Below are 67,861 nucleotides of genomic sequence, written 5' to 3' on the forward strand. Positions count from 1 at the left end.
CCAGACTACGAACCAGAAGCATGAACATTGAGACGATTTGCTCCCGATGTCGACAAGATGATAAGACCATAAACAATGCTCTTTTTACCTGTCTGTTGGTGGTGGCTTTCGACGACCTGAAGCCCACTAGCCAACCCATTTAAGTTATGGGTTATGTGAATCGGTACTGGGCCGGTAACAGGCCCATAAGGAAAAAATCAATCAGAAGAGGATCGGGTCAAGTTCGTGAGAATATCTCAGAGCAACGAGAAGCGGATGGGAGCGAGATCGTCAGAGAGAATAGAGGAAGCGAACAAGGTGTTTCGTTAGTTTAAATACTTCTCGTTGGGCGAGAGAAAAAGATCATCTTGTAATCTTGAAATACTAAGAACTAGCTAATAAAAATCCAATTCGTCGTTTCTTACTGTATTTACCGATTTCCACCGAAATCCTAACCTAGATCCTTCTCAATCAAACCAACAAATCAAATCATTGTTTTCCATATCAACACTATCCTTTTGCCATTTCATGTTGCGTTTATCCAATACTTCCTCTCTAAATTGGAGCCAATTGTCTTATGATGCGGAGAAAAATATCTCTAAACTCATATTTTATTCATTTCAACAGGACATTTTCTATCATGATTACAACCATTTTGGCTTCTTTGGCGTATTTGGGAGGCTTGAAATAATTCAGTCTTTAACAATTACAGCGAAAGTGCTACTAAAACTGTTTTACAAGCTCAAGCTGAAACACAAGAGTGGATCAACACTATGCTGAACAAGATGACTCCTCGAGAACCTTCTAATCACCAAACACAACAGTGGAGAGCTCCACCCCAATCTTTGGTGAAATGCAACTTTAATGCAGCTTTTGATATGACTAATTTTTAGGCAACCAGTGGTTGGATAATTCAAATCACAGCGGCACACTCCTTGCTTGGGGTTCAATGAGTTTAGGACATACTGGAACACCACTTGAAGCATTAAAAAAAGCAATGCTAGTTGGTTTGCAACAATCATGGATTAGAGAATCTTATCAAAATTGTCAATAGTATTCAGAAGAGTAGAGCTCTAATAAACCTGACTCACGATGTTCAACTATACTTTTCTTTTTACAAAGAGAGAATGTAATAGCGCTGTCCATAACTTACCAAAATATTGTTGTCTTGAAATTAATTTTTACTCTGATTCTGTAACTCAGCCACTATTGCTTCGAGAATCTCTCTATATTGATAATTCTTAATGGAATAAAGTATTTATCTCGTGGAAAAAGGATTTTTCCAGAAAATTGTATCATTTTATCCGCTGGAAGTTTTCACGTTCTCTCATTATGTTTTTTTTAATTACTTAAATTATGAAATAGAAATCTATGTGGCAAAATTTGATTAGTAAGGTGATTTGTGTTTTATACATAAAAGATAGTTAAATAAATTATTTACGTATTGCGTGTAGGGGTGTCAAAATGGGTCAAGATTAATGAGCCAACCCAATTCAACTCAACTCATGAACCCTAATGAGTTGAAAATTTTGACCCTAATGAGTTGATGGGTTAAATAAGTTGATGATTAAATGAGTTCATGAGTCAAATGAGTTTGGTTATAATGGGTTTATGAGTTAATCAATAACCCATCAATTTCTTCATTATCAACCTAATATCATCAAGATCACCATACTATCATCATCATCATACTACCATCATGTAACTATCATCATCATCAACACATACTATCATCATCATCATCATCATCATACCTTCATAATCATATTAACATCACCATCATCATATCAACATATATATCATAGTCAACAACATGATGTCATCATCATCATCTTATAATTTTCCCCAAAATCCCAAACCCGTAATTTTTCCGCCAAAATTTTGAACTTATAATTTTTCCGCCAAAAATGAAAACCCACAATTTCCCCCCCCAAAATGCAAATCCGTAAAATTTTTGTCAAAATCGCAAACCCGTAAATTTCCCGCCAAAAATGCAAACCGACAATTTTCCCGCCAAATGCAAACCTGTAAACTTTTGTCAAAAACGCAAATCCGTAAATTTCCCGCCAAAAATGCAAACCCGTAATTTTCTTGCCAAAACACACCAGAAAGTTATGATGGTGATAATGATGATGATGGTGAAAATGATGATAAAGATTAATTATAATTATTTCCTATTAAATATAATTAATTTCTATTATAATTAGTTAACACAATTATTCATCTAACTCATATAACTAAATGGATTCATGAGTTGATCCAACCCAATTGTTAAATGAGTTGAGTTAACTCATAAACTCATTTAACTTTTAACTCATTGGATAATGAGTTGAGTTGGGTTGAGTCAACCATTTTGACATCCCTAATTGCGTGACAACCATCTACTAATTTATGCATAATAGCTTCATCGATATTTAAATCACATCACTCTAAGGGAGGTGTATTCAATCTAATATTCTAAGTTATTTTAGTTTTTCATAAGATTTTAAATGATTGTGATGAATTTAGGAAAAGTTAATATGATTTATTGTAAAATTCTTTTAAATCTCACTAAAATCATGGATTTTTGTATTTTTAACTAAATAAATCCTCTCAAATTCTCCATATCTCTAGAACTTATTAAAATCCAAATCCATAAACTGTTTTGAATAACAGTGAATTTTAAGATAGATTTTTAAATCTTTAATTCAATAATAATGGATTTTAAAACATTTTTTAATCAATGATTAAATAACATAAATCACTTATAATATAATTTAAATACACCCTTAAAAGAGAAACTTCATTTTATTTATCCTCCTGATCTTGACATCTAGCTGTTAACAACTGGCCCAAAAGAAAAAAATAACATTGGCAATCTCGAGAAAACGTCGTCGTGTTAAGGAAAATTGGCAAACAGCAACGTATATCTGAGGAGTAAAGGTTGAAGTCTTTCAAACGACATCGTTTTGGGGACTGAGCAGAGGTAAAAATAGGGTTTCCTTAAACTTTCTCTCATTTCTGTGTGTGTTTTTTTCTCTCTACGCGACGGCCGATGGCGACAGTCTCCTTCTGATCCTCGTCTCTCTCTCTCTCACTTTGTGCCTCCTCGTCCGGTAACTTTCTCTCGATCTTTGCTTTATCTGTTGGATTGGTGATTCTCTCAACACCTTTTCTTACGATCCTGCTCATGATTTAGCCTTTCCCAGTGCGATTATTGGGAAAAAAAAATGAACTTTTGAAGTTACGTTTTAGGGTTTTCCTAGATGAACGATGCTGGAATCCTTCTTTAGGTTTGAGTTAAAGAAGCTATCATTGTTAGTTTGGTAACCTTGTTAGTACAAACTATGGTTTAGAGTCTAAAAAGCTTAGTTGGTTGTTATGTTTATGTCAAAACTTGAAAACATGTTGATACTTAAGGCTATAGTTAGAGGTCTTATTTTCTGATTGTGTTCTTCTTCTTCTGCTCCGGATTTATGAATGTGTTTTCTTGTGCTTGTTTCTACAATCAGGGATAAGTAATCGAAGATGATGACTGATCTGTTTTTACAATCTGCTAGAAGAACTGCTGGCCTCTGTCATCCTGATTGCGAACGAGCAAACATGGAGCGAGAAGATTACGGTAACTTATCTATCTAGAATCAATGAGAAACTGTGATAGTGGTTTTTAACTTTTTAACTGATGAATTGACTACAACTGTTTCTTTGGTCTTTGCAGATGAATCTGAACATGCAGCTATGGTAGCGGTGAATCTGATTAGCTCTGCACGGGTTATCCTCAAGCTCGACTCTGCGTATACTGAGTACTCAGCTCAGTATTTGGTGGATAACGCTGGCAAGGAGGACGTGCAGGGAGAAAGCTTCACTATCGAAAATGTCCTTCGGTACATGGAAGAACATGTTCAGACCAAGATGGAGGATAGGCAGAGAGAAATTGATCAAGAACGCCGTCAGCTCACTGTCAAAGACTGCCTTGAATGTGCTTTCAAAAATGGGTTGCCGAGAAGAGAACTTTGGGGTCATTTGGGATGCTCGTTCAAGGCTCCTCCATTTGCTTGTCACATACCTCGTGTTCCCATGAAAGGAGAAGTGATTGAGGCTGAGAATCTGGATGCAGCAGTGAAGCTGTTGATGAAACAACCAGTGGGAGCGAGACTGCATCTGTTCAGTCCTGAGATTGATCGTGTTGGAGAGAAGGTAAAGCCTTGTTAGTGAAATTTCAAAAGTTTTCAGAGATTAATAATGACAAAAGATTTTGTTCTAATCTTTGTTCAATTTTTGTGTGGTAGGGACTTTATGAAGGCCCTTCAGGTGATGGAACACGATATGTTGGGCTTAGAGATGTGATGATAGTTGCTGTGGAGAGGATCGAGGGAAGCCTTGTTGTGACTGTGAAGCTATGCTACAAGAAGAAGACTTCGTTTGTCAAAGTGTCTGCGAGACTTGTGCTTCTCCCGCTTAATGGTGATGACGAGTCTCAGGTCAAAGAGCCAACATGTCTGCTTGTTGACTTCTGTGCCCCGCGCTTATCTATCAACTAAAACAAGCGATGAGATCTTGGTAAGTGATCTGGACAACTTTATGCTAGTTATGGAACTTGTTCGTTGGTTCTAATATTAAGAATGCTTTTATCAGACTTATTTTCTGTTTAAGAAGTTAAGTACCTTGAAAACCCTATGTTTGTTGTGGAACTCAGTTTGTTTGTCTGAAATTAAGATTTTCTTATGAGACTTTCATCGGTGTTTGGTGTTTTTAAGAAGTTAATCGCTTCTTTCTAAAGATAAATTTCGTACCGATCTGTTGAATGTGAGTCATGTGACAATGATTGGGCATTGGACCTCAGAATCAATATATACTTTTCTTAGTGACCTTTAAATTATTTAATGTGTTCTTTGTGTGTTCAAAGTTGGGTCCTATTGTGCAGGCCAGGTAGTAACTATGATTTTAACAAATTAGAGATACAATACAACATGCTATTTCGTGTGTAATGGTTTATATCGTTGGAACTTGCAACGGTCTATATTTAAGTGACTTGTCAAGTTTGTATGAGTTATGAGATAATTGCATTAACTAGGTCTCTCTGGTCCATCACATACAATTATTCTGGATTTTCTAGCCATAGAATGGATTTTAGAGTTAAAATAGTACGTGAAATTAACGTCAAAAGTAAAGAACCTAATCTATTTCTGTGGCAATAAAAAAAATCCTCAACTCACATGGCAAAGACTAACTAACATGAAGGAGAAGTAATCACACTCATAAATACCTTACTAAAGAGAAGTCATGCAGCTGTTTAGACAGAGGATGGGGGTACTTAATAATGGCTTCATACCTTCGAAAGTGGAGAATGTGCGTCTGTTAACATAATTAAGCTTGTTTGCGAGCGGTTTGGAGTGAGTGGTTCATAAGAGTGGTTAGATTTGGTGGTTATAATGAACGTTCAAAATAGATTTGAGGTGGTTGGAAGAGTGATTGCAAACTCTCTTTTACATGGTACGTTTGTTTTAGGTGGTTGTACAGTAACTTCTTTTGTATTATTTTATTATTTGTTCTTTTAATTATTATATTATTAAATATTTAATCTGTCTATAAAATTAATTTTACATGTGCATTACAATAGATTTAACCTGGTAATTTTTTTTAACATATATATAAATATTTCATCTTCCATATTTTTATTTTTTAATTAAATTTATTTTCAATTTTTGATAATTTAATATAATTTATACTATTCAACCGCTATAATGTTACCAATCAATATAAATACTCAATCGTTCTCTTTTATCACACCATTTTTTTTATCCGCTATCTTTAACCGCTTTCTTTTTAACCGCTTCTTTTACAACCGCTGATAATTTTTTAACCGCCTCGTTTAGACGTGATCACCAATTATACCCAATACAATATAACAATAGGATTACTAAGAAATAAACGGATAAATAACAGAATGTAAATTGTCAAAATCCGTTAGGAAACCTCTTTCACAGAATGCTTACTCCAAAATTTGTATGCATATATATTTTCGCATCCATTAACAAAACCACTGGCCCGCCCAAATTTTCAGTGCACTTTTTTAAAAAATTGCAAAATGATGTGTATTTAAAACTTTAACAAATTATTGATATACTCATGTTGTTGAAAAAAAAAAAAAACCATGTGACCTTTTAGTTGAAATTTCACAATCTAAAAATTATTAGTTACCTTACTAAAAACCATATATACAAAGAAAAATATTAATCACACAAAAAAACATGTACAGTTATTGGTTATCCAACCTCAACAAAATATAAGATAAAGAAAAAAAAAAGACAAGGAGAACATAAGAAAAGATATATAGGGAACAAATTTTAGTGAAGCTATAACTTAATTTCATTTTTTTTCTTTCAACAACACTTTCTAATTATCGTCCGATAGCCTTCTGCAATGTCCTCTGTAAGATAGCCTCCAAGTGTTTAGTCCAACAACTGAAACAACACCTAAATGGTATCGTCTCTGATGCACAAGCTGCTTTCATTCCAAGCCACATCATACAAGATAATGTAATGATTGCTCATGAACTGATGCATTCTTTGAAAGTTCGAAAATGAGTTTGAAAAACATATATGGCAGTAAAAACTGATGTCAATAAAGCATATGACAGAGTTGAATGGAATTTCTTAAAAACAACACTACAACTTTTTTGGTTTTTGCAATCAGTGGACTAGATGGATCATGTCGATTTTGAAATCTGTCAACTACTCTGATTTGATCAATGGTGTGCCTTATGGTAATATAAAACCAGAACGGGAAATACGCCAGGGAAATCCCTTGCCACCTTACATTTTCATACTCTGCTCAGCCATTTTTAGTCATTTAATAACCTCTAGAGCAAAGGATGGTGATATTAGGGGAATTAAAATAGGTAATGGTGTACCAAGCATCACTCATTTACAGTTTGCTGATGACTCCCTCTTCTTTTGTCAAGCTAATAGACGAAACTGCCAAGCTTTGAAAGATGTTTTCGATATCTATGAATACTACTCAGGCCAGAAAATAAATACATTAAAGTCAATGATAACTTTTGGCTCTCGAGTCTATGGATAAATTCAAGACAGACTAAAATCGATTCTCAACATACCAAACCATGGAGGAGGAGAGAAATATCTAGACTTCCGGAACAGTTCAGACGGAAGAAGAAAGGTGACAGGGAAAGAAGTAATGCTTAAATCGATTGTAGTTTCAATGTCTGTGTATGCTATGTCTTGTTTTAAATTAGCAAAGAGTGTCATTTCAGATAGAAGCTTTACTAATGAATTTCTGATGGGAAAGAAATTCTCATCAACAAGGTATCCCTTGGATTTCATGGTCGAAACTAAAACACTCAAAAAAAGAGGGTGGTCTAGGTTTCAGACACTTAGAGAAGTTTAATGATGCCCTGCTTGCGAAACAAGCATGGAGACTTCTTAAATTTCCAAATTCTCTTTTCGCAAGAATTATGAAGACGCGTTATTATCGAGATGATGACCTTTTTGATGCAAAAAACCGGAAAAATCAATCCTATTGATGGTCTTCCTTGTTACATGGACTTGATCTGATAAAAAAAAGGTTCACGATAATTGGTTGGAGATGGTAAGTCGATACGTCTAGGCATTGATAATGTAATAGAAGGCCATCCGCCTCGATCGGTAACAATAAATGATCCACAATGCAATATGACAAGATTAAAAAAATATTGGGAACTATTGTACTTGGGACTCACAATAAATAAAGACCAATATCATTCCAGAAGATTGTGCAGCTACCAAAAAATTATATATCTCACAGGTTGAAACAGAAGATAAGCTAATCTGGAACTATACACTTTATGGGGAATATATAGTTAAATCGGGGTATTGGTTCCTTACTCACAATCCTTTTGATCCAAATCTTGTCCCAAACATTCCTCATGGCTCGGTTGAATTGAAGAATAAAATATGGAAGCTCCAAATTTTATCAAAAAACAAACAATTCCTCTGGCGAGTTGTCTCAAAAGCTTTACCAACAACTTTATTACGTACCAAAGGCATGAGTATTAACGCCTCTGTCCAAGATGCAATCAAGAGGATGAATCAATTCTTCATGCCCTCTTTACTTGTCCATTTGCAAAAATGGTTTGGCATATGTCGAACACTCCTTCCCTAAACATAAACTAACTAGAAGACTCTTCCATTGCAACACTTCTCAATCTAGCAAACCAACAAAAAAATATACAAGACTCTCTTTTACCTTTTTTGGCTATTATGGCGAATATGGAAAGCAAGAAAGAGTTTGGTGTTTGATGGCATTCATGAAAGAGCTATAAAAACGGTTTTATAAGCACTCTCTGAAACAAAAGAATGGATAAATAACCTTTTACATACTGCAACTATTCATGGAACCAATCCCAATCCAATCATATCCTCTTGGTCTCCTCCAATCTCTCCTATGTTTAAATGTAATTTTGATGCAGCCTATGATTCTCACAGCCATGTAGCGACGGTGATAGATTATCCGGAATCAATATGGGGAACCTATGGTTTGGGGAGCAACAAAAATATCTCTTTTTGAATCAGCATTAGAAGCAGAAGCGAAGGCGTTATTATTGGCTCTACAAGAGGGAAATAATTCGATAATTTTTTAAGGTGATTGTGAGACTCTCATCAAAGTTGTCAATGGACATCAGGGAAATACTTCTCTTATGAATCAACTTAGAGATATTCACCTATAGAGATCTAAGTTCCAACATTTTATTTATACTTTTACAAAGAGGATTTGTAATGTAGTTGCTTATACACTAGCGAAATTCAGTTGTGAAAATATTGATTACTATGTTGAGTCTGTATCAAAGTCTATTTGGCTTGTGAATCCATATGTAATGACACTATTTAAGTAAATCAAATTTTCTTTGCGTAAAAAAAACGGAAGGTCATGATTTCATAAGTTTAAAGATACAAAACAGTAAATTGATATAATTAATAACTAAATAAATCACATAAATATTTTATTAAAATATGATTATATTTGTATACGATAACACTCGATCTTCAATATCTTCTATATCTGCAAACGAAAAAAAATTGTTTTAGCTATCCTTACAAGATATTTATTGCAAAATTATTGAAACTTCTTCTCGAGGAGTCATCTTGTTCAGCATAAACGACACCGTTTTGGAGAGATTGAAAAGTAACATTATTTTCATCAGTAAGAATAGGCTGGCTAAAAGACTTGATCAAAATAGCATCGTTTCAAAAGCTTCCTTAACGTTGAACAATCCTGCAGCCACTTCGAAAAGCATATCATTAATAAATACAATACGGTCAATTTATCCGGAGAAACACAATCTTCGACGTTTTCACCACACGAAATACTATAGCTCGTTCTTTGTATCATCAATGAAACACATTTTAATAACTAATGTTAGTCAACATAATTAAATAAAACTAATTTACCCAAAAAAATTTACAGTCAAATCTATAGACCAAAACATCTTTTCCAACAAAAAGACGTATGAATGCGTTATCCGTTCCAGAAAAAATCGATAGTTGATTAATATTTTTTTTTTGAGATTAATTTACTTATATATATATAATATACATATAGATGGATGTCAATACATATCTATATATGTGTGATGTGTTACATGTGTAAATTCTAAAAATTTCAAAAATATTTGATGTGTAAATTATAAGTTAAATACATTATAAATATATATTCTAAGAATATGAATCAATTATCTATATAACATTAAACATGCCCAAAAAAATAAATAATTGAACTATTTAATTTTACTATATGGAAATGTTTAATTACCTTGATATTGATTTGTGGTCAATGGAAGAGGAGAAAAACAATCACCACCGCCGCCGTTTCCATCTCGTTTCCATCTCCACCAACGGCGGATCTAGAAAAATTGTTTGATGGTGTCAAAATAAATGTTTAAATCTTTTTACAACCCGATAAAAACATAACCATAAATATTATCAAGAGAAAGGTTATAACAGCAACAATACAATTACAAGTCATTATAAAACAACCAGTCTCTAGTCATCCCAAAATAAGTCATCACAAACCTTCATCTTCAAGATGTATCCTACGCTCACTCATGTTTTGAAAACGTTTTATCACCGTCTCGTTTATAACAGATTCAAGATCATGTATTTTGATATAACACACAAGACAATCACTTAAAAACTGATCACCAATACGGTTGCGGGATGTTGTCTTCACGATGTTCATTACCGAGAAGCATCTTTCATTGCTTGAGGCGGCGACAAGTAAAATTAAAGATAGCTTCACAAGTCGATAAATCAAAGGATGTGAAAGATGCTTCCTTGTCTCCACCATGACCTGAGCAAGATCTCCAAGACTCTTCAAATTAGTAAATATATCATCTTGCTGCACATTATCATGATATATGTCCAACTGATGATCAAGAGATTTTCGCTCCACAAAACTAAAGTCATCCAGATAAAACTCAGCCAATCTCATCAGCTTTGATTTGTCAAAATCAGAAAATCAATTGATCGGACTCAAGGACGTTGTGCAAACAAGTAGCTCAGAATTTACCTCATTAAAACGATCATTAAACTCTTGAAGTTGCATATCTAAGACGGTGTAGAAACAATTCACCTTATAATGATGCAAGATGCTTTTATTAGTTATTTTCCTTGGCATTCTTGAATCAACAAAGTCTCCCGCCATGTTCAGCATTTCTGTGTTATTTTTCTCACTAAAGGAGAGAACTTTCTCCATAAAAGCATCGAATCCATCATCTCTAAGGTTTTGCAGTTGTCGTTTAGTGAACTTCACCAATGACATAGCATTCAATATATCTTGATCTCTTTGTTGTAGAGCCATTGATAAGTTATTAGTGAGTCCGAGAAGAAGTAGCATCAATTGATGATAGAAGACGAAATCAAACGTGTGAAAATATTTGTGGAGACCATATGCTTGTCTTCTTTTTGTGGTCTCACTGCCTTCCTCCTGTATATACTTGAGAACCTCAATGACGAAAGTAAACAGCTCAACCAGTCAAAGTAATGTTCTATAATGTGACCCCCAATGAGTAGTTCCAGGTCTTTGAAGTGAAAGCTCTTGATTTTGTCCAGTTATAGTCCTAATTTCACCATTACTAATCTCTTCCTCTACTTTCTTTCTATGACTTTCTCGAATCATGTCTTTCCTCTTACATGAAGCTCCAACCACATTCATCAAAACATAAATCATATCAAAAAAGTTTCCAACTTCAAAATGCTTTTTTGCAATTGCCACAACAACTAGCTGATGTTGATGAGCAAAGCAATGAACATAGTGTGCATAGATACTTTCTTTTGAAATCAATGTTCTCAATCCATTGAATTCTCCCTTCATATTGCTAGCTCCATCATAACCCTGCTACCTCACTTTTTTCATACTCAGTCCATATTTAGAAAACATATAATCAATAGCATGTTTTACTGATATCGCAGAAGTATCCTTCACATGAACAACACCAACAAATCTTTCTTTGATGATCCCATATCTATCAACAAAACGTAAAACCACAACCATTTGCTCTTTATCGGAAACATCTGCATATTCATCGACGAGTAAACCAAAGACATCGTTATCAATTTCTTGAATAATTGATTTAATCACTTCTTCAGCAAAGCAATGCACAATATCCTTTTGAATTGGAGGAGACACCATTTGGTTGTTCTTTGAAGCATTATTTAGCACAACCTTTTTTATAAACTCATTTTGCTCAGCAATATACTTCAAGCTCTAAGAAATTCCTTTTATTTGATGACTCTTCCGATTCATCATGGCCACAAAAAGGTAATCCTTGGTGTAGCAAGAACCTTGAAGTGTCAAGCGAAGCATTCAACCTAATACGATACTCATTTTTCACAATTTCAGTTTGCTTGTGCAGAGAATGTATGATAGACTGACCTTGTCTCATCAAGTTGTCACACTTGTTTTTGGCATTGTTGTGTAAACTGCCCACACCACCAACGTGAGAAGCAATTCTCTTTGCCTTATTCCAACCACAAAAGCCCTCTGTTACAAAAGCTTCAATACCTCCTCGTTTTGCAACGTGATCTCTGAATAAATAACAACATAAACCAAAAGATTCATCCTTTTCCACACTATACTCCAACCAATCACTATATTTATCAAACCATTTTGGATTAAACCGCCTTTGAAAATTTCCTATCTTTCTTTGTGGAAAGATATGACTACGGTGTTGACAAGGTCCCCTAGTTAAATATAGACGCCTTACTTCGTCTCTTTGATTAGGATGATAGTACAATATTCTTTTTCAATCAGCCGGATCCCATGGCAAGTCATCCAAATCATCAATAGGTGGTGGAAATTTTCTTTTTAGAAACCGATCCATTGATGTTGAAGTTAGAATTCACCTACAAACAGAACATAAACGAGAATAATGGACAAAAGATAGAAGACACCATAATAAAAAAGAAAGACACAGACACAGATTTGAACCATTTATATATATAAACAAACACAAGATATAAACTCCATAGTCCATACAAAGACATACCTCATATCTTCTTACCAAAGCTCAAATTTTAGTACTAAAAAATAAATTGTAACATGTTCTTGTAAGCTTAAATTTTGAACACAATATTTCAAGTTTCAACGGCAAGCAACATAAGATTGCCAAGATTCAAGAAGAAAAAGTCAACCAATTTTATTGTATAAAAGTTTCAAAATTTGTTGCCTAGTAATGAATTTTGACAAAGATATTCGGTAGCCTGAGTCCTGAGAGCAGAGAGCTGACAGAATTTTCTTTGAGGAAGTGATTCTTCTCTGAACAAACTGAATCGTCACTGACTGTTTTTTTTAACTCAACGACACATTTTTTTTAATTATGTTGTTATTCTATTGCTACAGATTACAATTGGGTTTGATTAACATTATAGACTTTTATCATTTAGGCTTCACGTTGATTTTTTTAACTTGATTGGGTCAAATGACTCAAATCATTGGTTTTTTATACTTTGGATTAGGTATCTATCTCACTTTTACTTTGTTTAATGTAATGGGTTCAAACTCACAATTGCATTGGGTTCAAACGCATAGTTAGACTGATACATATTTAGAAACTTAGTGTACATTAGATAGATTTTTAATTTTTTATTGGTGTCAATTGTACCCACAATGCTCCATTGCCTCCGCATTGATAATGTAATAGAAGGTCATCCGCCTCGACCGGTAACAACAAATGATCCACAATGCAATATGACAACAGAGGTCTTGCTTAAAAAAATAGGAACTACCGTACTTGGGACACACAACAAATAGAGACCAATATCATTCCAGAAGATTGTGCACCTATCAAAAAATTATATATCTCACAGGTTGAAACATAATATAAGCTAATCTTGAACAATACACTTTTTGGGGAATATACAGATAAATCGGGGTATTGGTTCCTCACTCACAATCCTTTTGATCCAAATCCTGGCCCAAACATCCCTCATGGCTCAGTCGAATTGAAGAATAAAATATGGAAGCTCCAAATTTTACCAAAAATCAAACATTTCCTCTAACAAGTTGTCTTAAAAGCTTTACCAACAACAACTCTACTACGCACCAGAGGTATGAGTATTGACGCTATATGTCCAAGATGCAATCAAGAGGATGAATCAATTCTTCATGCTCTCTTTACCTGTCCATTTGCAAAGATGGTTTGGCGTATGTAGAACACCCCTTCCCAAAACATAAACCAACTGGATGCGGATTCAGAGTCATCCATTGCAACTCTTCTCAATCTAGCAAACCAACAAAACAATATACAAGACTCTCTTTTATCTTTTTGGCTATTATAGTGAATATGGAAAGCAAGAAACACTCTGGTGTTTGATGGCATTCGTGAAGGAGCTACAAAAACGGTTTTAAAAGCACTCTTTGAAACAAAAGAATGAATAAATAACCTTTTACATACTATAACTAGTAATGGAACCAATCCTAATCCAATCATATCCTCTTGGTCTCCTCCAATCTCTCCTATGTTTAAATGTAATTTTGATGCAGCCTATGATTCTCACAGCCATGTAGCGACGGGGATGGATTATCCGGAATCAATATGGGGAAAATATGGTTTGGGGAGCAACAAAACTATCTCTTTCTGAATCAACATTAGAAGCAGAAGCGAAGGCGTTATTATCGGCTCTACAACATACATGGATCCAAGGCTATAATTCGATAATTTTTGAAGGTGATTCTGAGACTCTCATCAAACTTGTCAATGGACATTAGGGAAATACTTCTCTTACGAATCTACTTAGAGATATTCACCTATGGAGATCTAAGTTCCAACATTTTATTTGTACTTTTACAAAGAGGATTTGTAATGTAGTTGCTTATACACTAGCGAAATTCGGTTGCCAAAATACTGATTACTATGTTGAGTTTGTACAAAGCCTGTTTGGCTTGTGGAATCCCTATGTAATGACATTTTTTAAGTAAATCAAATTTTCTTTGAGTAAAAAAAGGAAAGTTCATGATGTCATAAGTTTAAAGATACAAAACAATAAATTGATATAATTAATAACTAAATAAATCACAGAAATTCTTTATTAAAATATGATTATATTTGTCTACGATAACACTTGATCTTCAATATCCTCTATATCTGCAAACCAAAAAAAAATTATTTTAGCTATCCTTACAAGATATTTATTGCAAAATCATTAAAACTTTTTCTTAAAAAAAAAAAACTCACAAGGTAATATACGGCACCGTTTTGGAGAGATTGAAAAGTAACACCATTTTCATCTGTAAAAATAGGCTGACCAAAAGAGTTGATCAAAATAGCATCGTTTCCAAAAGCTTCCTTAACGTTGAACAATCCCGCAACCACTTCGAAAAGCATGTCGTTAATAAATACGGTCAATTTATCCGGAGAAACACAATCTTCAACGTTTTCACCACCATGAAATACTATAGCTTGTTCTTTGTATCATCAATGAAACACGTTTTAATAACTAATGTTAGTCAACATAATTAAATAAAACTAATTTTTGGTAAATAATATACATATAGATGGATATCAATACATATATATATGTGTGATGTGTTACATGTGTAAATTCTAATCATTTCAAAAATATTTGATGTGTAAATTATAAATAATATACGGTATATATATATATATATATTCTAAGAATATGAATCAATTATCTATATAACATTAAACATGCCCAAAAAACCAACTAATTGAACTATTTAATATTACTATATGGAAATGTTTAATTACCTTGAGATTGATTTGTGGTCAATCGAAGAGGAGAAAAACAATCTCCACCGCCGCCATTTCCATCTCCACCGTAAAAATTGATTGCCGGAATCTTATCCAAGCTTTCATCATTCTCGGGGAATGCCACACCTTCTTCCCTTACCACCGGTACAACAAAATCACCAAAACCAAACCCTGTTTGAGCCACGCTCAGATCATTTTGAACGGAGGATGGATAACCGGCAGGTTGGGTTACCAACATTTCATTGTTTTGAACCGGAAATAAACCGGTTTCTTGGTGAACCAAACTAAAACAATGATCAGCATCGATACCAGGACTTATGATCTTGTCTTTCTTTGACGTTTTAGGGCTTTTGTGATGAACACGAAGTTTGTGTTTTGCTCGAGATTTCTGGTTTTGAAACCAGTAAAACACGTTTGCGTCGCCGATTTGACCGTATTCTTGAAGCCGGATCCGGATCCTTCGGATCTCCTCTCTCGGTGGGTTAACAATACCAGAATTAAAGATTGATTCGAGTATCCGAATCTGTTCAGGTTTAGGGTTCCATCTCGGTTTAGGATCTGGTACACGATCTAATTCATAAAGCGTATATATCATCATCATGCATGTCTTAACATATACACAAATAAGTAACATCGATCATATATATCGCTTTGCTTCTACAATCAAGTAAAACTAACACAATATAAACTATTCGAAGAAAAATGAATGAAGGCGATGATGTAATTTTTTGTAAATACCTGAGGAGAAGGAAGAAGATATGTTGCAATTAGAGTAGTGCATGTAAGATGGAGAACCACTCTCATGTTGCTGATGATGATGATTATTGTTGCAAGGTTTGGATTTGAACATGCTTGGCCAGTTTTTGTTTGAGGAGGATGACATGATGGTGCAGTGTAATGATGATGATTATGATGATATGGTGATAATGATTATGATAGAGAGAGAATACTTAGGGTTGATAGGGTAATGAGAGAATAACAAAGCTACTCTCACGTTATATATTAGCCTCTTTACCTACCCTTTGGTTTTGCATTTGACTGCATTTAATAACTAATAGACATTATAAAACGTAAAATTAGAGAAAGAGAAAAAAAAAAAACAGAAACGGGAAATTGCATATATTGTATGTATTTCAAAGGAGACTAAGTTTTTATTTTATCAATTGATACTTTTCTTCTGTTTACGTTCATTTCATTCTTGTGTATCTATTTAGTGCAGATTAATTGCTATTTAATTCAGATTAATTAGATTCGTATTCTTAGACTAAATTTACAAACCAATTATCAGGTAATACATATTATATAACTGGTGATTTTAATCAATTATTAAGTATTTATTTTCTGTTAAATGCAATTCGATTTATATATCTATGTCAAGATAAATATTTATACAATTTTTTTTATAAATAATTAAGTTTGGTTGGACAAATAGTTAAGTAAGGTGGAGATTCAGATTGACTGAAAGGATCATATACATTTTATTCATTAAATACCTAGTCAACAATAAAAGAAGTAACTAATGGACTTATTTTATATGATGACTGTTTTCTTTTAAGTATGTGGTTAATAGACAAAATAAAAACAATGGTAACTGTTAGTGCATAAGTAAGTAATGGCTTGTTTTACTCTCTGATCTAACTTGACCATGAGGAAAGATACAATTCATATATATCTTCACAAAGTACGGAAGACTTTGAATCAACGTGATTTTTTTTTTTTTTTTTTTTTTTTCCGTTTTTGGATTTTACTATCTGATTTTTCAGCTTCTTCCTCTTCTTTGTTTTTTCTTTTTCACTTTTACACAATTTTGGAAATGTCATAAACACTTTTTTCTGTTTCATACACTAACTATAAATTCCGTTACAAAAAAAAATAAAAAAATAAAGTAACCCTAAACATGAAAAATCCGACACAAAAGGGACATGAAAAATCATGCAGCAAATAGTCAGTTACACATATCTTTTTCTTCTTCTAAATTTCAACTTCATACTTCATACAACTTTATTGATTTTATATTTAAATGTTCACAATCACGTAGAATTGTTCTTCCAACTCTTTTTTCTTCAATATTTTTTTTATTCTTATTCTTCTGTGAAACATTTTTATTTTTCATTCAAATAAAATTCAGTTAGAAATAATTTCTGGAGCTGATATTATAAATCATATTTCGAAAGATTTGTATAAAATTTTTTTGATTGATATATCAGAAGATTTAAACTAGGATTTTGTTAGAGAAATCAAAAATTAGGATTAGCTCAAAATAGAAGTGTATATTTTGTAATTTTCTTTTATATTTTTTTTAATTAAATCAATTTTAAATATTAACTAAAAGTCTAAAACTTACATATTAAAAATTTTAAATAAATGAGTTTTAGAATTCTTGACGTTTATAATCCATCATCAATAACTAATAAAAATGTATAAAAATATTAAAAGTATCTTTAGAAAAACTAAAATTTGAATTAATTAGAAAAATGATGTCATTACTTTGAATATATTTTTTCAGTATGTGCGAATTTTTTTGAAAATTGGATTAATTAAGAACAGAGAGTATAATTAATGTGAATGAATTAAGAGGTCTATGAACCCTTGACTCTCTAGGGTAAGATATTTGTGGATTTGAAAACACTGTGTTCAAGAAAAATATATATTTTTTTTTATATATATTTTTTTCACATAATTAATAGTATATAACTCTATGTTTACATAACATGGATAATAACTTTGATTATTTTCCTATTAACTAAATAAATTTGGGGCCGATTAAAAAATTACTCTTAACAAAAGAGTTCACACCTCCTTTTTTCACACGATAAATTAGTTAATAACAAGCATGTTTTGTGTTATCCGATGTGGGTTTTATCTAATATCATTTGATACTTTGATAGCACCTGAGTTTACTCAATTACACATTTTGTATAGAATAGCAAGAAATTTGGATGAAGCATTCCTTTGTGTTCAGCCTTCAATTTTATCTTGTGTCTATTACAATGAATGAACATATAAAAATAAAACGACAAGGTTAATTATACGTTACTTTTACTATGCATGCGAATAACACGGGCATATCTTTCCTTTCAAGTGTGAACACATAGCAATTGGTTTTCGAAGCAAAACCGAACATATACACTATACAGTGATGTGTCAATGGTTTATGTTGTTGATAGGCAATGAGCACTTGAGCAGTAGCTAGAGAGTGGGCTTATTACATAGCTAGGGAGACAAATATATTTGTTTCTTTTTGACTTAAGTTGTATAGTTTTGTCACTTTTTACCATTGCTACACGTTTCTTCTATTTTTCGCCAATCCCCGCCGCTTTAATGATTATCAGATTGGACACATTTTATCTTTCTTCATACTACTAATCCATCATACCATCGCAGTCCCTGTATTAACTTTAATAGCCAATTAACCACAACAACAATGTTGACGACGAGGTAAACCTATAATATGGATTATGAAAGAACAACACTAAGGGGAGAGTCTAGTAAAATTAAACCAGTTAGCTAGTGACCATAAAATTCTTCTTAACCAATACACATATAAATCTTTTTTAAATGTTTCCTTTCATTTATCTGTTACATGATACGTTGTCTAAGCATAGTTAAGATTTATTCAAATTATTTTTTTGTTCATATTTCAAGATGATTCAAAATCGTTTTACTAGAAGAAATCACTACATTAACTAACAATTAACCTTTTAAATTATTCTTTTTATATTAACATCAACAAAATAAAATTAGTCAATTCACTTCAAGACTTTACTTGTTTTTTCTTTCTTTTCCCACAAGATTTGACCTTTAATTTTTTTGAAGTATGTGATGATTTTCCAGGGTCTTAAAAGCACAGAAGAAGCTAAACTGAATATCATTTGCAATTTGCGATTTAACAATTAAAAAAATTTGATGACTAGAAAAGTCCACACTATTTCAAGTAGAAAAGTAACCCAAGAAAAAAAAAACGAAACACATGTATAATATATAAACATTTTATTTAAATGTTCAAATATTAGAGGAAAACGCATAATCTTGATCTCTTAGTCTTCAATGGCTTTATCTTCTTCTTTGCCTTTGGTGGCCTCAAAGCTACTCTTATTGCTGTATCAAAGACTGCTTTCACATTCTATTAACGAACAAAAAAACCTTTTTCAGTTTCAAGAATTTATTATAGTGTTTTAACCTTAATGCTCATTATGCAAAATTTAAATACCTGTTGGGTTTTGGAGCTGCACTCTAAGTACCTTACGGCTCCAATCATCTTTCTTAATTCTTCTCCCTGTTACTCAAATTCATTCATACTAATTTCAAAATCACAGTTTATGATTATTTTAATTTACAGTATTGACGACAAAAAAAAATATATAGTACATAAAATAAAGAAAATTATTTATTATGTTACCTGAGCAGTTGTTATAGAAGCTGCTCCTGGATGATCTTTCAAGAACTGCGTGTCATCCCTCAAATCTGAATTCATTTTTGTGTAACATTACTTTTCTGCTATTGGATAAATATAACTGTTTATAAACTATCAAATTCTTAAATGATTATTTATTTTCGCATGATTTTCATTAAAATTGTAGCATAACAAAATAGTAAAGAATCAGGTGAATAACCATATAGCTCTGTTTTTCTTTTTTGGCAAAACACATTTAATTGTGGTACTATTTGTTTTTTTTTTTTTGCATTTAATGTTAACTTATATTCAAAGAAAATCAACATTTTTATATTGCTAAAGCAAAGCATTTCTTTGACGTTTCTTTAACAGTTTAAATAAAAACTCTACTTAATTATTGTGGTGCTATTTTTTAAATAACATATTATTTAGTGATTTAAAAAAATTATTCAGAGTAAAACACATTATTATCTAGCAGGAGAGAAATGGTAAAACATAGTATCCTCTTCAACTCATCAAGTGCTTACGTAGACCAGAAAAACCGCAACACATTGCCATCGCTTCCAAGTATGGAAGATGCTAAATACGACAAAAAAAGGGATGGAGATTTGGTATGCTACTCGATAATATATTCGAGAACTTTCAAAGTTTGGTGCGTTTGTTGTCAAAGCGGTTTTTGATTCAATAAAAGTTCATTCAAAAAAAAACAAAAAAACAGAGTAGTATCTTCACATTAAAACCAAAGAAAAAAAAAGTATATTTAGTTATATACAAGGAAAAGTAACATCTACTAGTGTGTTTTTTTTATTTTCCTTTGTTTGCAAATTAAAAAAGGTCTATGGTCATATTTATATTGAGATATCCCATAATCCTTATTCTATATTACCTGCTGATTACTAATCAAAGACCTAATATATTCTGATGCAAATGCTTAAATGTTTTTAAGAAAAGAACTACCATGGTTTTTTTTACCTAATTTTGTTCCGACGAGCACAATGGGGATGTTAGGCGCATAATGTTTCAGCTCCGGAAGCCACTATTAATCAACAACAGATTAATTAATCAACCTCGACAATTCTTACGCAGAAATGCTTAAACATAATCAAATTTTATGTATATATATATATATATATATATATATAAGAGAATTCAAAGTTACCTTTTTGTGAATATTCTCGTAACTGGCTTTGCTAATTAGGGAAAAAGCTAATAAAAACACATCTGCTCCTCTGTAACTCAAAGGCCTAAGCCTATTATAATCTTCCTGCCCTGATTATTCCACATTAATTATAATTATCAAAACCAGTATTTAAATATATATCAAAAATTTTGACCCAAAAAAAAAAACTATATATCAAAAATCAGTTTTAGTAAAATCAAGTAATCAAACGTACCGGCCGTATCCCACAGGCCAAGGTTCACAGTACTCCCATCGACCACCACATTCGCACTGAAGTTGTCGAAGACCGTTGGAACATAATCCTGTAATTTAGATAGTTAAATCATTTATATCTCAAGAAGAACAGATTGTAAAGATTCAGTAGCTTGGGGTTAAACCAAGCTCTAAGCTCTTAATAATTTGCGATGAAATCTTAAAACATAAACAACATTTAAAGTCTTAAAACATCAATTTGAAAATATTTGGTGCACAAAAAAAAAAAAATATATATATATATATATATATATATATATAGATTTATGAATATATTAAAAAAAAAATACAGATACCGTAGGAAAAGTATTGCTGGTGTATGAAATGAGCATACAAGTCTTTCCCACTGCTCCATCTCCGACAGTCACACACTTGATGAATCTTGCTGTGCTCATTTTCTTTGCTTCTGCTTTCAATATATTTTTATTCTTTTCTGTTTATGAACTTGTGTTTGTGTTTGGGTTTTATGTTCAGAAGAGAAGAGACGCGGTGAAGGATCCTTAAAAAAGGCTTTTGTGATGATTATACAGTAATTGTTTATTGGTGAGGAGGATGATACTGATTACAACATTTTATTGTTAATTATTATTTTCTTATTGGTAAGGGGATGAAGTTTGAAGCAAACATACAAAATTAACCAAGTAATACCGAATTAAGGAACTTTATACATACAGTTGAGTACTGGTTTTCGTTTTATATATCTTCATATACAATTAACCAAGTAAACCGGACAAGTACCCACTGAAACAATGAAATTATATTCGTCTTAGAACTATTGTTAAATTTATAGTTTGAAAATAGTTTATTATTATTATAAAATTTATTCACTTAAATTTTTTTTTTTTTCCAAATTTGATAAGATTTTTCTAACCAATTTCAAACCAAAATGATATTTCTACGAATCGAACCAAACAACACCAAAGTCTGAAATTAAAGTTTGCTCACTTTTTGCCTTTCATCTTGGTTTAGTATATTTAGTTTATTTGAATTAATGAGTTAAAATGATTAGTAATAATTGAGTATTTCTTTTACTTCAAGTGCAAGATCATGTGGTCACCGAAAGTGATGTAGCCGTTTGGTGTTGGTTGTGAGTGGATTTTTTTTAAGTGTTGGAGAAGGAACTCTCATCTTACTTACTTTAGTGTTTTTCTTTTTCTTATTTCTCTTAGAACTTTTGAAACAATTTTTTGTTTTTGTCTTATTTGATCCCGTTTTAACTACATTCAAAAAATGACAGGATCGACTTATATATTATTATTTTTTTAGTGTGTTCAAAAATACAATCTACATTTTTCTTCTTCATTACCTCACCTATAATTTTGTTGACGTCATCCAACATTTTTATTTACGTTATTATTTTTTCCAAAAAATATACATTGACATGTATTTTGCACACCCGCTTGCAAATATACGACGATCCATATATGTATGATTAACATTTGCACACACACACACAAAAAAGAATGATTAAACTTAAACATGCAACGCAGATCCAAAACTATTTTTATGGGAGGTAAATAAATTTTTGTTCGTAGAGAATAGAGGAATAAAGTTTGATTCGATAAAATTAGACTAATCATCAAAGTTGTATCCTAGGCAACTGCACTGCATTCAATCGATAAATAACAAAGCAATTTCCATAATTTGAGTTTATAGAAGTAGCTTGGTGCTTTAGCATCGTACGAAAATCACTTCAAGTATAAGTTACCATCCAAGGCTCTACCGCGTAAAGAACACGTTTAGAAATATTATGTAATTGAATTCTTTCTTTCTTAACAACTGACTTTGTGTGTAATCACTTTCTCAATATGCTTTGTTTTTATAAGATTTTTGCTTAATAGTCCACAAGTTTAAAAGAGGCTCACAACAGATAAAAAGTTGTAAAATAAGCCCACCGATAACCTTAACTTTTGAATCAAGTAGTATCCAAAGAAGAAGATACCAACCTCAAGAATCTCTAATTAATTTATAAATTTTGCGAGAAGAGAAATCTAAAATGTATTAAATCCAAATCACAAAGTCAGCTTCTTCCGAGAGGGAGTTGTGGTATGCTCTTGTTCATATGATCTATTTGGGGAACTGGTTGCTGCTAAAGTCCTTGTGTTGCAAGAAACCTTTTTAGAGGACTACAAGTTGAGCCATGCTCTCTCAGCTGTTTTCTCGCTCTCACGTCCTCTTCTTCTTTGTACAATCATTAATTACTCTCCTATCATTTAATTGATTTAATTACAGAGCTAATTGAGCGCCTCGTGATCTCTCTTTTTCTTTTTGTCAAACCAGTCTTTGGAAATCTCTCTCCACCTTAGAGTTTCTAAACACTTGGGGCATAATCCCACGTGCTAACTGCAGATTTATTCAATTAATGCTTGTACACCAAGTCAAGTTTGATTTTCAGTAAATGCAAATTAAGCATACCAATGGAAGCATGTTTACTGGATATTTCCAGTGTGGTGATGGTATATAATATTCCCTCTGTTTTACAAAAGTGTCATTGCAGAGATTTTTTTGTGAAATTTACAAAGAGTGTCACACTATAATTCCAATATATATTTTATATTAAAATGATGTTTGTTTGGTGTCAGATGCAGTATCTCGATTCTAATGCAAGTTATTATTCGTTTAGTGATACTTAAGAAATAATTCAGATGTGATCCAAAAAAATTTGAATTTCTGGATGAAATATTTTTGAGAGTTCGAATACATTAAACTCATCCAGAAATTATAAATGACGATAATACCCTTAATTTTAATTCTCCTAAAATTTAAAATTTACAAACCCTATATTCTAACTCCCGAAGCTCGACTCCATTGTAGAAGCTCTCTGTTTCGTTCGCCAACCACAAAAGCTCGACTCCATTGTAGAAGCTCGCAGCTCTGGTTTCGATTATCCATCATAGAAGAAGCTCGCAGCTCTGATTCCGATTCTCCAAACTCACAGAACTTGTAATTCTTTTGTTGTTAATGATTTGATTTTTTGTTTCAATTCATGTTGCAGCAGAAGCAAACTCTTGATTTTTTCCACTTGGGTGTTTATGAAACGATAAGATATAGCTCTTGTTCTTATGAAATTTGCTATCTCTGATTTTTTTTCTATTTGGGTGTTTATGAAACGATGAGATTTAGCTTGTGTTCTTAAGAGATGTGTTATCTCTGATTTTTTTTCCATTTGGGTGTTTATGAAACAATGAGATTTAGCTTGTGTTCTTAAGAGATGTGTTATCTCTGATTTTTTTTCCATTTGGGTGTTTATGAAACAATGAGATTTAGCTTGTGTTCTTAAGAAATTTAGCTTGTGTACTTAAGAGATTTTCTATCGATGAAACGATGAGGTTTGTGACTTTGCTTGTTTCAATTTTGCAGATTGTGCAATCAAAGAGTAAACGATAACTTCTATACCAGGCAGTGATGTAAGTATCCTCTTCTACTTCTCTGCTACTTATGTTTGTGCTTTGTGATCCGATTTATGTGTCTTCAGTTGTAGTTAGTATGGTCTTGTGATTGGTTTATGTGTCTTTAGTTTATACTCTACTATGTTTAGCCTTTGCCTTATGTGTCTTGTGATTGGTTTGTGATTTGTGATTGGTTTATGTGTTTATACTCTACTATGTTTAGCCTTTGCCTTATGTGTCTTGTGATTGGTTTCTGATTTGTGATTGGTTTATGTGTTTATACTCTACTATGTTTAGCCTTTGCCTTGTTTATGTGTTTCTAAACTCTACTATGGAGTGATGAACAAACCCGGTTTTATCTTGAACTTCGACTTGAAGAGAATCTAAAAGGCAATATAAGAAACCACATAATGAATGAAGCTGGGAAACAAACGATTACATCCAAGTTCTATTGATGCATTTGGTGAGAAGCATACTTGGGTAAAATTTAGGAAAAAGTTTAATACTTGTAAGAAGCAATACTCAACTTTCAGGAAATTGACTCATAATAGAACTGTAATGAGCTATTATCCCAATGGGTCCATAGACATGAGTGATGATTGGTGGGATGAATGTTGTAAGGTATATAACTTCTTCTTTAGAATTTGTTTTCTTCTTCTGTGGTCTCTAGTTTATATAAGTATACTTTTTATTTTAGGAGTGGCCTGGAGCTAGAAAGATAAAGGATAAACCAATGCCAAACACTGATTTGATGGAAAAAATGTTTGGACCAGTTCATATAACTGGAGTTGAGGGTTGGAGTGCTCAACAGGGTGAAAACTATTTAGACAACAACATGATGTTAGATGACGATGAGGCTGCATCTGAATCAAGACAAGAAAATGCTCCTGTAGCTTCCAATGCTCCTGCAGCTTCCAATGCTCCCGCAGCTTCCAATGTTCCCTCAGCTTCTAATGCTCCCACAGCTTCCAAAGTACCAAAGTATACTCGGAAAAGACGTGCAGGACAAGCTGTTGTTGGTTTTTATTCTTGATTGATTAGATCCACTTCACATAATCTGCTTGTACGTTTACTCTGTCTTTGAGGCTTTTCTAAATTGTATATAAGATGCACATGTTTCTGTGTTAGCAGGTATCTTTCAGAGTTACTTGCGGAGCGTCAAATCAATATACATTTAGACCATCATTTGAGGATGATGACTTGGACTTGATATTAAAGGAAGAAGAACGTATGTATTCTGCAATACAAGAAGTATATGGAGTTAATACTCATCGAGAGATGCAAAGGACAGATCGAGGTGGAGGTTGACGCCGGGTGCAACAGTTTATGTTTGAGTCTGAGAAACAGTGTTCTGATATCCTACGTATGAATCAAGGTACATTTTTGAGTTTATGTCAGGTACTATCACAGAAATATAAACTTGAAGAATCATGCCATGTCTATCTTGAAGAGAGTGTAGCAATGTTTATTGAAATGGTGGCACAAGATGTAACAGTCTGGGTAGCTGAACGATATCAGCAATCTTTGGATACAGTAAAAAGAAAGCTAGATGATGTTTTTGGGGTTCTGCTGAAGCTTGCAGATATAGTGAAGACATCCAGAGGTGAGTTTGCAAAACCTAGTCCTAAACTAGTAAACGATAGTAGGTATTGGCCTTTTTTTGAAAACTGCATTGATTCTTTGGATGACACTCATATATATGTTCGCCCTCCATCAAATAGTGCGGAAGCATATAGAGGTAGAAAATCTGAACCAACAATAAATGTTCTAGCGATATGTAACTTCAGCATGAAATTTATCTTTGCTTATGTTAGAGTTCCTGTTAGAGCACATGACACTAAAGTTTAAACACCTTGTGCTACTCATGAACCTTCCTTCCCTCATCCACCAAATGACAAGTACTATTTAGTAGACTCAGGTTACCCAACTAGAACCGTTATCTAGGGCCTCATCGTAAAGCTAGGTATCATCTTGATATGTTTGCAAGGGAGGACCACCTACTAGCACTAGAGAGCTGTTTAACCGTAGACATTCTAGTTTGTGTTCTATGATAGAGAGACCATTTGGTGTTTGGAAAGTAAAGTGGAGGATTTTAGATAGGAAACATCCTAAGTATTAGCTAAAAAAGTGGATAAAGATTGTGACATAAACTATGGCACTTCACAACTTTATTCGAGATTCACACTATGAAGACCGTGATTTTGCTTATTGGGAGGTGGTAGATGATTATGAGAATCATGGTGACCAAGCTGTAGAAAATGAAGAAGAAGGTAACATTGAACATACTCCTTACATTCCAACTGGTGATAGAGCAATGGAGACTCTACGTGATGTTATAACTGAAAATATAGGAAGATGACGTCAACTTCCGTATTAACATCACAACAGTTTCCCAAACGACTATGGTCGACACTTCTTTCAATGACTCTTGTCAACACGATTGACTTTTTCATATTCTTGTTTGGTTTTGTTTGTTAATGTAGCGGTTATGATTAGAGAGAAATTGGAGAGGTTTGGGTTGTGATTCTTGTTCGGTTTTGAGATTTGAGATTTGCATTCATAATAGTGGCCTTATGTGAATTTTGCGGCTTTGTTTGGTCAAGTCTCTTGGTCTCTCTTTCTGTACAGATTTTTTGGCTTTGTTTTGATGGGAACTTGGATACAGGGGAACCATGGAACTTGGATACTAGTAAAGTTTTCGTTTTATGGAATTTAGATTCGAAATGTTGATCATTGATTGTTTTTGGCATCTTGTTGCTCATATTGATCTGCGATGTTGATATTGTTCATGTACTAGTAAAGATGTGAATGTCTAATTGATGGCTTATGATGAGTGATTGTTGCAGGGGAACCATGACACTCTTGTCTCAAGGAAGAGGATCATACATTGTGCTATATGGACCAAAATTATGTTTATTTTAAAGGATTACTATAAGATTCTAGATGTTGATTAAACCAAAATTACTATTAGGTTTTGTTGGAACTTATTATAGAGTGTATTTTACATTAAAGTTTTATTGGTGTTATTTTAGAAACAAAATATATGCTTAATGTGTTTTGTGTTATTTTAGAAAATACATGCTTAATGTGTTTTGTGTTATTTTAGAAAATACATGCTTAATGTTAATTGATATAACCAAAAATTTTATAGTGTATTTTTAAATTAGAAAAGATGATTTCATTTTTAAATATTTATTAAATGTTTATTTAAATTTAATATAAAAATTATTTAACTATAAACAGCACCAAAATCACTAAAACTACTAAACCACAAAATAAAGGGGATTTTACAAAATCCGGAAAGTATACAGTCAAATCAGGGTATGTTACGGAACGCTTGGCGAAGCAGAGGGTTTCTCAGGGTACTCGGTATGGGCCGAACATTACTTCTCTCCTAGCGGGGGTTTGGAGAGTGTCTTGCCCACCGAAGATTATGCATTTTTTGTGGCAAGTTTTGTCTGGGTGCATCTCGGTCTCGGCAACCCTGAGGCGTCGGGGTATTGCTTGTGATCCAGGTTGTGCCAGATGTGGGGCTGAAAAGGAATCAATAAACAATGCGATCTTTCAGTGTCCCCCAGCTCGCCAGGTTTGGGCCTTAGCTTACGTGCCTGTTGGTCCAGAATCCTTTCCTACATAATCTTTGTATGCCAATGTGGATCACTTCCTAGGTCCATCAAATCCGGGTTCGTAGGTACAGGCTTTCCCTTGGCTCATGTGATATATATGGAAAGCGAGAAACACTTGCGTTTTTTTAAATTTGATGGAAAAACCAGAGGATGTCATGAGGTTAGCGGTTGGATAAGCGTCTTCCTGGTTACAGGCTCAGGTAGAGGAGGTGGAGGAGGATCCATTACCAATACCCAACGTATCTAGTGCTAGGGAATTGGGGCGAATAGGTCACTTTCCTACTTGTTATTCAGGTTATCGGTGTTATGTAGATGGCTCGTGGAAAGTATGAGATGCTTTTGCGGGTGCAGGATAGGTGTGTTCATCCTTCCAGGAAGCTTTGACGACGAGGGGTGCTGCCAACTTCCGGCGAAGTCTTTCCCCATTGCATGCTGAAGTAGAAGCATTTGGTTGGGCTCTGCGGTGTATGATTGGTCATGACTACCGGGAAGTGGTTTTTTATACAGATTGTTCAGACTTGGTGAAGATGGTGTCTTCGCCTCAGGACTGGCTGGCCTTCAAGACCTACCTCGACGATATCAAGATGGACATGGAGAAATTTACTTCTTTCTCTTTGTCTCTAATTCCAAGAGGTGCAAATGTAAGTGCGGATTCTTTGGCACGCCAAGCGCGTTCATCTCCGCATCATGTGTTGTTTGTAAACGTTTTTCCTTCTCATTGGCTCATATGAGCTAATCTTTTATTGTCAAAAAAATGGGTATTTTGATCATTTTCATGTATTGTATCCAAATACATATACCAGCTTACAAAAACAGTTCCAAATACAATTTATGGATGAAATGAACTAAAAACACAAACGAACGGTATATGGATGTTGTGTCCAAATACTACTTCCAGATATTAAATCCAGATATTGTGTCTAGTCTAGATCACAAAACGGACAGAACCTAAATTTTTTAATTTACCCTTTAACCAAATCTCATTTTCATTGAATTTAAACTATTAATCACTTTTTAAATAGAAACAAACATGTATAATTCTATATTTTTAAAATTTGAGTGAAATGTGTCAAAATAACATTTTTGTAAAATAAAAGAAATATAACAATTTATTATTCATATTTTGATTATGTGAGTCGTTTATACAATTGCCGTATATTTTCAAGTTTTGTAGAGAATTATATTTGTTGGAGAGTAAATGACAAGATTGTTATTTGTTATAGCCTAAAAATGAAATCACCGAAAAAATCGAAGATAGTTCTTAAAAAGAAAAGAAAATTCCTCAAAAAAGTGTCGGCAACTTTTAATAATTTAGTTACATCGAAAATTTCATCTAAATACACTGTGTGTTTCTTGTAAAGTGTACAATAACAAATTAAAGTTTTTTAAAAAAAATTAGTAGTGTAATAATCAGGGAAAATAAATCAATCTTCTATATATCTTGATTAAGCCAAATTAATTGGCTATCTCGTAATCATACCACGAAATTATAATAACGGAAACGTATGTTGCATGTAACCGACACACCGTATACTAATTATGAGCTATCCATTTCATTATTCAATGTGTACCTGATACCTTACCTTACTGAAATAATCTGCTTGATCCATTTTTTAGCTATATATATATACATTACTCGCGTAATGTTAATACTTAATAGTTAATTCGAAATGTATATATATATATCTATACTATTAAAAGGGAAACATTTTTAATAAGTAGACATAGAATTTGAGATTATTACAATGAAATGCCACTCAAATAGGAATAAAGATATGTATAATCTTTGAAACCAAACAGATTTTTTTTTGAAATGAATTTAATCAATTTCGTTTGATGTATAAGGAAATCAAAATTTAATTCTACATGTCATATAAATAGAACCGATAATTACTCAATATCTTTGAAAGTTGTTTAAAGTTTGCTTCCATAATAATCAAAGAATTAAAATCAAAATTATATATATGTAAACATATTTGATTTGCTTTTATATTGTGAGATATTTATGGAAACAACAAATCAATTTAATACAATTAAATAAAAACAAATTATAATTTAGTTTTTATTTTGCAATATTTCCTTAACAAAATGAAAGTAATTAATTATGATTATTATAGATGTAAAGAATTAAAAATCGAAATTTTATATATGTAAACAGATTTAATTTGATTATATATTAAAAGATATAGAAAAGTGTATGTTGAGTCCCACATCGGCTAAATATATTGAAATATGGTTCAACATCACTATAAATAGGACTTATACTCTTTTCAATTACGAAGAAGCAGGAGGCTTTGATTTATCAAGCATCCAAATTTAAAAGTTAATTCAGCTTTTTATTTGAGTATATATAATATAAAACTTTTCAAAATTTCAAAATATTATAATATTCATTTTTAAGAAGTTTCAAATATTATAAATATTGAAAGTTTTGAAAAGTACACATATTATAAATATTGAAATTTTATAGAATGTTTAAATTATTATAAATGTTTAAACTCCATTAAAGTTTAAAAATATTATAATATTTAAACTTTATTAATAAGTTAAGTACAGTAATATTAATATTTTAACTCTATAAAATTTTAATATAAAAAAAAGTTAGAGTTAAACCTGTAATATAATAAACTACAATTTTTAGTTTTTTAGTAAAATACCAATGTATAATTGCGAGATTTTGGAAGTTGTTTAAAGTTGTTCCATAATAACAAACAACAAAATTCTAAATTATATATACTTAAACTTATTTGATTTGTTTTATCGGTCTGGAAATAAATAAAAAAGGTGTCATTTATGTCTTATTTTAAATTTAGAACGAGAACAAAAAAAAGACTAGAAAAAACAAGAGGAAAACAAGAATTAAAAAAAAACTAACCACCAAGTTAAAAGAAAAAAAAAAGATTATGCTCCTTAGAAATTTTAAAAAGCCAAAGAAGTACTAATCTCTATGATCCATTGAAAATAAAAAATCATAGGCTCCGATTGATAACCTACCAAGGAACAAAAATAATGAGGAGGAATAAGAATAAAAAAGAACGATCCAGAAAAGAAAAAATGATTAAAAAGAACGAGATGACAACGGGTAAATCAAATTATAAAAACTTTGTTTAAAAAACATGACCAGAAAATAAAGATAACGAGACGAGATCATAAAATTGGATCAAAATCTTAATTTCAACTTTAAAATATCAAATATTGCATATGATACACCACATTTCTCTTACTATTTGCTCTCTCGAAATAAACATACTATATTTTTTTAATATAGGTGTCATTATAAATAACAAAAACAAATCTGATAAATTTTATTCTAATCCGAATTAAATACAAATCAAATAATGTTCTAAAAAAAATTACAAACATAACTCCATGCATATGTAATATATTATGAACATGATAGCGAATTTAGTTTTTGAAATCAACCCCGCAAGGTGCGGATCCGAACCTAATATATATATACATCATACGATATATTGATATAAATTTAATGGCACAATGTACAGCATTACAACATTTAAGGCTTCACCTAGATGCAAGTTGTTGCATTAACTATTTGATCCACGTGATTATTCATCAAAATATAGTGTTAAGTGCAAATTAATGTTATGTTTTGTGAAAAATTGAAAATTGTCGGGTTACTTAAAGGAAATACATCTTCCAAAATTAAGTACGACGTACAACTTTACGTATCAAAAAATCAAAATTATTCGAATGTGACTTGTACTTCATGTTTCGCTTCGGTTATATATAGATTTTTCTCCTTTTGAAATGTACTTGGAACATATTGTGTGTGTGCATATATATAGTTACGGTTCAGTTTGGATCTAAAACTATCTTAAACTTAATTAGTATATTATATGATTACTGTAAGACATAAGTTTAATTTGTTTAATATGACTGAAGTTATTTTAAAGTTTAACAAAAAATCGATTATTTTTATTTTATTTAAAATACGTGGTTGAACCGGTAACACAACTTTGTTTGTGGAGGTTCGATTTTGAAGTTTTCTTTATTGATTTTTTTTTTTTTTAACTTTTGATTTGGTCCGATCAATGAAACGGAAATAGACAGCCCCTAATAAAATTTGATGGGATATCTTATTATATATTGTGCATATAACACTAGAAGGTACGTACCAAACAAACTTCTCATTTCTCTCCACTCGAAACGTTCACAACAATGAGAAGTCATCAAACACATTCTTCTTCAGCTGTTTCCTTCATCTTCTTCCTCTTCCTATTGTTCAGCCCCTTCTCATTCTCTACGTCAAAACTAGAACCTGTTAAACATAACCCTAAAAGGAAACAATCAGTTTCAGCTATTCTCGTTTTTGGAGATTCGACCGTGGATCCGGGCAATAACAACTACATCAATACGATATTCAAATCTGATTTTCCTCCCTATGGACTCGATTTCAAAAACAAAATTCCCACGGGTAGATTTTGCAACGGTCGACTCGCCACAGATTTCATTGGTTAGTGTTCGTATACACAATAGAAGTATCTTGATTCTATATTTCTATCTATATAATGAACCTAAATATCGTATATATACGTATGCGTAGCTTCATACCTTGGTGTGAAGGAGAATGTGCCACCATATTTGGACCCAAATCTTGGAGTAAATGAGTTAATAACTGGAGTTAGCTTTGCTTCAGCTGGATCTGGATATGATCCTCTCACTCCAACCATTACTGTTAGTGTCCAATCTCCATCTCGATTCTCCTCTTTAAAATTTTTAGACATCATTAAGAACGTAAAAAAGAATGATGTACATTAAGGTCGTTATTTTAGTATATATTACCATAACCATTTTGTTGCTAATATAAGGCTTCTAAACCTAAATCGAAGATCAAATATATATGATGGTTTGACTATAAATTTCAAGATGGTTATTACTATATTATTTTGTCAACTGGCCTTGTCTAAATTAACCAAAAAAATAAGATAGAGTTCCAGAAGCTAAATTACATTTGTAACGACTACATTTGAGGATAATATATCGATGCTCATTGCCCAATATGGAAAGTACATATTACATCCTTCAATACTCAATGTACATATAGATGTATATATGAAATTATAAACAGACATATCATTTATCTGCCGGGCCTATTTCACTGGATTTTTAATTATATTTCAAGAAAAAAATTGAAATCTCATATGTTTATCCGTGGGTAGTTCTAGAATGTGAAGAAATAAGTAATAAGTAATATAATGACAAAAACAAAATCAATCACTACGTGATGTGGTTGACGACGACAAATAAAGTATTTTATTTATTTCGTCCCTTTCATTCTAGCTTGTAGTTTTTTTAGTCGCCACTATTAGGGTAATTAGTCTTTTTAAAAAGAGCACATGTTCAAATCACCCAATTATTATTTAAGTAAGATGAAATTATACAAAAAAAATTATACCAATTATTGCACTGTGTTATTTATTTGGTACACTTTTGGAATAAATAAATTATAGTATCTTGTTGGGTGTGTTGTTGCTTTCATTGTGGTGTGGTACAGAGCGTGATAGACATTCCGACTCAGCTAGAGTATTTCAAAGAATACAAGAGAAAATTAGAGAGTAAAATGGGGAAAGAAAGAATGGAGAAACACATAGAAGAAGCTTTGTTTGTTGTAAGTGCAGGAACCAACGATTTCGTCATTAGTTATTTCATAGTTCCAATACGAAGGAAGACTTTCACTATCGAAGCTTATCAGCAATTCGTTATATCCAATCTCAAGCAATTTATCCAGGTGACATTCATATATTCTTGATTTTAGGGGATATACCTAAAACGTTTCTTCTTTTTATTATTTTCTAATTTCAATGTTCAATTTTTATTCAGTCAATTATGATTTGTAAAAATTAAAAAAAAATCTTAAACACGAAATTAACGTCTATATATAATCTCATTTTATTTTGTATGGGTTTGAATATTAATTTGTTCAAATTCTGTTTTCTAACTAATTTGTAGTTAATTACAAAAGAATATTCAAAACATTTATTTATATGATTATCTTAGTTTTAGGTTTTTAAAAAAATATTAACTTAGAATTCTAAAACCAAAATTTGTAGATAAATACATTATAAGAGCACAAAAAACAGGTTTTAGTTCAAGATACCACAATTCTGATAAATTTCCAAAATATACCCCAAACATTAGGCCTATCAAAAGAACTCAAGTTTTATTAAAGATAATTATATTACCCGAAAGTTTTATATATAATATTTTCTTAGACCTTCGATAAATTAGTGATGTATCTGGAATTTTTTTCATATGTTTTTAGATAGTAGCTTTATTAAAGGAAACATAAAGGTAGGGTTTAGGGAAATTTTTAAAAATTTGTTATGATTTCGGTTTGACTTGAATACTAAGTCAAACACACATATATTTATGAGTACTAAGTTAATTTAAGTTAAACATTTGACTTCGGGCTTCGCTCTCATTTGAATTGTTAAAATTAGCTTTTCCAGTCTAGCTCAATTTCAGAATTTTCCGGTTTCAGTTGTTCGGTTTAGATTTTGACTGGTTTTTAATTTTTCCTTTTGGGAAAATCGATTATTTTGTTTAAAGATACAGTACATTTAGAAAAAGAAAATACTTATATGTATTGTGGATATATATGGTTAGGGTTTATGGAAAGAAGGAGCAAGAAAGATAGTGGTGGTAGGTTTACCACCAATTGGGTGTTTGCCGATTGTTATAACATTATTCTCCGGCGAAGCATTGACTAACCGTCGTTGCATTGACCGTTTCTCTGCCGTGGCTACAAACTATAATTACCTCTTACAAAAAGAATTGGGTCTTATGCAAATGAGTTTGGCCGGATCCAAGATCCTTTACCTCGACGTTTATAACTCATTATATGAGATCATTCATGATCATCACAAATTCGGTACGTAATAGTTCGGACACAATTTTTAATTAGTTGAGTTATCATTATATTTTAGTCTATACATTTTGATCTTTAGGACTTATGGTCTCTGTTAGGGTTTAGACTTTAGGATATGTGGTTTTTTTTTTTGAACAAAAAGGATATGTGGTTAATTAAGATGTTTCTTTTTACACTATTTTGTTAATGTGAAAACATGAAACATTTAAACTATTTTCTACTTCTTTACAAAATTTAAGCTATATTATTACTTTTCAACTTTATATTGGTTTTTAAGTGGCAGTCTATCACAAGCCGAAATTATCCTGCAGTTCTAAAAAGACGACCAATGATAAAATTATACAAACTATGGATCTATAGTTATTAGTAAAGTATTCCATTATCATATTAATATAAATAATATATTTTCAAGATTACGATATTTTTGCATTGTCACGAGTCATAAATTTGGTTTCAAAGATACAGTAAATATTTTTATTTTTTGTATGTTAGGGTTTGAGGAAGGGAGCAGTGGATGTTGTGGAAGTGGATACCTAGAGACATCGTTTCTGTGTAATCCAAAGTCATATGTGTGTCCAAATACATCTGCTTATGTCTTTTTTGATTCTATCCATCCAAGTGAGAAGACTTACTTCAATGTTTTTAAATCTCAACGACGGATCTATGATTCTATTATAGAATTATAGATTGTTTCTGATTATGATCACTGATTCACTATTAGCTGATGTCAATAAACTCAGACTTTTTTCTTCCATTATTAGTGATGAGATGTGCTACTAGTCTATGTATTTATATTTCAAGTTGAAATAAAATAAATTTAACGTTATACAATACATGATTTTTTGTATTTTTTTGTTAAGTTGAACTGCTTCTATTAATCATAGAAAATGAAGAAGAATATGTAGTGTGATGACTTGTCATGCATGTTGTGACGTTTGGACTGGATAGAAGTGAGAACTGAGAAATTCTAATGTAAGTATATTGTATTTTTGTATGGAAATTTTTTTAAGAACAAACAAAAGCATACCATATGGCCGGTCCAATAAATTTGGTGGCACGAAGCCAACAAAAAATTTATGAACCTTTTTTATAATTTATTGTAATAATGTGTATATATATATATATTCTTAAAATGAAAATGAAAAAAATTAAGCAATACAACGAAAAAAAAATATGTGTATACAAAAAAATTTTAAAAAAAATATGTGATCTGAAAAACATTTTTTTAGTTAAATAATACTATTGTTAAAAGGATTTTTGAATTTTTAGAGTAATATTTTTAGAACTTGGGCTTAGTATCTGTGCTATGGGCCGGGTCTGACCATATCGAGAAATAGACTGTCACGTACAAATATTATTTTCGTTGTACATGTAAACAAAATGGTGGGGTTTGGATTCGACTGATTTTATTTTGTTTTATGATAAAAAATAATACTCTTATTATATGAATATGAGTCATATGACTATTAATGGTTAGGTTAATCGAAAGAAGGAACAAAACAAATAAAAATGGCAAGGTTACCACCGTGTTTACCGATTGTTAATTTTTTCTCCAGCGAAACATTGACTAACCGTCATTGCAATGATCGGTTCTCCATCGTGGCCACAAATTACATTTTTCTGTTAGTTTCTTACAAAAATAATTGGGCTTCATGCAAATGAGTTTGGCCCATCTTAGATCTGAAATCCGAGATTTTTATTTTCTCGACGAACCCGATCCATAGTCGATCTCTATTGTACAGGGTGACACAATATAGTGTTGTTGAATCTAGATCGGTCGCATATGTAACCACTTGAATAAAAACTCTTCTCCTTCTTTGTTTTTTTTGTCAAACACTCTTCCCTTTCAAAAGGTAATATATATATTGATGAATTTATAAAATTGTTATACAATCGTTCGTACAGCCAAAGTGGAGGTGAAAAACACCTAATTGACGTCTATGACTATAACCCACAACAAAAAAAACAGGCGTCTATGACTATAACACACCAACAACAATAAAATAAAAACAAACAAAAAAAACAATGCCATATAAAAAAACAGATTGTTATGTGCAATATTTTTTCTAATTTGATTGAGATAATTTCTTCATTTAGAATTTTTAATGATATTTTTTATATAATTTCAATATAACTATATTTATCTATTTATATATGATATCTTTAGTTTTTTTTTTGGGATTTTTAATTTTTTTTATTAGTACTCTTTCATCTGTTAGGTTCACATAACCCTAAGCGACTATAATATATAATACTTTTAAAGGATTGTTTTTAAAAAACAAAATATATGCAAATTATAAACAAAATATAAACAAAATGCCAAAATAAAAAAATGAAAAAGAAAAAAAAAGAAAAAGATAGAGATTTAAGTTTAAAGTTGAGAACATAAAAACCAAAATAGATAAACGCGCAATAGCATAAATTTAATTAAGCAATATGAAAAACATAATAGTTTATATAAAAATGTAAAAATATCAATATTCATCGATTTTTGTTTCATCGTCTCAAACTTATACTTAAACTAGATAAGGACCCGCCCGATGTGCATGTTTAAAGTTTTGTAAATAAAATTAAGTTTAATATATACTTTATTTATAAAAATTATTTTGTTATAATACACTGGGGAGAAAACCTTGCGTCTAAAACTACTACAATAAATTTTAAAATACAGTATTAGAAAAAGAAGATGCATATATTAATCTTCCATTTTTTTTGGGTCGATATATTAATCTTACATATTCCAAAATGAAAAGTAGAAAGTATGAGTATATTTTGGTTTTAAAAAATAAGGAAAATTTGTCTCCCATTAAAAAAGTTTGACCAATAGAACAAAGTTGAAAGTAATATTTTGGAATAAATTATTTTGTTAGATAAATAATATGAGACGATCTATGTTTATATAGAAGTGAGTACTTACATTTTTTAAAATTAATAATTTTCAGTATATTTTCCTTAATCCTTTTTCTATTTAATGAGAAAATTTATTCCAATGAGCTCATTGTTTTTTTTCTTAATTCTCGCTTCCCACTTTCTTGTAAGACGTATTATCGTTCAACGATAAGAACGCTTTCTGTTTAGTTGATCTAGTGTTATATAATCTCTGTTGTTATCTTGCATTTGTGTATTCATCTTTTGTTTATGCTACATGTCCTGCAAATTAATAGAAATAATAATAACACCGTGAAAAATTTGTTAATCCCAAAAACTGTAGTTATTATGCATAAAAAACTTTGTTAACACTTCAAAGTCAAATATTGCGTAGTATGCATTACTAAATTGAGAAACGAAACAAAATTCAAAGAAACGATGACTAAAGTACGTGGCAATATCTAGGAATCTTTTTATATAGTTGCTTCGATTAGACAACAAACAAATTGTTTTCAAGACTTGTTCAAGAACAATGATATGTCAAACAAAAGGTTAATAAAAACAAAGAAGGAAATCTTACCAAGAAAACAAAGCTAGTCAAAATTATTTTGTTTGGTGAAAAATATGGCATCATCTATTTGTTTATATAGAGGGTTGTATTTACAATCCTTTCCTTTTAGGATTAACAAAGTTTTTTTTTAATATAATAAGATTACAATTATCTTATGCATAGTTTTATCAAGCTTAAAAACTGTGATTTATGATCGTTAAAATTAACATATGTCATGATCTGATGAGTTAATAACTTTGATATGTGATTTCTGATCGTTAAAATCGACACGTGTCAGGATTTGATAAGTTGGATATATAATCGTTAAAATTGACACGTGTCACGATCTGGTGAATTTTTAACTTTGATCTCTGATCGTTAAAACTAACACGTTTCACGATCTGGTGAGTTACTAACTTTGAGAACCAAAGTTTATATAATGAGATTCTATATATTGTTATCCTAAATATTTATCTATTATTTTTTCATATTTTTGCTGGCGGATCAAACCGGATGCAATTCAAAAGTGGTCCGAGTTACTTTGTTCTACCAAACCAAACCAGATCATTGGTTACCAAGTTTTGACGATTATGTGATTTGAGATATTTAGTTTAGTTTCAGTCTCTTTTCTATAAACTAGAAGTCTATACTCCCTTTAAAATAATTGTCATTTAAAGATTAATTTTCTTTTTAAGTTTAGTTGTTATTTCCGTTTTCCAATTTCATTTTTAGTAGAAAATTATTTCATTTGTCTATTATTAAATGAATAAAATATTAATTTTTTTAAAATTGTAGTAGTGAGTATTGTAACTCCCCGACCACTACCTTTTAGTGGATCCATGTCCATTATCAGTTTTTGGACCCACCTTTTTTAATGGGTTTCAAGTCCTCTCACTAGCCCCGTCAGTCCATCCATATCTGACGGTCAGTTTGCTACGTCTGTGAGGTTTTAAAGACTTGTTACCGTGTCTACAAATCACCATATGATCTTTCCCTATGTTTTGTTCTCACTCGTACGGTTCCGACTATTACTTCCTGGAAAAGCACCCATCCTGAGACTACTCCAACTCAAACACGCTTAACTAGGAAGTTCTCTCAGGACCCTTGACCAAAAAGACAATTGCACTTTGGTGACATAGGTGGTCAAATCAATTTTTTTCAACCTCGCTGCAAGTCTCTGAAACCGGGGTGTCACAATTCACCCCCACTAACAGATCGCAATGTCCTCGTTAAGCAGCAAGACCGTCACCCCCGACGGTGTGAGCCCACTCGACTCCACACCCGTCTAGGTTTGGCTTTGACACCACTTGTAACGCCCCGACTGTCACCTCTTAGTGGGCTCCACGTCCACTCTCAGTCTATTGGCTCACCGTCTTTAATGGGTCTCACGTTCTTTCATTAGGCCTATAAGCCCATCCATATATGATGGTTGATTTGCCTTGTCCGAGAGGTCTTAAAGACTTGTTATCGTCCATACAAACCAACACATGATTTTCTGTGTTTTATCCTCACTCGCAAAGTTCCGACAATCACTTCCCTAAATGTCACTCATCTTAAGACTACTCCAGCTCAAGCACGTTTAACTCTAGAGTTTTCTCAGAACTCTTGACCGAAAAGATAAATGCACTTTGGTGACATAAATGATCAAATCAATTCTTTTAAACCTCTCTGTAAGTCTTTGAAATCGGAGTATCACAAGTATAAAGAATATTTATCTATTTTTTTTATGTTGAAAACTCTAGAACGACAGTTAATTAGAAAAGGAAAGAGTATATTGTAATATCGTGAATGTTAATAAACAAGCAAGAACTTATCCTTGAGCCTTGTTTTAAAGTTTTGCTTATTTTAATGAACTTTATTTTTGTTCTCTTAGTTTATTTTTTTTACAGTAATTATAATGTACTGATAGAATTGTAGTACTAAATAAACCGTTAAGTTATAAATCTAATGAAGAAAGAGTTTTCATTTTCTATCGGTATATCTATACTAGTATTTTTACAGCAGTTTTTGCTCAAAAATACTTTTTGGAAAGTTTTTACATTTAATGCATTGATTTTAATATTAGTTACCAAAAATTTCAAAATTAATTATAGGCAAGATTTAAAAAAATAAGAAAATCTTTCTACCTCATTCAAACATAAAAATAGGATTCTCTTTCATTTGTATTTGAATTTATATTTAAATTATCTTGAATTTTTTATAATACATTTAGTTAATAAAAATTGTGATTTTTCCTGCATATGATGTAATACAAATTTTTAAAAACGGACATATATTACTCAATAGATGAATAAAAAAATACGGGTACAATATCCCACATCGCCTAAAAAAATTGGGCAATAGTTCAGAGTCATACTATGAAAGAGACCAAAATTATTTATAATACAAATGAGTAGAAAACTTGATTTATCAGGCATTCAAACTTAAAAAACTTTTATTTGGTTTATTCCGGTTCTTTATTTTAAAGATTTTTAAAAAGTTCAATATTATAAATATTTAAAACTTTCAAAAATTTAAATAGTATAAATATTTATATTTTATAAAAAGTAGAAATGTTATAAATATTTATATTTTTTAGAAAGTTAAACTTTATAAAATGTTAAAAATATTAATAATATTTAAACGTTTATGAAGTTTTCAAATATTATAAATATTTAAACTTTATAAAAAGTTTAAATATTATAAATATTTCAACTTTTAAAAAAATTAGAAAACCTTTAAAATATTAATAATATATTTAAACTTTTACAAAACTTCAAATATAAGAAATACTCAACCGTTTTAAAATTGCAAGTATTATAAATATTTAAACTTTATAAGAAGCGCCAATCTTATAAAATGTAAATGGTTACAACCTTAATAAATAACATATCAACTCAATCTAATATTTATAATACAAAACAATAAATATTAAAAATTAAGATTATATAGTGCGGGTTAAAATATCTCGGGACAGAGTTATATAGCGTGATGGGTTTTATCGATATTTATATAAATTTAAAATATCATTAATTTGGTGTTAAACGGATAAAACATTATTTCGTTATTTTGTTAACACTATCGGTATTCGAGAATAGACATATCTAATTAAATTGATTAATAAATATTATGTAAAAAAAAATGATATTGCAGTATTCTACGGTTTAAATTTTAAACTATAAAATTAACAATTATTATATAATTATAACATATTTAATCAACAAATACAACTTATAATTTAAATGTTTTAGTTATAAATAATTTGTCGCGCGGTATACCGCGGGTCCTAATCTAGTTAGTATAATATTTTTTCTACTTATTCATACTAGAATGTTTGAACCATTAAATATAACATTTTAAATCTTTTGCAGTTGCATACTCGAATTTTATAAATCATAAAAGTAATACGAACATAAAGTATATTCTAAACAAGGAACTCTTCACCGATGGATGCAATTGCCTTCTTGACAATGATTTGATACATTCTTTGTGTTGGATGGACTGCGTCCCAAAACACATATTTGGTAGGCTCTTTGCATACTGGCATATCTTTGCATGTCTCTCCATATTCGTATGTACCTGTTCCACAACAGCCTTTCGAAGCCTCGACAAAACCTATAAATTAAAACCAAAAAGAACATAAATTAGACAGTACGTACGTATATCAAAGTTGTGTTTTAACTTTTAAAGCAACGTGACATAAATTCTCACCAAATTTTGTTGGATTTTTTATGGCTTCTTGGATGGTTGAATAAGCATCAACGTAGATGGTTTTCAAACCGATTTTAGACTGGAGAAGCTCCAGATTCTTGATGATTTTGGAGTTAAAGGAGAAAGCGACTTGGTTCAGTTGATCTACACAAGTTTTTTGGCCTCGTAGATATTTAATTAAGGGCATACATCCCATGGGAGGAACTCCCACCACCACCAGCCTCCTAGCTCCAAGCTTATGCAACATCTGTAAAATTAAATAATCACAAGAAAGCTCAAAAGATGCTATATATGAATCTTCTTTCTTTCGATAATACTAACATGCAATTCGTATCCTTTTTAGTATATGTATATGTGTCTATCATAGCTTATAATATATCTATATTGACTCGATATACCAAATTAACCCAAACTTAATTCAATTAATAAATAAAGTATACTGTAATAGTTTGAAAAATATTTCAAACTATTGAAGGTGGACTAAGTCTGAATCTACGCTTTTCTGGTTTCGCAAACTAATTTCTCCAATGAACATTATACATGTAGTAAAAAATAAAATCTCACACGGGACACTTCTACTGGTATGATGTTTCCCAATAAATGGGACAAATTAAATTGATGACCATGACCATTGTGATTCTGAAATCATTTTTTTGTTAACTAACAAAATTTATTTTGATCCATGAACGTGTTCCAGAGACCCGACATGAAAAAGTCCAAAATTCATATCATTGTAGGGTAGAAATTATTGTATTGAAATTTAATTCTCACAACAACCAGATAGAATTCGTATAATTTTCTTTCTACACTGTTCCTCTATTTTTTTATTTTTCCGTAATTTATGACTTTTTTTATTTATTTCTGATTAACTATGAGGACCTACAACATATACACGTACATACTAAGATATTTGTAGAATTACTCAATTCCACTACAACTACATACGCATTTATTTCAGCAGCTAACATTAATTTCAGACACAGACACGTTCTTACATTAAAAAATCAATAAATCCATGCAATAGTTAACAATGTACTCGGCTTTCTTCACAAAAAGAAAAGAAACATGTATATTGACTATGATAAGATATATCGTATATAGACATCATAACTAATGCATACGTAAAGTAACACGAGTTTAGTGGAGACGTAAACATACCTTGGCGTCGTAAAGCATACGACGGGAGAGAAACTCGACGTATTGTTCAACCGTGTATTGCTTTTCTCGAGTAAAATCGACTAAGTAATTTTGAAGAAAGTCATTTGATCCCATACTCATAAGAAATATCGCATTATTTATCAGTTTTGAGCTCTCTAATGGACCGACCAATTTAGTCAGATGAATCTTGTAATGCAAAAAGTAATTGGCTTGCGTTGTGAAACTCCACACGTTCTGTTCAAACCAACAAAACAGTTAAACTTTAGTTCGGTTTTATTTGTGTAAGAGAATTTCAACTTTTGTTTTATTTAGAAGCCAAGAAAAAGAGACTTAATTATATATAGGCTTACGGATATATTAGCCGTGAGATCGTCATAGCCAGAACCAGCAGAGGCAAAACTTGCACCGCGAGTTAGATCAGCTGGGGTTAAGGTTGGATCAAGAAAAGCCGGTACGGGAGGATGACCCATGGCCTCCGCTGGGGGAAAATAAAACATATATACACTTTAGTATGTTCATAAGTAAAGCTTTAATTTCTAACAATAATATAAATCTTACCGATGAAATCGGGAGCGAGTAATCCATCGCATAGTCTGCCAGTGGGTTTATGGTTGATGAAATTTCCACCATAAGGCGGAAAATTCCCTTTCAAATCGGTCTTAATGAAATTATTGTTTCCTGGATCGACACTAGAATCTCCAAACACAAGTATAGATGTCACATTGTGCTTCGCGGCTAGCTGCCGAAGAAGATGAACGTCCAAAGCCACCACTGAAGGTAACGGCTGTAAAGCTCTCGCCACTAAAATAGTCAAAAACGCAACAATCAACATGTTAATATATAGAGAAGGACGTGAGACTTTTCTAATTTTATTTAGAAAGTTTCTTTTGAGAGAATGTAAATGTCATATATGGTCTGTGTTAAGGATGCTGTTATATATAGAGGGAGTTTTTTTGACAGCTTGGCGTAATGTTGTTGGTTGAGACATAAAAAGTAATGTGGCCAACAGAGAAATTCAATTTGAGATCTTGGTTAATTTTATGTTTTGATATAATCATATCTTGATGATTTTCTTGTCTCTCACGGTCTCACCTATTTTTGGTATCGTATATATATAAAAACTTTATAATATTTACTTATATTTGTTAAAATAATACTCCAACCCCGTAATTCCCTCTTTATATTAGATCCCAAATTTTAACTAATTAATATATATATATATATATAAACGAAGTCATATAATTGAGTTTTGGTTGGGCATGCAGTACAACTACAGGTGTTTTGTCACCGTATATTTGAATCGTACCTGCTCAACTAAATATCATACTAACCTCCCAAGTTTAGAAAGTTATAATCATCATATATATAAGTGATAAGTTGACCACCGTCTTTACAAATAGAATGAAACTAAACCACCGATTTACAAATTTTCCGAAGAAAATGTAAAATTTATAACATATTTAAACATGAAGCCCACAATTATTCCTTGTTAACAATAAGTTTAGTTTTGAGGGTTGTATATATGTATCCACCTTATTATCTATCATTTAAGTAAAGTAGGCATAAATGTCGTGTACATTGCGGTGGAGTAATTAACACAGCCATGTTAATCTGGTAACCATCTCTTTTATATTCACGGTTTAAACGTTCACTAATTAAACAAAACTTATACATCAAGTAGTTATACATCAATATAAGATCATAGCCAATTTTTTATGTATACATTTTCTTTGGATAGAGACCAAGAAGTAATGTGTCAGTCTCTAAGGGCAATAAAAAAAATAACTGTCATGAATTGATTGGTTAAGTAAACAATAAAAAAAAATAATTAAATTAAAATAAAAGTATAATTATTTAATTCTTTTGACACTCGGCAGTATAACCAATGTAATTGCTCTAAGATGTAGCCAGAGGCATCGGTGTCCAACACATTTATGGCCGATTTATTAAATATGTAAATCACAAATCATATCATTTGATAGATATGTAATCATATTGAGAAATTGACTTTTTAAAGCAAATTATGACTTTTTCATTTGCAATAAACATGTAACTGGAGTGCAATTATTTTAATAATATAACGTGCCATTGTAAATAATTTGATAGTTGATACTTATATATATATAGAACATTTTATTTATAGATTGGCAAAAAAAAACTATGAGAAATATCATTCTTTACTGTTTTCTTTTTAAAGTTATGTTCCATAACCATGAACCTAATTTGTCTGTTAAAGGGAAAAATTAATTACCTAATATAATTATATATCAATGTTGATCGTCGTTAAGTTCAATTGTCCTTTATATGTGATTATGTGTTGTGGTTAATTTTATTTCTATAGAAACGAACTATTGTTCATTGTATTCGACAATTAACAATCGATATAAAAAACAATTATAATTGATAAACAATTTCTATATCTCACTTTTATATTATACTATATATTATTGTCTATCTTCTTCCATATTAATTACTTGTAGACATCTAGATAACTGCCTAAACCGCTTAAAATTACATAAATTTTATTTTAATATTTATTTTTGATTTTTAACTACATATAATAAAAATTATTAAGTTTTATATCTGTATTCGTAATTATAAATATTTATATGTTGTTAATAACTTAAATAAATGTATTTTTTTACTTTTGTTTATAATTTATATTTTTTTTATTTTTCTAACATATATTTTTACATATTTTATATATATAATATTTTATGTCGTAAAGCCTAAACCACCTAAAAACCGTTTAGGTTCCGACTAAACGTTCTAAGCGCTAGGTGCTAGGCGCTAGGCGTTGGGTCACCGCCTAGATATCGCCTAACACTTTCTTGAACACTAGATATACTATTATATTGTAGTTATGGAAGTTTTAGTTTTTATAGCCTTTGTTTTTTTTCTCTCTTTTTTCGTAGCTGATATTTCATCAAAACTATATTAGCTACTGCGTAAAAGAGTTTAAACATGAAAACAGATACGTCTCTCGAAACTTTAATGACTGATTCAACAGGCAAGTAAATTAAAGTATATAATGAGAGATTGAGAGTACTGTTAATAGTTAATACCAAAACGTTAAAAGGAAAAAGCATTAACAAAATAAAGGACGTTGACATTGACTTTGTTGGTGACATGAGATGATGAGACTTTCCAAATAGTTTAGGTCACCTAAATTTTGCCAACCTAACAGTTAGAAAATGGTCATGTATCCTTGCCGGATTATTAATTAGGGTACCTACTAAGTATAAGTACTAATTATCTGTCTTTTCTTTTCCAACTATTAATGTGTGTCTATACATATACACACAAGGTCGGGTCAAAATATTTAATGCAGTTTCCGGACATAATTGGATATCATTTCTTATTCTTTCAACTATTCGAAAAAAATATATGAAAGGTTCAAAAGACAGAAAATATATACTTTTGGATAAAATAAAACAATGCCAGAAGATAATTTTCTAAATGAACTATCAAACGATATACATAGTTTTGTGTGTTCTAAGCTTCGTCTAGTCCAGTCGACCAGTCCATTATGTATTAAATAGGGAATTCATGCATGAGTCCATTATTATGATAAATCCCAACCTTTACTAGACAAGTCTATGAAGTATGAACCAAGAATTGGCAAAATTCAAGAATTTGGTTGGAGGAGAATATTAAAACAAAAAAGATAAGAAAATGCAGGTGACATTAATTGCTTTGTAACTTTAAATAGAGATAGTAGAATGATTTGTAAGATTAGGTGGTTGTGTGACCTATATTTATTAAACACATCACCCACTTTTGTATACAGTATCTCTTACTTTCTCACGATCCAATGGCTGGTCTCACTCGTGTTAATTTGTAGTTCTAAATTATTACAGAAGTGGATCGTGAGAAAGCAAGAGATATACAAAAAACCAAATAAAAAATCATTGTAAATCAGTAGAATAAAATATTGTAATTTATTATATATACAACATTAGTATTTATAAATATAAATCAGGACCAAGAATATTTTAATCACTAGCTGAAAAGTATTGTAAAACTTATATAATTAACAATGATAGGAGCATTGTTGTGTTAGCATCAAATTTAAGTTTTAAATGATTTATGCTGTTGACAAGAAATTCAGAAGACTCTGATTTTTTTTTTGGACAAACACATGATTTCATTCATTCAAACTAAATCAAGATACAAAGATAAAGATTCAAAAATCCCAAAGGTTAAAAAGTTACAAAGGAAGGTATTCCCCAATATCATAAACAACAAAGTAAAAAACATCGAGGTAAAACCCATGAGAACTATGAAACAAATGCTCTGAAGCAAATAGGAATATGTGAAACCACGAATACTCGAATTGTCATCCTCGAAGGAATCGATGGATGATAGAATTGTCATGGTCAACAGACACTTAGACGTTGTAGAAGGAGCGAAAGCCACACAAATCGCCCAAACGAGGTACACTGATATTCTATTGATTTATTGAAGTTTAAATAAATGATAAACAATGCTTATATATTGATTTATAGATACTGTCTTTTAAATACAACATGGTAGGTGATATTACAATTCTAGAAAGAGACAAGCTGAGAAATGTTACTGTCTTGAATATTATCATTTAATGGTAGATGTTAATGTTTTAAAATTTATCAGTTAGAGGTGAACACCTTAGTCTATTTTTCGTTTCAGTTCATTTAATTCTGTTTTACTAAATTCTAACTGAACTAAAATCAGAACTAGTTCTAGTTAGTTCAATTCAGTGTTACTTCGCTTTGGAAAATACAAGTCAACTCACAAAACACAAAACAAACAAACCGTAATTTGATAGTAATATAGTATATTTTAGTAACAGGGAGATATAAATTTATTTATTTTTGAAAAGGCCTAAGAATAAAATCAGGGAAAAGAAGTTAAAACAGGTCAATCATGCGAAGAAAGAAACACGCCTTCAAAAAAAAAAAATATGCAAGAGGAAAGAAACAAATTCTTAACCTTTACCAAAAAAGAGTAAAAAAAAAAATTGAAAAAAAAAACAAAAACCAAAATCTTCCACAATAAACTATCAATTGTCTATCATTAATCATCTTTTTTTTTTTTGATTTTTTTTCTTCCTTTTCTACCATCTAATATTATCAACAAATAGTTTGCAACAAATAACATATATATCCTCTATACCATCTCCATATAATTTAATACCAACAGTCGAAGTTGGATAAAAATATCATTTTTATCTAGTTGGATCTTTTTATCTAGTTAGATCTGAGTGCTCTTTTCTAGTTAGTTAAATTTGTGTTTCTCAAAAACTCACAAAAAAAAATCATATTTTCAAAAACAAAAACTAGCGACGAATGTGAAGTGACCTTAGTGCAGTAGCAGGAGGTAAGTCCATTTGTAGAAGGCACCATCATACCAGAGATCGAATCCTGCTTCCTACGAATGTAGGAACTTGGCTAATGGACCGGCCAGTTGTGACCCAATGGTTGACAAAAAAACGATTCTGCTTTCTACGAATATAGCAACTTGGTTAATAGACCGGTCAGTTGTGGCCCAATGGTTGACAAAAAAAAACTAGCCACGAATCATTCTTTTCTCTTCAATCACTAAAGTTCTTCGATCTTAAAAAGGTATTTTACAATGAGAGTAACACCAAAAACCACAAATTTATTCTTCAGCATGCACTTGATATATAGGAAAGCCAAGAAAACCCTCCAAAGCCAAATATAATTAAAAAAATTTCGCTTTTCACAATAGCGTTGACCACCTTATTAGTAGAAACTATTACTTGATGACATTCCCAAAAATCAAACTAAACCCATTTAGAAATGCTATGTATTCTCTTGAAAAGAAACTAATCTTAATATTGGTCTGGTTCCATTTTAAACCAAACCGTTGAAAGGTTGGTGCATAGAATTTAGTTTTATTTGGTTCAAATAGGTTAAAATGCTCGCCTCAAATATCAAATTCAGGGTAATGTTTTTTTTTATATATACATAAATATTATGTATTTTATTTTTAATGAGCTTATGGTCTTGGTTCTATACACAGTTACAAAATAGAGAAAAACACGGGCGACTTAGAATTGGAGATCGGAATAATAATTAGGCTTGAACGTTCGGGTATGTTCGAGTTCAAATCGTATATTTGAGATTTTCATATTTTTGGATTTAGATCGGATATAAGACCATTTCGGGTATTTTAAAATTTTGGATACGGGTTCAGATCGGATTTTTCGAATCGGATCTTCGGAAGTTTACCACCAAAAACAAGTGATTCACTGCCTAGATCTAGTCTCTAGATTGAATCCGGAAGTTTATCACCGGAAACAAGCGATTCACTGCCTAGATCTAGTCTCTAGATTGGATCCGGAAATTTACCACCTAAAACAAGCAATTCACTGCTAGCACCGTCGATCACAAGCGCGGCCACTTTCCGAGGTCGAACTCGTTTATCAAGGGTAATGTTGTGATCTCAGTTTCAAAAACTGTTGTCTAGTAAAGACAATTAAAAACGTTTTCAACAGGCAAAATTTGTTAAAATAGTAAACACTTTTGATGAATCTATTTGTAAAAAAAGTAAAAGGAATGAGATTAGTAACTGATGTGGTTAGGTTAACTGCGCAATTCACTTTCTGCTTTCTATTTCTCTAAATAAATTTTCTTTTATCTTACTAATTATTTGTTGTACACTCCCTAACAAATCTGAGTCTTCTTTCGTTGTAAATAAAGATCTGGATATGTTACCAAAACAAGGTCGCTTTATTCAGATCTGAAGAAACAAGAAGAAGAAACATAGTTCAACTGTTAAAGTCTCTGTTTCAAATATGTCTTCTTCAACAACAACAGATTCTGCAGAGTTGCAAAATCTGATCCAACGGTTTCAAAATTACAACAAACCTCATCTTCTCCCACATTTTCCTGCAAAATCTTCAGCTGTCTTAGTTTGTCTATACCAAGAACAAAGAGAAGACAAAGACGAGCTACGCGTAATCTTAACCAAACGCTCCTCTACTCTCTCTTCTCATCCTGGTAAAATCAAAATCTCTCTCAATTCAGAGTAAAGTTTTTATCTTTATACCAGAAACAGAGGAACTTGTGTAAAAATAAAATAAAAACAGGGGAAGTAGCATTGCCTGGAGGAAAAAGAGACGAAGAAGATTCAGATGATATAGCTACTGCCTTGAGAGAAGCTCGTGAAGAAATCGGTCTAGATCCTTCTCTTGTTACAATCATTTCTGTTCTTGAACCATTTGTTAACAAGGTAAAAAAAATTGCATCGAAACATCTACAGTTTCAAGTTACTAAATTGGTTATCTATCTAATAGTTCTATCGGATATTGCAGAAGGGAATGTCTGTTGTACCAGTTATAGGATTTCTACTCGATAAGAAAGCGTTTAGACCAATACCAAATCCAGCTGAAGTAGAAGAAATCTTCGATGTTCCGTTAGAGATGTTCCTCAAGGTTCGTAAAACTGAAACTTTCCCCTGTTTCTGGTTAACCTCCATCTCCAAACCTTACTCTTTAATAACTCTCTTCTGTTGGGGGGTTTAACACAGGATAAGAACAGGCGAGCGGAGAAACGAGAGTATGAAGGACATAAATATCTTCTTCAGTACTTTGATTACTATTCCGAAGATAAAGAAATAAGCTTTATCATATGGGCACTCACTGCTGGTATTCTCATCAGAGTTGCCTCCATTGTTTATCAGAGATTACCAGAGTTTCAAGAACGTAAGCCAAGATTCTGGAATCAGCCCAATTGATTCTTGAAAAAAAAAAACAAAACTTTTCATGTATAATAAGGGATACAAATTGAATCTTCTTAGTGAGTCGAAGCATATGTTAAATGTGTTTTCAAGAATCTGTCTTTACTTTAGTTGAAAACCTCGTAGAACTTCTCGGTAACGAGGATTCCAGAATCCATAGACTCCAACGGATCTTTTCTGAGTCTGTGTCTTAAGCAGTTCGGTATAACGATACCAACATCTTCAGCTGTAACTTGATCTCTTCCTTTGAGTGCCGCAAGTGCTCTAGCTGCTCTGTTTGTCACTATGTCTCCTCTCAATCCGTCAACGTCTAGCTCAGCGCATACCTTTGAGATCTTCACTTTCAAATCTTGATCGATCTGAACTGCAGAAAGATTGCTTCTTGCAGTAGTTATCTGCTCCTGAAGCTGCAGCTGTTCTGCTAAATAAGATTCTCGAAACTCCTTTGGATTACTATCAAAACGAGCTCGCTCTTCAACAATCTTAACTCTCAGCTCCGCATCTCTAACCGTCCCTACTTGCGCATGCATACCAAAACGGTCAAGAAGCTGTGGTCTAAGCTCTCCTTCTTCTGGATTCCCTGAACCAATTAGGATAAACCGAGCAGGGTGAGAAATCGAAATCCCTTCTCTTTCAACAGTGTTCCAACCAGAAGCAGCAGAATCAAGAAGAACATCAACTAAATGATCATCCAAGAGATTAACTTCGTCTACATATAGAATCCCTCTATTAGCTTTAGCTAGTAGCCCTGGCTCAAACGCCTTGATACCTTCAGTTAAAGCTTTTTCGATATCAATTGTTCCACAAACTCTATCTTCTGTAGCACCTAAAGGAAGATCAACCATGTTGATTTTGGTTTCGATAACAGGCAACTGTTCTCCCTTTTGTACTCTCTCTCTCACTTCTTTCCCCATAAACTCAGGATCTCTAGGGTCTGAGTTATACGGATCACCAGCAACCACAGTGATCTCGGGAAGCAAATCAACCAACGATCTAACGGTAGTTGATTTACCGGTTCCTCTATCTCCCATTATCATCACACCACCTATCTTCGGGTCAATCACGTTTAACAAAAGGCATAGCTTCATCTCATCTTGTCCTACAATAGCAGCAAATGGATAAACCGGCCTTGCACTTTCCTTTGAATCAAACTTCTTTTCCTAAAACCAAAAACATTCCAAGATTCAAGCTTTTTTACTGTTTCTTGATCAATTAAAAAAAAAAAAAAGACTCATACTTGTTCAATAGGGTTGATCTCTGTGGCGACATTCATAACAGAAACATGGTAACGAGATCTGTTCTTCTTCGGCTTTAATTGGATTCTCCCACAAAACTTCCCTGCAAAAGCAAACAACACACACAGTTCTTAACAATTTTCTAATCTTCAATTAAGCTTCACTGGTTTTAAAAAAGTTGGAACTTTCTGTGTAATGAGCAGATAAAAATTTGTACTTTAGGGTTAAAAAAAGGTTCGAACCTGGTCCGGAGAAGACAGGGGAGATTGAAGATGATGAGGAAAGAGAAGAAAGACGACGAGGGCAAGTTAAGATTGGAGAAGGAGATAATGGTCCGAGAAGAGACGCCATTGTTAGTGAGCTCTCTCTCTGATTTCGTCTCTTTTATCTTTGAGAATTCGTTTTTTTGTGTTGGATAAGGAGATAGAGAGAGGGATCTCCCTCACTCTCTCGTTAAACATTATGCAATGTTTGTAAAATATAATATTCACTAAAATTGATTGGTTGATAATGGGCTCATATATAAGGCCCAATTTATCTGATAGGTGTGGAAGATATATAGATTTTATGGGGCCTTTTATATTTTAAAGAGATCAATCAGTTTGGTCTAGTTCGGTTCGAACCATACTGAATTATTTTCAGGTTTTTTGATTCAATTCGGTTTAAAAGACCCCTCTGCGTTTGGTTTGGGTTTGCATAAAAAATTGTTTGGAATTGGAACGATCTTCGCATACTATAATCAGAACAGTCAGTTGGTTGATTTGCTTCATGTATCGTTGGTTGACAGTGGCGGACCCAGGAAATTTTTTTAGGGGGGGTCAATAATTTTTTTTAAACAGTTGGAATGGAAAAAAACAACTTTTTAGTGTGGTATTGAGGAATTGAACTCTGGTTTGGGGTGTCACACTTAAAGGGGAAAACCAACTTGGCTACAGAAACTTCAATTGTTTACATGCAAAAATACCTATTTCAATAATTTAACCAAGTCAGTTGACCCACCCATTTTCTATGTAGGTCCGCCATTGTTGGTTGATTTGCTTCATGTATCGTTCTGTTGATGTGGATGCTCTTAGTTTTTATCTTTTACTCATGAAACTCTTATAAATTTAGAAATTTTATATTATTAATTTTGTTGTTTTGAGACTTCCGTTGTTATACATTTTATAATGTTTATATAAAGAAAATTGTAAGATTATTCTCATCTATGTACATTGTTACCAAAATGATGACCGAAATATATATTGAACAAGAAGATGCTGTCGAAAAAAAAAATGCTGTGGACAGCTTCCGAAAATCCAATTTTTAATTCCTCTGATCCATTCAATGGTTCGATTTGTGTAAATAAAAATAAAGAAAGAAATTAGCTGTCGTTTAAGAATTTTAAGCGCTATAAATAGTTAATATTTTTTTTTGTTAAATATCGACTTTTTTTTTTAACTCTAGATTCTCATCTGAGCAGCTACTTTTTTAGATAATGAGTTAGGAATAGGGTGGACATTTAAACCGAACCAAACCAAACCAAACCAACCGAACTCAAACCGACTCAAACCAAACCCAATTCTACTCTCTAACCATTCAGCTAGGTTTCTTTTCAACCCAAATGGTTCGGTTCGGTTTGGTTTAAAATTGAACCAAACCAATAACCCAATATGTTTTTTTAATTAATAAATAATATTATTAAAATTATAGATATGTGATCTTACCTATGACCAATTGCATTTGGTTTCTATTTTATTTTATTTTAAATTTTTTAATAAATTTAACTAAATATAAATATAGATTTAATTATGTTTACTTTAATATTAGTTTAATTTCAATTTTCTAGTTTTCTAATTTAATTGATTAATTAAATATTATAAAACCATAATCAATTTTATTTTGTTACATTTATTGATTTTTTAACTGAATTAAAACCGAACCAACCTACAACCAAACCAAACCGAACCGAACCAAACATAAACTGATCCGAACATAAACTAAACCAAACTAACTTTGGTTGAGTTTGGTTAGAGTTTTACCAAAACCGAATAAATCAAACCAAACTGAACCCGAACTTAAACCGAAATGCCCACCCATACATTTGAGCATTGGTATAAAAATTGTTCAATAATGTTTACTAAAGCATTTCTTACTATAAATCGTTTTCTTATCCAATTCTTTCAACCCTATCCAGTTTATTACATATGTGGGATTTCAAAAATGCACCTTTACCAAAGGATTTTAACGATATCACTAACCTTTCCGACAACATAAGAAAAAGTTTTGGAAGATCTGGGATTTAATGGCCCAATTAGTATCACAACTGTTAATGTTGTAGGGGGACAGTATATGTTTGTTGTTAGGATGGTTGATGAGACGATCGCACCCGTATTCTCAATCCTCGCACAGGATCCATAGGAAACGATTTTACCGGAATCTCATAATTTCGACGAGACAATCAGCGTAAAAATCGCTCATTACAAAAACTCCCACATCTAGTTATTGAGTCGCACAACCAACCACCCTTCGCGACCAAGTAACAAGAGAGGTGGGCTGGAATGTTTGATTCTATCCAGCCTCGGAAACCACTTCCCCACGAATACTCTAATTCACTACCAACTCCTCCAGTGTCGATCGGTACCTCAACCTTACCACAAAACCGTCTATGCCAGACCACAATAAAAATACTTGATTAAATCACAAACTCATAGTTGGATATGAAGCTTATAGCACCATGAAACTCCCCACCAACTTTTAGCCAAATTAGACTCCGATTTATCCTTCAAACATTGCTCTGAAGTAGCCATCCCATACCATTTATCGATGTCTATCTATAGGTGTTGCTCTGAAGTAGCCATCCCATACCATCCCATACCATTCCATACCACCAACCCAATAATCACGAACAGAGCCTCCCTTCAAACTCCTTTTCGCTACAAAACCCTAATCCTTAACAACTATCGATTCATTAATCGATTAAATATCAAACAACACGACTTACCTCGATAATAACCATGAGAGAGCCTCCTTGTCTCTCCCAATCTACCATCCAAGATCCCATCCTTCCGCTCACACATGAAGAAGATGGGTCTCCATTCTCCTCCTCTTATGCCCCAAACACAATGTTTCTTCCTGCAACATCCTTGATGCACGACGAAGGAGAAGCTTCCCTCAAGCCCATTGCTCGATCTCCTCTTCTCCTTAACACAAAGACCTCCTTCCCTTTTTGTCCATCCCCAATCCGCATCCCTTCTCTCTTTCTCCCCAAAGAGACCAAAGCACACCTCTTCTCGCTTCTATCTTCCTTAGAACGACAAGACGGCCAACCCCCTAACAAGGACTTCGAGATATTCCTTATATACTCCTAGAGGTTTCCCCTAACAAGATTCCTTCGAGATATCCCTTAAACCAGCGATTTAAAACATAAATTGCCACACCAAAGTTGTTGGTCTCGGCCGACACCCTTTAGTGTCGCTCAACACCTACCCCGAACAACACTTCTGGTTTGCAGGCGTTACAATTCTCTCCCTCTAACAATAGATTCGTCTTCAAATCTGAAAACACATATATCCACAAGACGCATCCTACCACCGGTTCGTGGCACTACCCGACCCCACTGGTCAACTCAACTCTGGCCCTCCCGACCAGCACAATCTTGACACTCTCGGTCAAGACAAATAAAAAATCAATGATTGAACCCCCATCAATCTCCGAGATCCGCATCCGGTTATCATGCTTATCCCCACGTCTGTGACACTTTTGCCTCCAACTCATCTACTCTTAGGTTGTAACCTTCGAGTTATACTGATCTCACTCTCAGACCTCACATCTTTGAGTCGTCATACCGATCTCACTATTAGAACCTCCGTCTTTGAGTCATACCATCTCACTCTTGGGTTGTCACCCTCGAGATCTCGGTACATGTAACACCAATGAACCAATTAGTGTGTTTTGGAGGTGGGTGTCGATCGACACCAGGAGGAGTGTCGATCGACACCAGCAAATTCCGGTTCAACAAGGTTTAATCCAATGGTCGATTCCTATGGTTGTTGGATGAGTTTTGGATGGATTAGAGATGGATGGACGCGGACATTCGACGTTCAGCTTCAAGTAGATCGTGTCTGCAGAGTCGGTGTCGATCGATAAGAGGAGGGTGTCGATCGACACCAAGGATGTGTGTCGATCAACACTGAGAGGCAGTGTCAGTCGACACCAAGCTGTGTAGGTCAACACCAACTTGTCCGACACTTGTTTCTCTGGTTTGTTGTGTTTGTTTGTGTTTGCTTAACGTTGGAATCTCAGTTGCTTGTGTGTATAGTCCAGTAGATTGGAGGATTACCTCAGTGAGTGTTTATGACAATACTCATGCATCTCAATTTGTGTTTGTGGTGCAGGTAAAGGCAAAGTGTAATCATGGAATCAAGGCGATGAGGAGGAGGATGTTCTAGAGACCTGATTGATTGTGGTCTAGCTATTGTTTGGTTGCTAGAATGGAGTCGATAAAACATTGTAAGATGTTGGAATTGATAATTGACTTTATTGGTTTATTGGATTATTCATTGTTGTAGACTTTAATGGTTTAATGGTATTGTTTGGTTATCTGTTGTTGTTGATTGATGCTAGGTTGTTACTGGGTATGATACCACTAGAGATTATATTAATATATATACAAAAAAGTAAGGGTTGTTTCACTACCCGGAGAATCCCCATCTCCTCTTCCACTCTCAGTACCGAAGCCCCTCGAGCTATTAGTATCTAGGTAACCTCCCGTCCCCTCAGGAGAACTCCCATCTCCTCTGCCACCCTCAGGACCGCAGTCCCTCGAGCTATCGGTATCTAAGAAATCTCGTCCCCTCTGAAGAACCCCCATCTCCTCATAAGTTTTTCAGGACCTCTGTCCATATAGCAACCATGTCATAACGTCTATAAGCATTTCCTCAACCAAAACCACCTCTGTGATCCTCTTAAGATATCATTATACATTATACATAGTCTAAAAAGAACGATAATTAGAAAATTTTAAATATAATTTGGTTTATTTTTTCATTTTTATATAAAAAATGAGTTGAGGATATATATAGACCAATAAATATATATATATATATATATAATGAATTGTCAATACCAAAACAAAAAAAATTGTCATGTAGACCAATAAAGAGATAATGAAACTGTACTTTTACGGATGTGATGTCTTAGTGAAGAGTATTGAATTTTGTTAATGTTTTAAAGTATCCAATCATGCTCTTTATGGATATTCTCTATAGAGTCATCAAATCTCGCCTTATATATCCTTCTTAAATAGATTCCATCTTGTATTGCTCTCCATTCCCATAATCTAGACTTTTTAAATGCTCTAAAGCTCTGATTGTGTTTAAATTCAGGTCCTTGTTTTAAAATACACATAAAATGCATCGTACCGAATAAATTATGAAAGAAATAGTCTGTAAAATGCCCTCCATTTAGTATTATTATTGGACCTAGTACGTCATTTTTAGAATAACATCTCATCCAAAAGGATTTCTTATTTTTGAGTTCGTTCACGATCCTAATTCCAGCGCTAGATACATGGCCAAACATACAAAGACTAAAAACAAGTAGGAAGATCGTGAGAATTTTCATTTTTTTTGTTGTTGTTGTTTAGACTTGATTTTTCTTTCGTGTATTAATAATCAACATATATGTCGCTATTTTTGCATTTACAGTTTTTGTTTTGTTTTTCAGTTAAGATAGATTTACTAACTTTAATTAAGATTTCAAATCATGGGAGACTATCAATTTGTTTTTCAGTTTGAAATTTTGTGTACCAGCCTAGCAAAGTTTATTTCATCTATGGTAATGAGAGTTTGAACTTTTGTGTATCAGCCTAGCAGAAATTATTTCAATATTTAACGGTTCATTTTACTAGTAATTTTATTGAGAGTTTAAAATGGACCGGCCAGTACTTTAAAAGGTTTTCACTAAAATTTATTCTTTAAAGTGTTTGTTTATTAATTTAAAAATCACTTAACTAATTTATAATTAGTCTTGTTATTAATTCTTGAAGGTTTTTTTTCATTAAAAACTCAAAACTGATTTAGGCTTACCGGAAAAAGGTTTTTGGTCTATATAGTTACACTTCTTTTTTTGTCAAACCTCTATGTAATATTTACTTGGGTACCATTTTGGTCGGACAAAACTTGAATTTGGTTTATATTCGTTTATATGTTGTCATTAACATGTTTGTAAAAATATAAACTAGAGCATACACACCCAAAATAAAATAAAAAACTAAACTAAACGAAGTAAAATGTGAATATTATTTGATAAGAGTGGATTATAACATCATTCGAAGGTCATAATTATTCCAAACTAATATCGTTAAGACGATTATTATTCCAAACTACATGATGATAATATAAAGCATCAAAACTCATGAAAGGCTTTGAGAGGATCTTTTGGGTCAACATCTTCTATAAGGGGAAGATCGACGGCTAATTCCTCAGCTCCAATGCTTTCTTCATTAAGCTTATTTGCTACTTCTTCAAACAATACTTTGTTACCGACCCGACTCAAATGTAACCCATCCCTAAAATTCGAGAAAACACAAATTTGGTTAATCGAGGATCAAATAATCGGTTTTGAAAATGCACCGTATACTAGGTATATATGTAAGAGTTAGTGTATGACCATAGACACTCTGTTTGCCAATTTGGAATTTGCTGCATTTTGGACCAAAGATCAATGACCAAAATTTGACATTCCTTAGCAACTTCTACACATGCTTTTGCGTATAGTCCGGCCACTTCATTCGTTCTTTCTGGCAACCCCGTTGTGTTTTCAATATAAGGATATCTAAAGATAAATGTCTTAAATTAGTTCAAGACGTACAAGAAAATAGTGAATGACAAAAAAATTAAGAGGACTCGAACCTCAGGCGGGCCTCTTCATGGATTGGAGGAGGAGTTATGAGAATAATGGCCGTTTGTGGCCAACGGTTCTGAGAATCACCGTAGCAAAAATTTCTCATTTAGTATGCGAATCCATTATTTATGTAAAAGTAAGAATGTATAAAATCTTTTCACTTAGTGGTTCGACAAAGTATATACATTTGGTGCTTTTAAAGTTTACTTTCCCAAAAGGAGATATATATGATCAAAGCTTTGGCCTTTTAGTCAAAAAGGCAACATTTTTAAATTAGTCAATAGATTAATGCTTTTAGTTTTAACCACAATACCATTTGAAGAAAAAAAAACAAAAAAGAAAGCTAATTCTTTAGTTTTAATGTAATTTTCACACCCAATTAGTTTTTTTTTCTTTCAATTTTAATCATTTTGTAGTCCAATTGATTTTATTTTTCACGTACTTCCGCGAAGCGTTTATATTCTAAGTGTCTCAGGACCAAAACTTTTAAACTTATTTGACAACAAATTCTTTGATGCATAAACTCAGCAATTATGGCTTAATTACTCTACCAAAGTTTCTCGCAAATTAGAAAAACAAATACGACGGTGCAATCGTAAATAAACTATTTCACATGTAATTAATTTATTTGAATAAATAGCATAACATATATAGAGTTTTGATTTATTTGAATAAATAGCATAACATATCAAAGAAGATAACACGTATTTGTTATGATTTTTTCCTATGGTAACTCATAAATAAATTGTGTTATTTATGTGTTAGTTAAATAAATAGCGTGATACAAAGTAAAAACACATGCTATCGAACCATATATATAGCATAAATATTGTTAAAACATGCACATAATTAATCTTATGTAAAATAACATATCATTTGCCATTCACTTTTGCAAATAAATACATCGAACATGAATCACCTAGTTCATATTCTCAAGGACGTAGTTCATACAAACATTCCCATATTGATGATTATTTTGTCCATATTGATGATTATATTTATATATATGCATGTGCAGCACTAATTATCTAAATTATATTCTCGACTCGAATATCCATTTCCGTTTCTATATTTCCGTTTCCATACAACTTAGTTCTAGAGTATACAAAATATTTTCTTATTGATGACGAGAATATATGCATGTGCAACATTAATTACCTAGTTCATATTTCTCGGGTATACAAAACATTTTCATATTGATCATTATATATGCATGTGCAACATAAATTACCTAGTTCAATTGAAGCGATAAGTTCGTGACGTCAGCTGGCGAAAAAAAAAAAGCAATTTTCTTTGTTATGTTTTAGCTCGTTAAGCTTCACCTTTCAGATGATTGAGATTGTGTGTCTTTTTCCTCCACCGGCTCCGCCAGATCCATCTTCACCGATTTCATCTTCACTTTTCTCTGGTTCCTTTTCACCGGATCAATTTCTTCATCATATCGATGTGGTGATATCAGATTTGCCTTCTTCTTCCCCTTTTCCTCAGGCAAGTTATACTATTCCCTCTGAGAAAGGAGTTCTTGGAGCGTCCCCTTCTTCTTTGATCAGAGAAAACTCGTCTCTTCCTCCCTCTTCCCTCCAAGCTTCTTTGCGTGGTGTTTCTGATTCAGGTTTCAATTGGGCTAAAAATCTTACCTCTTCGGGTAAGATTCCTGTTTTCTCGGTTCCGATTTCTATGTCTTCTGAAGGTCATCTTCAGGTTAAGATTTCAAATCTTGTGTTTGAAAGAGGTGCAAAGCTTTCATGAAAATTTCATTGTCGGCATCTTCTATGGCAAGACTCCATCTTATGGGAAGATTTGGGGAGTTTTAAATTTTCTGTGGGATAAAGATAAAAGAGTTACAGTTCATAAACTGACCTCAAATGCTTTTCTATTCAATATCCCCTCTCCATCGTTAAAGAATCGGGTACTGCAACAAGAATTATGGCATGTGGGTGATTCTCCGTTCTTTGTCACGACTTGGAAATCAGAATTCAGTTTAATCCTCCTTCATTAGAGAAAGCGCCAGTTTGGGCATCTATTAAGGATATCCCTTTTGATCTAATCACTCCAGAAGGTTTAAGTATAATTTGTAGGCCATTGGGGCGAGCAGTGGATCATAAGCCGTTCACTAGTATCAACTCTGCAAAGGTAAAAGTAATTGTTGATCTTATGAAACCTCTTCCAGCTGTGTTAGAGATAGAGCGAGATGATGGTCAGGTCTTGCTTCTTAACGTCTCTTACCCATGGTTGCCTCCTCTTTGTCCTCTTTGCAATGAAATTAGACATAAAGCTTTACTTTGTCCTACTGCTATTAGTTCGCAGATGAATTCTTCTATGGCAGGAAAAGAGAAGCAAACTTCTAAAGGACCTGCAAATAATTCTTCTTCGTCAACTCATGTGGAAAAGCATCAGGTTTGGAAACCCATTTCTGAAGGTTATGTTAAAGAAGTTTTGGCTCTTATTCCAGTTTCTTTGGTTCATGGAAAAGAGGTTTTACCTACTTCCTCTCAGGAAACCGAAATTCCCTTAGGTTTCTCCTCAATCTGGCTTATCTTTTCCTACAAGTGGTCAAAACCAGTATATTCCCCCAGCTCATGAATGTTCATCTGTTGATTTGGATGTAGCTTCGACCAGTTCTGCTCAGTCGTTGGAATTAACCACTCATAATGTCCTCCCCTCGCCTTTACTCTTAGTGGTTCAATCTTCTACTTCTATCTCAAACCCTTTTGAAGTATTATCAGTAGAGGAAAATGCTATGGTTGTGGGTGAGACATCTTCTTCTCTAGTTCTCTATAGTTCTTCTTCCTCTTCAGCCCCCTCGAAAGATAAGAAATCTAAAAGAAAGAGGTATGACCAAATATCACCTGCTCAAGGTGGCGTTCTCTCCCTGCAAAGAGGGAAACGTCACACTCAATAATCTGTTTTTATATTAGACAACTTTTTTTGGAATGTGCGAGGTCTTAATGATTTGTCAAAGCATCGACCTCTTTGTAATTGGCTTAGTACTCATCCAGTCACTTTTGGAGCTTTTTTGGAGACACATGTTAAAGAAGCTAGTAAGGAGTCTATAATGTCAGTTTTTGGTCCAGAGTGGACCCTTCTATCTAATTACCAGTTCTCGAAGTTATGAAAGATTTGGATCATATACAAAGCTCCGATTAAAGCAAGCGTTCTTTTTGTCGACCTTCAATCAATTACTTGTGAGATTTCTTTGGAGGATGGCTCAGTTCTAATTTATACAGCGGTTTATGCATCTTCTGAGGAAGAGGAAAGGAAAAAGCTTTGGAGTTCACTTCATGATAGATACACTTCTCTTTGTTTGGGGAACAAGCCGTGGATGATCAATGGGGATTTCAATGAGATTCTTAATCCAGAAGAGACCTCAAATATTAACATTGTCAGCTCTACAAGAGGTATGCGTTTGTTTGGAGACTGTTTAGCTAATTTAGGTCTCTTTGATCTTCCCTTTAGTGGACCTAAATTTACTTAGACGAATAAAAGATCAGGAGATCCGATTGGGAAAAAACTAGATAGATGCTTGGTGAATGGTTGTTGGCTGCTCATGTTCCCATCTAGTTTTTTGTAATTTTCAAGCTCCTGAGTTCTCTGATCATACACCTGGTTATATCAAGATTGTCACGCCTCCTCCGTCATATGGTACTAGGCCATTTAAATTTTTTACGCTTTTAACAAAGCATCCAAGTTTTCTGGATTCTGTCATGGAAGCTTGGACACATGTTGGCATTTCAGTCCTTACTCTTAAAGATTTCTGTTTCAAGCTAAAACAGTTGAAAAGGCCTATTAAGGATTTGATGAAGAACAGTTTCAGTGACATAGAAAAGAGAGTTGTTGAGGCTCACTCCAAGCTTAAGGATCTTCAGCTGTTAACTTTGAATGTCCCATCTCAGACAAATATTCAAAATGAAAAATCAGCTTTGGAGGGGTGGTTGCATCTTAGTCGAGATTTTTGTCTAAAAAAACTCTCCTCAGCAAGACTAAGATGGTTGGGAGAAGGTGACTTTAATACTTCCTTTTTTCATAAGGTTACTACAGCTAGGAATGCAGGAAATGCCATAAAGTTTCTGTTGAAACCAGATGGATCTTCCACTTCATCTCTCCAAGAAACTCATGTTCTAGCTGTAGACTACTTTGCTGGGATTCTATGAACAGTTAGAGGTTTGTTTTGTCCTGAATTACCTGAGCTCCTTTCTTTTTTAATCTATACAACTTGTACGGATGAGCAGCAATCTTCTTTATCCTCTCCTTTCTCTGCTGAAGCAATAAGAGCTTGTCTTTTCAAATTGCCTCTCAACAAAGCACCAAGGCCAGATGGATTTCCTGTAGAGTTCTTCAAGGCTACATGGTCTATTATTGGACAGGAATTAACATTGAGTGTGCTTCGGTTCTTTCAGGATTGTTTTATCCCAACTGCTTTAAATTCTACTTCTCTAATACTAATACCAAAGTGGCCAGGAGCTGTTGAATTGAAGGACTTCTGACCCATTGCCTGTCTTAATACGGTTTATAAGCTCATTTCTCGTCTCTTGTTAGACAGATTAAAGAGTCTGCTTCCTGACCTTATACTTCCAAACCAAACTGCATTTGTTAAAGACATACTTTTATTAGAGAACTTGCTTCTTGCTTCAGAAGTTATACAAGGTTATCATCGTAATACAAGAAGAGAAAGAATTACTCTCAAAGTTGACATCTCAAAAGCTTTTGATTCAGTCAGATGGGACTTTCTTCTCGATTCTCTTCAGGCTTATAAAGTTCCTCTTGTTTTCATTACCTGGATAAAAGCGTGTGTTTGTTCCCCGTATTTCATTATTAGTATAAATGGGATTTCTTCAGGTTTCTTTAAAGGAAGGACGGGTTTGCGCCAAGGAGGTCTTTTATCGCCAATTCTGTTTGTTCTGGTAATGAATGTGTTATCCTTAATGTTGAATAAAGTTGCAGTAGAAGGATCTTTCAATTACCACCCTGGGTGTGAGGAGCTTCAGCTTACTCATTTTTGTTTTGCTGATGATTTACTAATCTTTTTAGAGGGTTCCGAGAAATCTTTGAGAGGAGTTATGTCTGTTCTCGCAAAATTTGAGAAAATCTCTGGTTTGAAAATGAACATTGAGAAGACCTCCTTGTTTTATTCTGGTGTAAGTGAGGATACCTTGAACCGGCTAAAGCATGTTTTCAATCTTACTCCATCCTCTCTTCCGGTCCGATACTTGGGTCTTCCTCTTTGTTCCAAAAAGTTTTCAGTTAAAGATTGTGATCCTTTACTATCTCAAACTCGTAAGAAGCTGAATGCTTGGACTCATAGGTTTCTGAGTTTAGCGGGTAGATTAACTCTCTTATCTACAGTTATCTCCGGAATTATCGGTTTTTGGACAAGTGCTTTCTTCCTCCCTAAGCAGCTTATTAGAAAGATTAATAGTCTCTGCAGCTCCTTCCTTTGGCATGGAAAGGTAGACTCTCCCTCAGGTGCAAAAGTGTCTTGGTTTAACATTTGTTTTCCTAAATTCGAAGGTGGACTTGGTTTAAGGCACATTAGTAGTTGGAACGAAACTTGTGTGTTGAAACTTTTTTGGATGTTATTTTTTAGAGCTGGTTCTTTTTGGGTGGCCTGGATAAAAAATAAGTATCTTTCTAAATTTCCTTTGTGGGCGCTCAATGAAAAGAATGTTTCTTACTCTTGGAATTTCAGAAGATTACTTAAGCTGCGTTTCAAAGCTCTTAAAATTTTTAGCATCCATATTGGAAATGGTGATTCTACATTCTTCTGGTGGGATCCATGGACTCCTTTTGGATCTCTTTACCATTTCTTTGGTTCAGATGGCCCTAGTCACTTAGGGATCCCTTTGTTTTCAACTGTGGCTGAATTGAGCAATGAGAATGGTTGGTCTTTTCCTAATGCTAGATCAGAGAGACAAGTTCTTCTCCACTCTTTTATCTCTACCATTACTTTGTCATCAGCAAATGATATTCCGGTTTGGGCAATCGACGGTATGGTACAATCTTTCTCTTCTAAAGCTATGTGGAATGCTGTTAGGTTTTCGAATCAAGTAAACTCTTGGGCTCCTCTTGTATGGCACAAAGCTGTTATCCCAAAGCATGCTATAAATTCATGGCTATTTATACTTAATCGCAACCCTACTCTTGATCGTTTGTCTACTTAGGGAGTGGATATTGAGTTAGACTGTCTTCTTTGCGGTTTCGCTCATGAATCTCGAAATCATCTGTTTTTTTAATGTGCCTATTCTGCTGAAGTATGGAGATTGATTACACAAAGATTTAAGCTATCATCACCTCCATTTCTTTGGGATCAGATTCTTCTTTGGATGCCATCAATTTCAACATCAAAACATACAAAACTTGCTCTCTTTCAAGGTTGGCAGGGTACACTCTATGAACTGTGGAGAGAAAGAAATCGACGATTCTATGAAGATCTTTCGGTCTCTCCAGTTTCAGTAGCAACAAACATCATCTCCACCATGAATAACAAATGTAGTTCTTTAATGCAATTGAGTTTGAAGCGAGGGGCTTCCCTTCTTCAATGTTGGATCAGTTAAATTTCATATCAAACATTAGGCTCTGGTTGCTTCTTCCTCTTTTCAGTCTTTGTTTAGTTTAAAACTTTCATCGTTCTAGCTCTTGTTAGTCTTATTCTTATTTTTTTGTTTATAATATAATTTTATCCTGTAAATTTAATATTTTATTTATATAAGAAAACTCTTTAACAAAGAAAAAAATAATAATAAATTACCTAGTTCATATTCTCGAGTGTACAAAACATTTTCATATTGATATTATATACGCATGTCCAAGAATTAAATGAGATAATATATAGATATAAAATGATCACCTTGAGAAACGAAACAATAGAGCGAAGATTCTGCTTGTACTCGTGAAGTGGCACATGCTGAAACCCCGAGCATCTCTCCGGCAGACACGCGTCGTTCGCTCCAAAGAATACAGTCACCGCCGCCGGAGATTCTCCGCCATCTTCTTTAGCCGCCGGAAAAACTCTCTCGACTACTTTCAACGCCCACCTCGTGTTATATCCACTGTATCCTCGGAGCACTATATCAGCCTAATAAATTTTATATCTCAAAAGTGTTAGTTATTATTTTTTTAAAAAGGGTTAAATACTAGTAAGAACAAAAAGGTGATATACTACTATTAAACATAAGAAAACTTCACTATGTCTACTAAAAATTAAAAATAATCATGATTAGTAAGAAAAACTTATATAGAGAAACGAAGAGTTATCAGTCAAAACCTATGTATAAGATTAATTACAAAGATGTAAATATGTGTGTATATATCTATACCTTGCGGCGGAGAAGATCGGCGAGAGAAGCGCCCCAGCCACCGTCACTAAAGGATTCTTCAGTGATTGAATCACCAAAGAGAAAAATCTTCTGTCTTATCATCTTCCTCTACCTTTTTTTCTTGTTATAATTTGTAAGGTCCTCTCTCTCTTTCTCTTTCTTGAGAAAAATGTGTTAAGAAGGAGTTGTAGTGGTTTTGCTGAAATGATCAAGGAAAGGCTTATCATTGGAGATACAAAAATAAAATAAATTAAAATAAAAGTAGATGCACTAATGATGTTAATTTTGCATCAAGATCATTTTGTTGTTGCATTTAATGATGTTATATTTTTAGTGTTTTATAAATATATATTATTTAAATTATAATATTTCAATTTGTAGTGTTTTAAAATAAAATAAAGGGCTAGATGAATATAAAGTTGGTAGTTTTTCGTTGTGTTTCTAGATAAAGTCAATTATATATTTTTTTTAAACAAAAAAATAATTATGTGAAATTTGATTGTGGAAAAAAAAATGTGAAATTTGATTATTATATGGTTGTAATGTTTATACAAAAATTAATTTTATATAATATATTTTAAATCTATATTAGAAAATTTTAACATTTATCAGTTTAGCATATGAGTGTGACTGTGATGGGACGGGAGTGGATTGCCGTACTACTTTTCATTTAAGTCGTCATATATCACTAACTATATAACCTTGTGTGTTTTAGTAGACAATTTTTTAAAAATTATATAACTATATTTATGTAAACTATATAACCTACTCTATTACATGAACCCCTCCCCCCCCCCCCCCAATATTTTAAATTACTTTCATTTTTTTTGAAATTTTAATTATGGGGCTATAATTTATTTTAGATTTATTTTAAATATATTTTTTGAAACTAATTTAAAGAATGAGTTGAACTATAAATTTTGTAAGACAAAAAGTATATTTATCTCTGTATTCTATTTGTAAATAAAACTAAAAATATTATAAAAACAAAATAATTTATTTTTTCGTAATTATATAACTGTTCATTTCTAATTTCTTCTTGGATATGTCAACTTTATTTCAATTTGGTTTTTTAATTTCGTTAGGCGATTTAGCTAACTGGATCACTTGGCAACTATTAACTAACCCGCATTCATTCCCCAACTCCCGTTTTAAAATTTTCTAATATTCTCCATCCCAACAGCTGGTGAGTGGTGACTATTAATTTTTTATTAATTATAATAATTTGTTTTTCTTTCCCCTTTATATCTTTTTCTTCCTACCGAGCCTCTCTCAATTTTCTGCAACTTCATTTTTCTCTTTTTGTTTATCATCATTCAACGATTATTTTACCCAATTAATGGTATAATCCTGTTGGGTAACACCGAATTAGCACATAACTGACCAAAAAGATCATTGGTTCGAATTATAAATTGAATTAGCGCGATCGATTTGGCCAAATATTTGAACATTGGTTCCAGTTATATATTG

At 32.5% G+C, this 67,861-nt stretch overlaps 9 protein-coding genes and 2 pseudogenes across 9 annotated transcripts; 4 read left to right on the top strand and 7 right to left on the bottom strand.

The window, feature by feature from the left end:
* The first annotated feature begins 2,755 nt into the window (after window positions 1–2,755).
* LOC104724792 (protein HEAT-INDUCED TAS1 TARGET 1) lies at window positions 2,756–4,690 on the top strand. Its single transcript, XM_010443342.3, has 4 exons — window positions 2,756–3,074; window positions 3,471–3,580; window positions 3,677–4,155; window positions 4,248–4,690. Exons 2-4 carry the CDS (start codon window positions 3,487–3,489, stop codon window positions 4,497–4,499), a joined length of 825 nt encoding a protein of 274 aa, XP_010441644.2. The 5' UTR covers window positions 2,756–3,074; window positions 3,471–3,486; the 3' UTR covers window positions 4,500–4,690.
* A 5,327-nt stretch (window positions 4,691–10,017) lies between these two features.
* LOC104728537 (uncharacterized) lies at window positions 10,018–12,334 on the bottom strand (annotated as a pseudogene).
* Window positions 12,335–14,340: 2,006 nt separating this feature from the next.
* LOC104724793 (WUSCHEL-related homeobox 8-like) lies at window positions 14,341–16,245 on the bottom strand. Its single transcript, XM_010443343.3, has 4 exons — window positions 15,962–16,245; window positions 15,221–15,793; window positions 14,687–14,916; window positions 14,341–14,596 (listed from the first exon to the last, which is right to left on the bottom strand). Exons 1-4 carry the CDS (start codon window positions 16,104–16,106, stop codon window positions 14,591–14,593), a joined length of 954 nt encoding a protein of 317 aa, XP_010441645.2. The 5' UTR covers window positions 16,107–16,245; the 3' UTR covers window positions 14,341–14,590.
* A 2,831-nt stretch (window positions 16,246–19,076) lies between these two features.
* LOC104724794 (rac-like GTP-binding protein ARAC2) lies at window positions 19,077–21,683 on the bottom strand. Its single transcript, XM_010443344.3, has 7 exons — window positions 21,345–21,683; window positions 21,011–21,098; window positions 20,776–20,885; window positions 20,589–20,652; window positions 19,623–19,687; window positions 19,434–19,499; window positions 19,077–19,346 (listed from the first exon to the last, which is right to left on the bottom strand). Exons 1-7 carry the CDS (start codon window positions 21,441–21,443, stop codon window positions 19,233–19,235), a joined length of 606 nt encoding a protein of 201 aa, XP_010441646.1. The 5' UTR covers window positions 21,444–21,683; the 3' UTR covers window positions 19,077–19,232.
* Window positions 21,684–24,431: 2,748 nt separating this feature from the next.
* On the top strand, window positions 24,432–28,794 carry LOC147934745 (uncharacterized; annotated as a pseudogene).
* Window positions 28,795–32,210: 3,416 nt separating this feature from the next.
* LOC104724795 (GDSL esterase/lipase At5g45960-like) lies at window positions 32,211–35,783 on the top strand. Its single transcript, XM_010443346.3, has 5 exons — window positions 32,211–32,537; window positions 32,628–32,758; window positions 33,579–33,812; window positions 34,691–34,955; window positions 35,445–35,783. The coding sequence occupies exons 1-5, from the start codon at window positions 32,243–32,245 to the stop codon at window positions 35,636–35,638; spliced, it is 1,119 nt and encodes a 372-aa protein (XP_010441648.1). The 5' UTR covers window positions 32,211–32,242; the 3' UTR covers window positions 35,639–35,783.
* A 5,897-nt stretch (window positions 35,784–41,680) lies between these two features.
* On the bottom strand, window positions 41,681–44,300 carry LOC104724796 (GDSL esterase/lipase At5g45950). The gene is made up of 5 exons (XM_010443347.3): window positions 43,777–44,300; window positions 43,569–43,696; window positions 43,219–43,452; window positions 42,061–42,307; window positions 41,681–41,964 (listed from the first exon to the last, which is right to left on the bottom strand). Exons 1-5 carry the CDS (start codon window positions 44,048–44,050, stop codon window positions 41,774–41,776), a joined length of 1,074 nt encoding a protein of 357 aa, XP_010441649.1. The 5' UTR covers window positions 44,051–44,300; the 3' UTR covers window positions 41,681–41,773.
* Window positions 44,301–49,183: 4,883 nt separating this feature from the next.
* Window positions 49,184–51,056, top strand: NUDT11 (nudix hydrolase homolog 11). Its single transcript, XM_010443350.3, has 6 exons — window positions 49,184–49,313; window positions 49,417–49,651; window positions 49,923–50,222; window positions 50,312–50,454; window positions 50,537–50,656; window positions 50,752–51,056. The coding sequence occupies exons 3-6, from the start codon at window positions 50,018–50,020 to the stop codon at window positions 50,956–50,958; spliced, it is 675 nt and encodes a 224-aa protein (XP_010441652.1). The 5' UTR covers window positions 49,184–49,313; window positions 49,417–49,651; window positions 49,923–50,017; the 3' UTR covers window positions 50,959–51,056.
* LOC104724797 (magnesium-chelatase subunit ChlI-2, chloroplastic) lies at window positions 50,938–52,688 on the bottom strand. The gene is made up of 3 exons (XM_010443348.3): window positions 52,439–52,688; window positions 52,199–52,299; window positions 50,938–52,121 (listed from the first exon to the last, which is right to left on the bottom strand). Exons 1-3 carry the CDS (start codon window positions 52,545–52,547, stop codon window positions 51,069–51,071), a joined length of 1,263 nt encoding a protein of 420 aa, XP_010441650.2. The 5' UTR covers window positions 52,548–52,688; the 3' UTR covers window positions 50,938–51,068.
* Window positions 52,689–57,401: 4,713 nt separating this feature from the next.
* Window positions 57,402–57,797, bottom strand: LOC104728538 (S-protein homolog 32). Its single transcript, XM_010447499.2, has one exon. The coding sequence runs from the start codon at window positions 57,795–57,797 to the stop codon at window positions 57,402–57,404; it is 396 nt and encodes a 131-aa protein (XP_010445801.2).
* Window positions 57,798–58,451: 654 nt separating this feature from the next.
* Window positions 58,452–66,678, bottom strand: LOC104724802 (GDSL esterase/lipase At5g45920). Its single transcript, XM_010443352.3, has 5 exons — window positions 66,392–66,678; window positions 65,923–66,150; window positions 59,087–59,154; window positions 58,845–59,009; window positions 58,452–58,743 (listed from the first exon to the last, which is right to left on the bottom strand). The coding sequence occupies exons 1-5, from the start codon at window positions 66,491–66,493 to the stop codon at window positions 58,581–58,583; spliced, it is 726 nt and encodes a 241-aa protein (XP_010441654.2). The 5' UTR covers window positions 66,494–66,678; the 3' UTR covers window positions 58,452–58,580.
* Window positions 66,679–67,861: the final 1,183 nt, after the last annotated feature.

This window comes from Camelina sativa, chromosome 11 (genome assembly GCF_030686135.1).
Source record: "Camelina sativa cultivar CO46 ecotype springtype chromosome 11, ASM3068613v1".
NCBI classification, from domain to species: Eukaryota; Viridiplantae; Streptophyta; class Magnoliopsida; order Brassicales; family Brassicaceae; genus Camelina; species Camelina sativa.

Bases quoted from the DNA above. Each gene is read 5' to 3' on its own strand.
- LOC104724792 (XM_010443342.3), top strand. From the start codon at position 3,487: ATGATGACTGATCTGTTTTTACAATCTGCTAGAAGAACTGCTGGCCTC. The intron at 3,581-3,676 runs GTAACTTATCTA...TGGTCTTTGCAG, and splicing joins CATGGAGCGAGAAGATTACG to ATGAATCTGAACATGCAGCT. The intron at 4,156-4,247 runs GTAAAGCCTTGT...TTTGTGTGGTAG, and splicing joins TTGATCGTGTTGGAGAGAAG to GGACTTTATGAAGGCCCTTC.
- LOC104724793 (XM_010443343.3), bottom strand. From the start codon at position 16,106: ATGTCATCCTCCTCAAACAAAAACTGGCCAAGCATGTTCAAATCCAAA. The intron at 15,794-15,961 runs GTATTTACAAAA...TTTATGAATTAG, and splicing joins ATCTTCTTCCTTCTCCTCAG to ATCGTGTACCAGATCCTAAA. The intron at 14,917-15,220 runs GTAATTAAACAT...GATGATACAAAG, and splicing joins GACCACAAATCAATCTCAAG to AACAAGCTATAGTATTTCAT.
- LOC104724794 (XM_010443344.3), bottom strand. From the start codon at position 21,443: ATGAGCACAGCAAGATTCATCAAGTGTGTGACTGTCGGAGATGGAGCA. The intron at 20,653-20,775 runs GTAACTTTGAAT...GTTGATTAATAG, and splicing joins ACGAGAATATTCACAAAAAG to TGGCTTCCGGAGCTGAAACA. The intron at 19,347-19,433 runs GTATTTAAATTT...GTTCGTTAATAG, and splicing joins GCAGCTCCAAAACCCAACAG to AATGTGAAAGCAGTCTTTGA.
- LOC104724795 (XM_010443346.3), top strand. From the start codon at position 32,243: ATGAGAAGTCATCAAACACATTCTTCTTCAGCTGTTTCCTTCATCTTC. The intron at 32,759-33,578 runs GTTAGTGTCCAA...GGTGTGGTACAG, and splicing joins CTCTCACTCCAACCATTACT to AGCGTGATAGACATTCCGAC. The intron at 34,956-35,444 runs GTACGTAATAGT...TTTGTATGTTAG, and splicing joins TCATGATCATCACAAATTCG to GGTTTGAGGAAGGGAGCAGT.
- LOC104724796 (XM_010443347.3), bottom strand. From the start codon at position 44,050: ATGTTGATTGTTGCGTTTTTGACTATTTTAGTGGCGAGAGCTTTACAG. The intron at 43,697-43,776 runs GTAAGATTTATA...ATTTTCCCCCAG, and splicing joins ACTCGCTCCCGATTTCATCG to CGGAGGCCATGGGTCATCCT. The intron at 43,453-43,568 runs GTAAGCCTATAT...TGGTTTGAACAG, and splicing joins ATCTCACGGCTAATATATCC to AACGTGTGGAGTTTCACAAC.
- NUDT11 (XM_010443350.3), top strand. From the start codon at position 50,018: ATGTCTTCTTCAACAACAACAGATTCTGCAGAGTTGCAAAATCTGATC. The intron at 50,223-50,311 runs GTAAAATCAAAA...AAATAAAAACAG, and splicing joins TACTCTCTCTTCTCATCCTG to GGGAAGTAGCATTGCCTGGA. The intron at 50,657-50,751 runs GTTCGTAAAACT...GGTTTAACACAG, and splicing joins CGTTAGAGATGTTCCTCAAG to GATAAGAACAGGCGAGCGGA.
- LOC104724797 (XM_010443348.3), bottom strand. From the start codon at position 52,547: ATGGCGTCTCTTCTCGGACCATTATCTCCTTCTCCAATCTTAACTTGC. The intron at 52,300-52,438 runs GTTCGAACCTTT...TTGCTTTTGCAG, and splicing joins CCCTGTCTTCTCCGGACCAG to GGAAGTTTTGTGGGAGAATC. The intron at 52,122-52,198 runs GTATGAGTCTTT...TTTTGGTTTTAG, and splicing joins AGATCAACCCTATTGAACAA to GAAAAGAAGTTTGATTCAAA.
- LOC104728538 (XM_010447499.2), bottom strand. From the start codon at position 57,797: ATGAAAATTCTCACGATCTTCCTACTTGTTTTTAGTCTTTGTATGTTT.
- LOC104724802 (XM_010443352.3), bottom strand. From the start codon at position 66,493: ATGATAAGACAGAAGATTTTTCTCTTTGGTGATTCAATCACTGAAGAA. The intron at 66,151-66,391 runs GTATAGATATAT...AAAATTTATTAG, and splicing joins CCGATCTTCTCCGCCGCAAG to GCTGATATAGTGCTCCGAGG. The intron at 59,010-59,086 runs GTTCGAGTCCTC...ATTTATCTTTAG, and splicing joins CATGAAGAGGCCCGCCTGAG to ATATCCTTATATTGAAAACA.